Raw genomic sequence first — 69015 nt, forward strand, 5'->3', positions numbered from 1 at the left:
ACCCCTTTGGCTTTACGTATCTCCCTCATCCCCATGCCTGAGCTCAGGCTGCTGAGTTATTTCCATTGCCGCCGGACAATTTGTGGCCGCCTGCCACCGCTCAGAGGACAGGGATGCTCAGATGAACCATCCAGTATCTCCCCCCCCCCTCCCTGGTGTAAATCAGCACAACGCAGGCGATTTCAGCGGGGCTGATTTACGCCGGCAGAAGGACGCTCCAAAGTGCGGCCATGATTTAGCAATCCCATTAGGACCTTGCCACTTCTGCAGAAGAGGCGCAGCAGGTCGGTTTGTCTTCTCCTCCCAGAGAGAAAGATGCAGCGATGAGCGGTGACAGTGCTGGCAGCCGGCCGTGCCGCCGCTCCCCAGCCGACTCCGGCAGAATCAGTGCTCCGAGAGCACGGCTTCATCCTGGGAAGGTAAAACCTCCTCTGTGATTTATAGCAGGCAGGAGAAGCCAGTCCCATCTGCTACCCCAGGCACCTACTCTCTTTTTTTTTTTATTAAAGCATGAAAGCTAACTGCGAGAAACAACAGAGCTGCAGGAAAAGTGTCTTTCATGGGCATGGTTCTTGGGGAGGCAAAAGCTGCAAGGCGGTGGGAGCTGAATTTATCTCCTCCTTATGCCCTGGAGAAGATGAGCATCATTTTGCAAATGGGAGAGTGAGGCAGACAAGCCAAAAAAGTCACCCAGAAAAAAGAAAATCTCTCAGTGCTCTCTCACCCTCCTTTTCTGATCCTTCCTCTGGTCCCCATACACAGTCAGGGCATTTTACCCTACATGATGCTCTGCAGCTGGTGCTCGTGCTCACAAGCAGAGCACGGCCACGCAAATCGCCCCTCAGCCAGGCTAACAAATGACTAAACAACTGCAAAAGCACTTTGCAGCATCATTTTTTCAACAGATTTAGCAGCAGACTGGCTTTTACGGTACAGCTCTCCCTTCAGTCACTTTATCCAGCCTCCATAATGTACCACCCCCTCAAGAAAAAAAGAGGAAAGCAGTTAAAAACCAGGCCATTTCGGAGAAACAGCACCCACATACAAAATGGCTCCTTGAGGGCTGCTGCAGCCCTCCATGCTCTGATTTAAAGGCCAAGCAATTAGTGCGGCAAGCTGAGAAAGCACTTACAGTAGTGCTCAGGTAAGAGGTTTGCTGCTATTTTGGGGTGCTGAAGGCTGGGAGCAGGAGCCGAGCAGCCAGCGCTCAGCTCGGTGGGGGGGTCAGGGAGAGGTTTGCAGGTCTCACTGGTGGGAAGAGGTTGCTGAAGATGAGGAAGACCTCTCTGGAGGATGCAGCTGGGGGAGATGAGCATCGGCTGCAGCTCCTGGGCTGGATGCTGAGCGGCCTGGTTGAAGGAGCACCTGGAAAACATCTGGGTGCAAGGTGGCTTGGGCTGACACAGATAACACCAGCCCAGCGAGCAGAAGGGTGTTAAACTTCCCGCAGGCAAAACCTGTCTCTCACCTGGCTTGGCCGGCTTTCCGCCTGTGCCTTGTTCATCTCAGCGGTGGCCTCAACTTTGTGGGCTTCTCCATGCGTTTTTGGAGGAAGGTTCCTGCTGCATCACCCCAACAAACAGCCGGGTTCCACCAAGCACAGCCTCTCCCGTCTTGCCTGGGTACCCCCAAAGGCTGGTTTACTTTCTCATGGTACCATCACCGCTGGGAGCAGCACATCTTGCACATCTTCCCTTGCTTCTTGGCAGCAACATCACCAGGATCCCCCATCCTCGTCCCTGGATGTGGGGGAACCACGGAGCCACCCCTTCCCCGCCACTGCTCACCTCGCAGCTGAAGAAGAGCTGCTCAGGGGCAGCTGATGGGGGAAAAGGAGGTTTTAACCCAAGATTGACTGCAGGGAAAAAGGCTTTCTTGTGGAAGCGTTACTTGAGATTAATTGAGCCATGGGGAAATGATTTGCATTCACCAAATCAGTCACCTCAGGTGCATTTTGCTCACAAGCCGCTACTTGACCTGGGAACGTGGCCAGCATTGAGCTTTCCTGGTGTTACACCCCAAAACACGCTCCCGTTTCCCTTCCCGATGGCTTTCACCCACTGCCCCTGTCCCGAAGACCCCCGAGACCTTTGCCGGACAGATGTGTCTCCTCCCGGGCGGAGAGGTTTGCTTTCTCAGCCCTCCCCTTGGCTTCTGCCCTCTGCGTCTCATGGCTTTGGGGTCCCCCTCACCCCCCCCGTCCCCCTTCCCCAGCCGCTTGCCTGCAGGGACGGCTGCCCCGGCACGGCTGGCTCAGATCAGCGGCGCTGCCAGAGCCCTGCCCGATGCCGGGGTGGCTGTGGGTGCCTGCACCGTGGCGGTGCCCTCCCGACGCTCGCTTCTTGGGGCAATTTAGCAACCTTTCGGTTCCTTTTTGCAGCTTGTCGTAACAAATGTCCTCAGGTTGGTTTTTTTAGTGCTTAAACACGTTACATATGTGCTGGCGTGCCTGCGTGGCAGCCCGCGGTGGGATTTTGTGGGTTACCCGTCCTCCCTTTCCCCTCGCCTCTGCTGATGCCAGGATCAGGCCAAGCCACCGGCTCCTCTCCCCGGTGTCCCCAAGCTCAGCACTGTCATCGGCTGCGTTTTGGGGGGCGAGAGGGGAGCTGGGGCGGAGAGGAGCTGCAAGCTCTGGGGAAGACACAGGGCAGCCCACGGACATCCCCAGCCCCCAGGGCAGGGTTTGACCTCCACGGGCCAAATCTTCCCCCTTTCTCCACCTCCCTCCTCCTTCCCTTCCTCCTCCAGGAAAACAAAACTTCGGTGGCTCGTCTCCCGCAGAGCTTGGGCTGGAACGATGCCGTGCCAGCAGCCACAGCCTTGGAGAGCCAGGGACGCACCGTCCCTCCAAGGAAACTCCCTGAAAAGTCAAGGCCAGGCTGGCACCATGTCCAGCGTGCTCGGAGGAGGCTGGATTTACTTCTGACTGTAATAATCGTGTAATGCCACAGCCTTGCCATGTGCCCTTGGTCACATCCCTCGTTCCCGGCGCTCCCCAGCGATGATGATGCTGTTGGAAACTGTGGGTGAAAATATAAGCGTGATGGAGGGACAGAGCATGAGGCTGCCGGCCACACGCTGTGCTCCTGGCAAGGCTGGGAGCTGCAGACGTGTAACGCCACTTCTCCCTCGCGGTCTCTAGGATTAGCTTAATAGCATGGGGAAATAACAGGATGAAAAATTCGCTCCCTTCCAAGCACTAAAAGCCAAGTTTCAAGGTTAATTGTCGGCCCTGTAGGAATAGTTTTTGCATGCTGCGAGGGGCTTAATTAGTGTCATTTTAGCCAAGCAGAGAGAGCGTGCCCTGAACCCATACCGCATGCTCCCAAGCCTATTTTCCTCTCCACGTGCCAGGCGGAGAGGTGATAGATTGCAGGCAGCTTCCCTCTGCCAGCACCCGGTGGGGCCAGATTTGGGGCCCATCATGAAACCCCGAGATGCTCCTTCGCAGCTGCAGCGCTGCTGTGGCTTCGTGCCCCATATCTGCACCCACTGCACCCCTGGGTCCTGCGCCCGTGGGTCCTGCACCTGGTGTTTTGCGAGCCTGCTTGGGTTGTCCTGTCATGCTGTTAGCTGTTGGAGTAGGGGGAAAGCATCCGGATGCGACCGCACGGGGAATATCCAACATGGGGGGATGAAAGGCAGCATTTAAGGAAAGCCGCAGCAGGCTTGCAGTGGGTGCAGCACAGCTCAGAGTCCTGCCCAGCGCTGCGGAGGCGATGCCCGGCTGCTGTGCATCGATGTACTACGAAGTGGCTGGATCCTGCCTCCTTCCCCACAGGCACCCATGTCCCCCTTGGCCAGGGCGGGCACCCATCCCCACTGAGCACCCGCCTGGGAGAAAAAGCACACACTGCCAGGCTTGGCTTTAATGAGAGGCACACAGAGATGGAGGTAATTTCTCGTCCCAATTAGCGTTGTCCTGCATGCCCCTACCAGCTGTGGGACACGACCGCTCTCCACGTAGCCGAGACTTGTTTGCAGCCCAACACCGATCCCCGGCAGCCGGTGTGGGGCCAGATGCCATCCGAGGGAGGAGGAGAGGCAACTGCTTTGAGCCCTGCCTTGGAAACCAAGGCCGGTGCCAGCAGCGGAGTCTCTGGTGGCACAGGAGCAGCCCATCCGCAGCGGCGACCCAGGGCTTTCCCAGCCCAGGGCAGCTGCTTCCCATCGCAGCATCCTCGGCAGCAGGAGGGGGAGCAGGTCCCTGGGTGCCCCCACGGAGGGTCCCCATGCCCAGCCACCCCCGAGCACAGTTTCCCATCACCCGGCATCCATCCTCAGTGGGCTCCAGCTCGCAGAGCCCGCAGAGACAGCCGTGACCTCCTGCGCAATCCAGGCCAGGAGGCTCCCCTGGATGCCTGCCCGTCTGGGCTGGAGCAGACCTTGGAGAGGAGCAGCCTGTTGGGATTTAAAGTTTTTCCCATACTGAAGAATTCATGGCAGCCCCCGCTAAACCCATCTGCTGGCAAAGCCTCCTTATTCCTGTTCCGGCTGCGCTTCCAGCCGGGCTGTCCTCTTCTCACCCCTGCTGTGCCCATGTGCCGTGCTCTGCCATGGGGCTGCGGCCGGTGGGTGCCGGGTCCCCCTCGTGCTCCCAGCCCGGCTCCAGCCTCTCCTCCTTCCCCCTCTGCCCTTTGGATTCAATTTCTCCCCCAGCAGCCGATGTCCAAACGGGGCCCCAGGGGCTCCCCACCAGCAACAACAAACCGCAGCAGAAAACATCTGTCCCGACAGCCGGGGCTGGCGCGGAGCCTCTGCACCCCTGCCCGGGGAAGCGACCTGCAGCCCAGCCGGTTGCCCTTTTTATGGGGATCCACGCAAAAAAAACACCCCAATTCTTGGCAAGTGGGCGATGCTGCAGGCAGGCACTCTGGCAAAGGGGACGTCTGGGTTTTGGTGCTTCCAGGCGGTGTCTGGCTTCTCCGGGTGTGGGAAGGAGGGATGTGTGGAGGAGGGAGCAGGGACAGCATATTGTCTTTAGCAATAAGGGGATTAAATGCCTTAAACCTTAAACGAGGTAAACAGTCTGCTTTGGTTTAGGTGGGAAAACCCCAGACCTTCTGTTTCGGGCCCTGTTTTCTACAATGCAAAGATGAGTTTGTGCTCGGTGTTCTTCATCTTGCTGAAAAGGTGAAGGAAGAGAATTAAAAAGTTGGCTCCAGCAGCTTCTTTTTGCTGAAACGACTTGAATCGGCACCCAGCAATGCCCCCCAGCTCCCAGTCTGCCTGCGGGGAGGGTCGTGGCAGCAAAACCTGGTTGCTCGATTTGGGGGGGGTCCAAGTGCCAAGGCAGGAGCTCCCCTTGCCCCATGGCCGGGTGGGGAGGGGGTCGGTGGGGCGGCTGGTGCTCCCAGCTCGCCCTCCCCTCCTGCCGCTGCGATTCAGGGCTTCGGGCTCGTGGTGGTGAGGAGCAATGTATTTTTAATTTGTTTAAGGGAATTAAGCTCGTCTGTGTCTGACGACTCACATCGCCTCCACTTTCATTAATTCCTGAGCCGCTTGCCTGGTTTCCTTTGGCTCTGGCAGGGGTTTGGCATCGCGGGGAGACCAATTTCCTGCAAATTCAACAAATGCCAGTGGCGGGAGAGCAGCAGGAGACCCCGTTAGCCCCATCCCCGTGGTGGGGGGTACTTTTGGTCGCCCACATCAGTCCTATGGGGATCTTCTGCCTCATGACCAGCCACAGATTCAGGGATGGCACAGGGAGCTGGCCTTGCCAGGAGCTGGCAGCACTCGGTACCGGGCTGCAGCCGAGCGGGACCGGTTCATCCGGGCGGAGAAAAGTGTCTGGCCAAAGGTTGGGTGGAAGTGGAGGAGAAAGCCCCCGGGATGCACTGGGGAGAAGGTGGGAAAGGCTCTGCTGGGCTTCTACACCGCTTCTGCTTTTAATATCAGTCCAGCCAGGGGCGAGCGTGATGCCCAGAGTGGAGGAGCTCCCTGCTCGGGGGGGCTGCCATGCCTCTCGCTGGTGGGACGTGTCGCTGGGAGGGCACCACGCCGGGAGCCAGGGAGCTTGCTGGCCATGGGGCCTCTGCCCTCCTGGGGTTCCCCAACCTTCTCCCCGGGGTCCTCGACCTTCTTTCATCTTCCTTTTGAGATGCTTCTGAGATGCAGCTTGTAAACAGCCGCAAAAAGCAGAGGGGAAAGTAGATAAAAATAACAGCAGCAGGAGTGGGTTTGAAGTAAATAACAGCAAAACATCAGAAGAGGGGGAGTGATGCTCTGAGGAGGTATTTATAGCCGGCTCTGTGGTTCCTTGGGATAAACCTGCATGCCCCCGTGGAAGCCTCTCCCCTGGCCCCCACGAGCGCATGTTTGTGTCCGAGACCTGCACATCAGCCCTTCCCCAGGGGCTCCCCGAGTGGTTTAAGCCCGGAGGCAGAGCACATCCCCACAGCTTTTAGCGACTACTTGGGGAAGGGCTGATGCCCCAAATAGGCTCCGAGCCCAGCTCTCCGCGGCGCTGAGCACTGGGGCCAGGCGCCTGCTGCGGGGGCCATCACGCGCGGCACGAAGCAGCCCCCGCTACCAGGCTTTGCCCCCCGCTGAGTCCTCGCTGAGGGTTTTTTTCCCTCTCCGCAGCCCTCCTGGGTGTCACATCTGAGAGCAAGGCTGATTGCCTGGGAAAAGCCAGCCACCAGCGGAGCGAGGGATGAGAGATGGGCATGGAGGTGATGCTGGGCGCCATGACTCAGCTCCCTCCATCATCCCCGCTGTGGCAAGCATTAGGTGAGCGTCTGGACGGCTCAGCATCCGAACCTGGCTGCTCGGCTAATGGGGACACCCTAATTATATGTGTCTGGAGCAATGCCCCATATCCTTGGGCTGATGATGTGCAGGAAAGTTTTTTGAAGGCTGGTTCAGCCCTCTGCAGCTTGCACCATACGGGCAAAGGTGCTGGGGGTGCACAGGGTGGTTTGTAGGTGCAGAGAGGACCGGGAGGTGCAGGCAGCGTTAGGGAAAGCTGCCCAGCCTCTTTGGATGGACCCAGGGGGCAATGGGGGTTGTTTCCCCCCTCCGGCGTGGGACATGCTTGTGGCCAGGGGACGTGGTAGCAGTGACCTTTTCAGCTGCCTGCTGCCTTGGGAAGCCTCGGCTTCTCTTAAAGCATTTGTCCGCATGAAAGGTACTTTGGAGGGATTTAAATGGTTTGGGGGATTTAGGGCTTTGGGGGAGAGCAGATTGGCAATAAACCCTCCAGCCAGCTGTGCAGAGTCAGGACCTTTTGGAGAAGAGAAAGCCGGGGGGATTTCCACTCTCCTGGAGCCCCGAAATATCCTCCCTCCTTGCAGCCATCTCCCAGGCTGGGTGAGCAGCCGCGCTCTGCCGGGATGCGGTAGCAAGGGCTTCTGCATGCCCTCGCTGCTGCGCTCTAATCAGACACAGGGCTTGCAATTAAGCAACGCAGAGTACCCTGGGGACAGAGCCTGCTGTTTGAGCCGAGCTCAGACGAGTTCGGGGAGCGAGAGACCTCATTTCCCACTTAGCAGACAGGTCACGATCGGTGGATTCATTGATCCCAGAAAGTAAAGCCTCTGCTTCATTAGAGACATGCTGGTGATGAACGCAGCCTCGGGGAGCGGGGAAGCTGTTATGAATCCTTCCCTAAATGTTGTCTCCACCAGGTTCAGAGCACAGATGCTGGGAAGCTCCTCCGACAGTGTGGCTTCCTTCGGAGGGAGCCTGCTCCTTCCCGCATCACCCATCACACGCGTGGCTCTGTGGGGCACCGGAGCTCCCTGGAAATAGGCTGAGTCTGGAAAGATGCACCTTAGTGCCTCTGTGTCCATCCCCTCCCTCTGCGGTTCTCCCACTGATGCGTGACGAGGCCGCGATGCCCTGGGTTAAAGCAGTGCAAGCTGTGGCTCTTGGCAGGGCAGAGCACCGAGGCGAGACCCGCAGGGGTGCTCCCCAGCTCCGAGCTGCCGAGGTAAGGCGTACCTGGAATCAGCTGGGGGGGTTCCCAGAGCCTGGGGTGTTTGCGAGGGGCGTTCACCCAGAAGCATGGACACGGCAAGGCCTTGGAGAGCTGGTTTGGGTGCAGGCAGCACAGGCAGGGCAGAGAAGAGGCAGACCCAGGCGATCAGGGCACGCTGATGCTTGGCAAGACCCTTGTGCAAGGTCCTGCCCGTTCTGCTCCCGAACCAGGACCTTGTGTACGCAAAATGTTTTGACTGTAAAGGTAAAGGGGCCGTTGTTATTCCCCTTTGCCTCCAGGAAGGACAGATCCTGCTCTGTCCTCTGCTGCGTTTCTGATTTGCCCTCCCCAGATCAGCTCTCCCCCGAGGGAGGTTTCCTCGCTGGCTCCTGCCAAGAGTTACTGGCAATAACTTCTCGGTGCCCTTCAATGCAGCTGCTCAAGACAGCAGATGGGGACGTGGGCTGTAGCTGTGCCAGACTGGTTGCTCTGCAAGCCTGGTTCAGGATAAGCTGGGCTTACGCAAGTAGCTCCATCTACACCCAAAGTCCCCATTCCCTCCTGTAAATACCTATTGAGATACTGGTGTAGTTACTGGGAGCACAGCGGGAACAGCTTCACCAGGGGTGAGCATTGCCCACGAGCTGGAGCAGGGCCCCGTACCGTCCCCTTCCCTGCATCACGAACTCTGCACATAAGCTAGCACGATAACAACACCCACAGGCGAAAAAGCAAGGGAAGGACTGAGAGCCTTCCATGTGGAAATTTTGGAGTTTTTCCTGGTTCTCTGCATGAGGAGAGCCATGCAGGGGACACAGCTTTTAAGGAGGTTTCTGCTCCAAGGAATCACGCTATGCTGCTGGTTCGGGGCAGGGATGTGTCATTCTGTTCCTGCGGGTGTTAGGACTTCTCGTTGCTAATTCTTTCAAGAAAGCATTTCCCGTGGGCAAACCTGCCTGGCAGGACGCCCCGACGCCAACATAGGCATCCTCAGCTTTCAACAGCGACAAGCCTCCCACACCGTGACACGTCCCCTTCGCAGGGGCTGTTGTTCGACAACTGCTCTTGGGGCAGATCTCGAGCTCCCAAGCATTTGGCTCCGGTTTCTGGCTCATGCCGATACACGGAGGAGCTGGAAGCAAAGCATCCTCTTCCCAGCCTGGCTTTCAGTTTGGGAGCATCTCGGGCTTTTGGAGAATTTAGGTACATGAAGTTGCTCTTGGTTGCTCTCTGCATCCCTGGGCATTTAAGGGAACTCAAGGAACAGTCAGGGCATGGAAAGAAGGAAAAGAGCAGCTGCCTCTCCGGATTTACAGGGATCAGCAGCCGAGCGAGTCCCCAGCATTAACCAGGGTGTAACTGGGAGCAGAGTCTGACTCACATACCATATGTTCCCAATCCACCGCGTTCAATCAAGCCTAATAAAATTGATAGGGGAGCATTGAAAATCTCGTGATTAATTCTTTATGATCTGTAATAGGGGAGCTGTGTGCCAATTACTTGAGTAAATCATTCATCAGAATATAAATAGAGCTAACCTCCAGCACAAACACTAGAGGATTTCCACTAGGATTGCAGGTCTGAATTGCAGCATCGCACCGCTGGTGACAACGTGTCATCTGATGGAGGACAGAAGAGTATCTGCAATTTTGCTGCTTCTGCCCAAGGTTTCAGCTCTGCGCTCCAGCGTTTTTTGCTCCTCTCTAGGCTTGCAATGCCATCCTTTACCGTGTGTTCGGATGCTCCGTCCTTGATCTCCATGACCCATCAGTCCAAGCCCTTGCAGGTCTGCAAGGGTTAAACCCACAGGGGTCAGCTTTATTTCAGGGCAAATTTAAACACGTGGACCACGACACAGCCCTCGGGGAAGGGGACACAAAGGATTGGGAAAAAGGCCCCAGCCCCACGCTGCGCCCATGGGACCTCTATCAGCAAGGGGCATAGCTGGGGTGGGACCAGGCGGATTGCAAGCTCGGATACGAGAAACCAAGACTGCCAGCAGAAAGCAGCCCTTCCTGGTGACCACCAAGGCTCGCTGGGGACAGAAAGTCTGGTTCGCCTGGCTGGAGTGATGGGCGAGAGGGGGGTTATAAGAGTTGCAGGCAAGCAGGGGAGCTCCTGAGCTTGTCCTGCTTCGCAGAGGATGGCAGCAAGAGTCGCCTGCGGAGAGTGGAAGCTGTGGGTGCTTTATATCCCCTTTTTTCCTTTCTCTCAGCAAGGAAAGCAATCCTTTGGCCTGGAAGCTTTCTCTTGGGCTTGTAAGGAGAGATGGCGCTCTGTGCTGAAGTTGACCTGGCTGCAGTTTCCCAGCGAATGTCCCATTTCTAAGGGAAACCGACCTGATAGCACTCCCTGCCCTGGATTGCCACGAGTCGGGAGTCCCCTGGGCCTCCTTGTGTTTTAAATGCTCCTGAGCAAACTGCAGCTCGCTGAGCCTCAGCACCCTGCTAACTCGCAGGCAGCGAGCATCCTTCACCGGACTGACACACACATGCATCGCCGAGCTGCACGCGATGAGCGTGTCAAACGCATGGAAACCCTTCGGTGCCGCTGCAGCAGATGCCAGCAGAAGCAACGGCGGCTGCACGATCCCTGCGTGCCGCTAACAGCTCCCAACCGGCGAGCCGGCTCCCGGTCCTCCCTCCGACAGGGCAGCTCATCGCCACCGTTACGAATTACTTTGTTTTAAGTGCTTTCTGACCACGCGGGCATTTGCAACTCCATATTCATCGGTGACCTCTCGGGGCCGTGGTGGAATTTCAAAGGGTGCTGGGGGCGTTCAAGCTGAGAAGGGACTTGGGAAAGCCGAGGGCAATGCCCTCTTCCTTAGCTCGGTGCTCGGAAACGGAGAGCTGGATAAAAGGCACGCCACGGGGAGAAGGGGAGGGATGGGGACACAAAGAAGAATCCAGCCCTGCAGAAAGCCCTCTTTGTCTCCTTCACAGCTGCTGGGATGTTTCCGAGGCAGGATGGAGGCCGGCGTGGAGGGGCCCTGCCGCCACAAACACCCCCTGTCCCTCTTACATGGAAAATGTTCCCTGGACAGGGGATTTGGCAGTGGGAACGGTGTGGGGGCTCCGGTGTGATTCCCTGCCCCAAACACAGCCGAGCTGGTGGTAGGGCACTGGGTCCTGCAGCGCATGCCTTCCCTCGGTGCCCCCCAATGTGAGGTGACAGGACAGACGTGTCGGTGACAGCCCAGTTCTGCTGGCTTCGAGTGAGGAGCCAGCGAGACAGCTCACCCTCTGTACCTCCTCACCGTCCATCCCCTCCCTCCATCCCGCGGCCAGACCCGTTCCTCCTCCCAGCCTGCCACAGCATCCTTGTCCTTTCCCAGCTGGCAGCGCTGGCAGCACCGGGAAGTCCTCCCCTTGCAGCAGGGAGGACGGTTTGGAGAAGGTTTTCTCCCTATTAATTCCCTCCCCGGGGGGACGTTTCCTCCTCTCTGAACACAGCCATCACTGCTTTCCCCACTGCGTTGCCTTCGCCCTCCCCGCTGCCCCAAGCACCCAGCTGGTAGGACTCGCAAAATAAACATCCTCCCATCTGCTCCTGTGCCCCAGCCTGCGAGATGACAGAGGCGATAATTACACGCTCGGCACGGCAAAATTATCCAGCGTGAGGGAGAAGAGGCCAGAAGCAGCTGGAGATCATCCACGGGGAACGCTGCTCCCACCCACGGCGCCTTCGTGCGCGCCTCACCCCAAACTGGCCCGGCGCTGCAAGTTATACTGGGAATGTGCTCGTTGGGCCCAGGCGGGATGGGGTCCAGCCCCTGTGCAAGCACCCCGAGTGCAGGAGCTGACCCTGCAGGCGGGGAGGTGGGGATGCACTGCTGCAGCAAGGGGGTTGGAGCAGCAGAATGAAGGAAAGCTGGTTTCCCGTGGGGCCAAGAGTCGTAGCTGGGATCCCCCGGGGTCTCCTGAAGCGCAACCTCCAAGGATGCCATTTTGCCAGGGAGGGTTTCATGTGAGCCGTCACTCACGCACATTTTCGGTGCCTGCCGGGGCACGACTGCTCAGACATCCCGTCCCTTCCCTGCTCCCGCGAGGCCTCTGGGAGGGACGCTTGCAGCTCATTCATGAGGCTTCCTTCATATCACACTCCTTGTTGAAGAAAATTTATTTCCCCTCAAAGGAGGGTCTGCAAAAGCGGATGGTCCATGCAGAGACCCTCAGAGGTCTGCGGGGATGATGATACTACCTGATTTCCCATGCACAGGCAGGTCCAGGACTGCAGCCCATGAGGTGCATTAACCAGAAACATCCTAGAGAGGAGTGAAGAAGAGAAATAACACTAGTAGTAATAACAACAGCAATAAAAAAAATACCACACCTGCTGAAGGGAGTAGGCTGCAACAAATTGTCCTTAAAATACATCCAGGCTCGATGGCTTTACATTTTGCCCTGGAATGAGTAACGTTGGGCACGCAACATTTAATTTCCACAGCCTTTCCAGTACCAGAAAACCACCGGAGCTGTTTCCCTCCCCCTGGCCCTGCCGTGAGCGCTGAGCACGGGCAGCGCAGGCAGGGGCGCGGGCAGGGGGGCGGGCGGGGGGGGGGGGCGGCAGGGCCCGGTCTCTGCCCCCTGCTGCAACGCTGGCACCTCGGTTTCTCACCCACTCTCCCCGCTGGCGTGTTTTACCCCCACTCCCACGCACGGCTCCGCGGTCAGCCCCCCACGCCGGCTGCCCGGTGGGGCGAAACCCCGTCCCCGAGGGGCCCCATCCCGCCCGCCCGCCCGCCCCGGGGCGGGGGGGGGGGGAGGCCGACCCGCGCCGCGGCCCGGTTGCTTCACCGGGCAGGGTCGAAGTCCAGGCGCCGGCAGCACGGGCCGCCCTCCCCGCCGCCGCGGCCGGACACACGCTCGCAGCCCGCGACGGAGGTGGCCGGGCCCGCGGCGAGGTCAGTGTTTCCCCGGGCGCCGCAGGCCCTGCCGCCGCCGCCGCCAGGCCCGGCTTCCCCCCCCCCCCCGCGCCGGTGCCGGGGCCCTGCCGGCGGCGGCGATGGCGGAGGCGGGACTGCGCTTCCCGTCAGCGCCACCGCGGGGCTCCGCGCTCGGCCGGCCTCGGGTGGGGGAGGCGGCGGCGGCGGTGGCGGTGGCGGCGGGGCGACCCCGGCCCCACGCCATGGCGGGGAGGCCCGGGCCGGGCGTGGGGCGGCGGGCAGCGGCGGCGGCGGCGGCGGCGGCGGGCGGGGGCCGGCCCTTCCCGCGGGAGTGCTGTGAAGGGCTGGGCGGCCTGGAGTACGGCCAGGTACCGGCGGGGCCGGGGGGCGGGCGGGGAGCGCCGGGCTCGCTGTGGCCCCGGGAACGGGCCAGGCCCGGGACGCTGCCGCTCGGCTGCGGGGGCCGGCCTCCCCCTGCCCCCGGCCTCTCCCGGTGCCATCGCGGGGCTCCGCAGCCCGGGTGGCAATAACCCCCCGGGCTGTGCCTGCAGGTGCAGCAGACCCCGGGGATGCTCGGTACCCCGTGCCTGAGGCTCACCCGCCGCTGTCCCCGGCCTGTTTCCACCCAGGCCACGACGGCACGCTCCGGCCACGTGGCAAGGGCTGCACCGGCACCGCATGGGAGTCCCATGGGTGCTGCCGCCGGCTCACCCGGCGCCCATACAGCTCCACCCGGGCGCCCGTACAGCTCTTGTGCAGGTGCCCGTGCAGTTCTCACCCTCCCTGACTTTGGGGCGGCGGGCAAGCGGGCCACGTTGGCCACCATTATTTATCGCCCGTCGGAGAGGAGGGGGCAAAGTTGAATGTTCTGTGCCTGTTACGTGGCTGCCCCAGCAGCTTGCAGAGACAGCTCATCCTAATGGGCTCCCCTTTTATCCCTAAAAGCACATACTAGGCACAGGCCAATCTGCCTCCCGCTGGCAGCGGTGAATTTGGTTGTTGAGGAGGAGAAAAAGCAGGTGACTGCAATGTTAACGATGTTGCCAGCCAGGAGTTAGTAGGTCAAGAAGCTTTTGTTCAGCCCGTGCTGGCGGTGTGCTCAGCGCCGTACGAAACGAGAAGAAAGAAGCTGTCCTGATCCCACGGGTTTGCAATTGAAGCGGGACCAAACAGTTCGGCCCCGGCGCCAGCGGCTGCCTGGGTGCCCGGGTTACGGCTTGACAGCGTTTGGTTTGAAGGGACGAGGTCTGATGGCGAAGGGCTGCTCAAGGGTGAAAGGAGGGGAGGAGAGACCGGGGAGGGTGGGAATAGGGGGAGATGGGTCAGGATCAGGCCCTGGAGCCTGTTCCCTTCGTTCCTCGCCAGCACCCGTGTCCTGAGGGCTCGGATGGAGGAACCCGGGGGAGCTGGGGCTGGGGTGGTTTGAAGGCAGCCGCGGACCCCCGTGAGGATTCCCGCGTGTCCCTGGGGCGGTACGGCCTTTGCTCGTGCACTTTGCACCGTGAGCGGTCACGGCTGTGCAGGAGGCACCCGGAGTGGCTGGATGTGCCTCGGGACAGCTTGGGAGCCATTCCCAGGGCGTTTGCTCTTGGCTACGAGAGGCGGCAGGTTTAGCAGCCCCTCTCCATGAATCCCACTGCAGCTCTGGTTCCTTCAAAGAACCTGTGAGGAGCCAGTGGGAATTTCTCTCCTGGACAGGCGAGGTGGAGCTGATGCCTTTTCAAGCCTTTCCTGTCCCCTGGCATCCGAAGGACTTGCAAACACAGCTGTGTTTGGGAAGCAAAAACCTTCCACGTCTCGATGTTGTCTTGATTTTGATTCAAGCGAGGGAAGGGCTTGGGCTGGGCTATTTTGTCTTTTGTTTTCAAAGTTTTTGGCAAAAAAAAAAAAAGTCCCTGGCTGTTTTTCATCCAAATACCACTGCAGGGAGAGGAGGCGGGGAGGGAGAAGCAGCATGGCTTATTGCACGTAAAAATGCTGACAATGATGTCAAGGAGCCATCCTGGGAAAAATATCTCTTTCTTAAAAGGAGAAAGGGGGAAAAACAGCGAGCTTTAAGGGTTTTTTTGTTGTTGTTGTCATTAAGTAAGAGAGGAAAGTCTTTTACAGCTTCTTACAATGCAAATGCATCCCCCCTCATTGTGGAGTGGGTTTGCATCACTCTTACTTTATGGAAGGCAAGTTTGAGGCTGACACAGTTTGTTGCTTGGAGTTTCCACACAGACCAGCATCCCTGGGACAGTCCTCTGTCCCCGGGACGCCGAGGCGCTGTGAAACAGTGCTCCCTTCCCTGCAGCTTGGAAACACGCTTGGCTTGGCAGCTGCCCCGTAGCGCTGGTGCTCGTCCTCACAGCAGCAGTGTCCTTGCAGTGCCCGTGTCCTTCTGGGCACTGCTGCAAATGTGGGGCTCCCTGAGAGCCCGGTGTCCCCGAGGTGTCGGGGGAGCCAGCTTGGAGGAGCCCCCACCCCTCTTCTTGGCTTTGCACCCTGACACAGCGCTTTGCAAGCCCTAACAGTGTGTTGCTTGGGGCCATTAAAAGATTCGTCTGCTCTTGCGGGCCAGCTGATGTGTTTGGTTTGAGATGAAGTGCCCCGTATTTGGGTGCAACGCCCAGTGTCCCGGCAGGAATCCGCACCCCCAGTAACTGGCTCTCCCCCTCCCAGGTGGATGTGACAGCCATGGCATGGCTCTTCGGCTACGTGGACGTGACCGACTCTGGCTTCATTGTGGCTGTCCTCTCCATCGCCTTCAACCCGCTCTTCTGGAACGTGGTAAGAGCTGCCTGCACGTCAGCCGCCCTGTTATTTTTAGCCTTCCTTTGCCAGCTACAGGGGGGATCTCCTTTGGGCCGCGCTGGAGGAAAAACCTCTTTTGGGGAAGTTTGCTGGGCTGAGTGGGGCGAGCGGTGCTCAGTTATTAGGCGTTAGAAGTGGGTGAGCAGGGAGCTGTGCTGCAGAGAGAGCTCCGGGGGCTGGGGGTGGCTGTGACGGGTGTCACAGAGGAGGTGAAGGCAGGAGGCAGCGTGGGACGCAGAAGGAGTTAGGAGCTGAGCTTGGGAGAGCGGGCAGAGCAATCAAACCCGTCCTTCAGCCATCTCCTGCCGCACCTCCCACCGCAGCAGCCAGGCTCTGGTCACCGCTGGGACTGAAACATAAACGGCGTTAGCCCCCGGCGGGGGGCTGCACTGGATACATTGCCTGCTGCTTCCCCTTGAAATATGTTGGCAGCTGGTTGTGTGGATGGCAGGAAGGAAAAACAGTCAGCCAAAAGTTAACCTGAAGAAATTCCCCCTCCATCGTGCTGCAGAGTCTGGCAAAGAGCTGTGGAGCTGGCAGCAAGCCAGCCCGAAGCAGGAGCGGGGATACCTGTGCACGGGTGACGCTCGCTGTCCCTAAGCATGCCATAGCGCTTCGGGAGCCGAGACTGGAAGAGTCTCCGCTGCCCTTTACCGCTGTGGTTTGCTACCTCCCTGCAAGAGCAGTGAGAATCGCTGCCGGCCCCGTTTTGGAGCGTTGCAGAGCCAATGTGCCAAGCGGGGAGCCCAGGCCGGCTGCAGCACGAGGCGACTCCCACCCCGCAGCACCCTCGGCAGCACAGCTGAGGTGCGGGGTGAAACCCCCTCCCTGCGAGCGCTCATGGGAACGGGATGTCATCTCAGCCAAGATTCCCAAAACCGCCCGCCAAACCTCCCCACAGGGATTCTCACCCTGGGGAAGTCTCCTTAAAAAGACCTTATATTTGCAGAGGGGGAGGGCTCGGCTCTCTCTGAGCGCGGGGGCTCTTGAGATTGTCTCATGCTGGGCTTTGGAAAAGCAAGGCTCTCCTGGCTGTGAGTCACTTTGGAAACCTCCGTCGGAGCTCTTTGTTGCAGCCTCCCTAATTTTTCATGCAACTCGTTATTAAAAAGTCTCACGGTGTCTGAAATGCGAACTAGAATATGCCACATTATTTCGACTGCGGAGTCATCATTTAGCATAAAGAATCAATGAACAAGAAGATTCAGGATGTGGTCTCTGGGGGGAGAGACCGGCTCCAGCAAGAAACTGCATAAAAGGGAAAGAAAAAAGTACTTTATTAGCGTCTGCTGCTACGCCTGCGACTTGTGGGATGCCTGCAGCTTGGGAAATAGCGTTGCTTTTTGGATCAAGAGTTTGGCTGCTGTTAAAGGACAGGGAAAGCTGATGTAACAGCAGGAAGTTCATTGCTCTGCGTTGCTGTTGTCCCCTTCCAGTGTCTGAAGAGCATTGCCGTTGGCGGCAGGTGGCACTGCAAGCAAGACGTGCAGGGCCTGCGCCTGGGAGCAGAAGGCATCTCTGCATGGGTTTGCAGTGAGCAACCTGAGCTGGTGTTTTGGTGGAAAGCTCTGGGGAGGTGAGCGTGGCACTAGATGTTTCCCCAGCTCTAACGGCCCCGGGTGGCTCTCGCAGTCCATGTGACTCCGTCTGTACGCTTGCTGTGCCCAGGTCCCCGAGCATCTCCCTGGCGTTTTCAGGCTCTGCCAGTCCCGGTGTATGGCTCACACCAGGCACTGCTGGAAGGCTCTTGCAGGGGGGCTGTGGGACCTGCCGGCCTGAGCAAGCCCACGCTATCGGGTGCATTTTAGCAGGAGTGGCCCCAGCCATCCCTGATTTTCCCTGACCTGCTTCCTTTACCTCCTCCCCATCCTTTTTTCCATGTGATCAGTGTCCCCTGCCTGCATCTAGCCAGCAGCTCTTCTTTCTTTACATCCCTGCACAGACTCCCTTTGTCTTTTGCTATTTGAGTTCCTTCCCGGCAGCTGAGATCACTTCTGCATCTGAATTACTTCGGGCTTGCAAGAGATTTAGTGCAAGGACTGGGTTTCTGTGCAGTGCCAAGCACTCTCTGCTCTCTGTGCTTAATAAGTAATGTGGGACCCTGGTCAAAAACCCTCCTGTGCATGAAATTCCTGATTTGGGTAGAAATTGGGTGGGGATGCATTGATTTAGTTCAGTGTCTTAATTCCCCGTTTCTGCTGAACTCCGGCCAGGTCTGCCTCTTGCAAAGTTTGGCGCCAGGTTGTCCTCGCTGTGCAGCGCCTCTGAATAAATATGTGGTGGGGAAACCCCGGCTCCGTGCGGTGCTCGGCCGATGGAGAGGCGCATCTCGAGGCCTCGAGCGTAGCGAGGCGTTTGCCCTGGTAAGCACCAGGCATGTTTCTTTGGGACAAAACCTGCAGGGTTTGGGGACGATGCACGAACTCCAAAGGCTGTGGGGGAGCGTGGCTGCGGAGAAAACCCTGATGCTCATCGAGTCGATTTATGTCCTTTGGTTAAGAAAGCAATTTAGAGGACCAGAGCCTAAGTGGGGCAATTTGCAGGACTCCAGCCAGGCTGTGCTGGTGCTTCCTCCTGTTCTCCACAGGGGAGAAGAGCTCTCCAAAAAAGGCTTCAGGAGTCCCAGTGCCCACCCTCCTCCCTGCAGGCATGTGCTGGGGGGTACCATGAACATCGCCCCGGGGTCGCCTGCTGCATTTCCCCACCAAACCCAGGGCTCGCACCCCCTCTTCTGCTTCCCCCCCTCCGTGCCAATTAAAATCCCGCTCATCCCCGGGTGACCCCCCAGGTTATGTTGTCCATGGCACAGCTTGGATGTGTTCCTGCACTATTCTCTGTTTTTTTCCTTTTTCTTTTTCCTCTCTCCTCCTTGTGCTGTCTCTGCTTTCCCACCTGCCGTGGCTGTTACGAAAGGAGCTGCTGGGAGCCATGGTCCCGCAGGAGGCAGGGTGCAGGTGAGGTCCCGAAGGGCAGCAGCGGAGCCGTTTTGGGGATGAAGTCACTTAAAACTCCCCAAAGATGTTCAACGCAGCCAGGAGACCTGAGCCGCCGTGGGGCTGTAGAGGGGCACCCGGTGAGGAGTAGGCGCGTCGCTGGAGCTGTGCTGTAAAACGTTAATGAGATCACAGCGGCAGAAACTTCAATAAATCCCATCTGTGTTTGGAAAGCCGCAGAACGATGGGAGAAACTTCCCATCCCTTGGTAACTAAGGAAGGTATTAAATAACAGCTCCTCGGAGACAAACATTTTCAAGCCAGGAGAGGCAGATAACTTGCGTGCGGGAGGCTTTAAAGAGCTCGCTGAGCCTTGGCACACGAGGAGTTCCTAGAAAGCTGGAAGGTTTCTGACACTCTCAGTAGCAAATAGGCAAATGGCATAGCCATGAGCCAGGTAGTCTGACGTCCGTCACCACGCAAGTGAGTTTCAAGTGGGGAGCGCATCCATCGGCAATCCTTTTCTTGATTTGAGCCTCTTAAAAATTTACGGCTGGCATCATGGACCGATTTAGAAATGGCACATCTTCAGCTGCCGCCTGAGAGCTTACTCCTCCCATCATCACCTCCCGTGACCCCCTCAAGACACCCGTGCATCTCGCACGAATCATCTGCAGGGCGAAACCTCAAATGTCACGGTTAGGAACAGGCTTAGCGAGATTTAGCATGATTTTAAAGAAAATAGACCCCATCAGACAAACGTGATTTTATTCTTCAAGGTTGCAGCTTTTCCTGTTCAGGGTAACAATATCTCTGTTCTAGACTTCTGTCAAGTGTTTAAACTGCATGAGGTTTTGATTAAAGAAGTAGTTGCACAGGGACCTGGGCTGACAACGCCTGGCTCCTGATGGATGTGTACCTCTTGGTTCATTTATTTTTAATTTCCCATCCTTTTCTCCTTCTTTGGAGACTGAGGGAATCTGCCAAGTGGATAAGAAGTGCTTGTGCCGGCAGGGAGGGGGGAGTTTGCAGGCACTGGCAGCCTGATTTCACCTACCTCTGACCACTTCTTGCTAAACTCGGAGGAGGGTGCCTGGCTCAAAACCTCCCCACGCTGCTGGGAAGTGGCCGGCAGCTCGGGAGCTGTTGGGATTCAGACTTCAGCGAGCCAAACTTGGAGAAGCCTTCCGGGGACAGGAGAAAAATGCCTGATGCTGGGGGATTTCAGCAGCTCTCCCTGTCTGTCTTATGGAAGGGGAGGATTGAGCGGTGGCTTGATGGCAGTGTGTTAGCACCTCGCTGGGGAAAGGAAATTGCAGGGTATGAAATGGCTATGCGAGGGCTGGGGCTGGAGCGGCAGGCAGAGGGAGTCCACCTCGGTTAGCTGAAGTTTACGGGGTTGGGAGATGAATGAGCCGGAGTGATATATCGGTTTTTTCTGGCCTTCATATTCTGCAAGCCTGCCAGAGTTTTGTGGGCTCCCCCGCAAACCTCTGCCTGCCTGCAACCGTGGGTGAGAGCAGAAAAACAGCCCTCAACGATCTTCTGGAAAGTGCTTTTAGATCCCGTCGTAGAAGCCACGGCCCAGCGACGATGATAATCTGCTTCTAACAGATGCTAGATCAATAGCGGGGCTTCAAGCTACGCTGCAAGGCACTTGACTGCAGAAAGTGTTTCTTTATTGGCGTAAAGCTGGGCTTGCAACGAGGCTCGGATACGCTCTTACATCTCCGGTCTTAAAATGTCACCACCAGCTCTGATGCCTTTCATCCTTTGTGCAGGGAAAGAACGCACATTATTCATAATTGGACTCTCTACCAGGCAGCAATAGCCATTTTCATTTCCTACAATGCCTGAGAAAGAGCGAGGGTTTGTTTCCCCCCCCCCCCCCTTCCCCCCCAACAGCATTTAGTGGCAATTTTATTCCAAGTGACTTGGTAACACTTCCCACTCAGGCAGCGAGGGCTTTGCAGCGATGCTGTAACACGTACCGTGAGTGAACGGTATCGATTCTCTAGCCGTCTCGTAACAGTGAGTCCTGGCTGGGTGTGTAACACTGTGCCTGTTTGGCTCCTAAATTTAGCTTTTCCAGCGTGTCGGCACCGCTGCGAGCCACATAACAGGCACCAAAACTGGGTCACGTCCTCCGGCCTGCCGGCTGGAGTGACACAATTAGGAGTGCTGTCACCTTGAGGGAGAGCCACATCCTTCGTCCCAGCACAGCTTCCCTGCAGCCTCCCAGCTAGGGGTGGTGGTGTTTTCATCGAAATCCTCTTTAAGAAGCCGTGCAATATCTTTTTATGATGTCCTTGCAGGCTGAGCTGCCTGCGGTGGGGGGGAATTGCGGAGCTCAGCCTGGCCGGGAAGCTGTGAGCTGAGATGCTTCATCTGTGTGTTGAGTCTGGCAGGTTCTCAGCCCTCGGGGCTCGAGGCGAGGCGGTGGCAATCATTCGAGCAGCTGCCCAGCCGCTGTGCACGGGTACCTGCCAAGGCAGGGTGTGCTTGGATGGCTGAGCCGTTTCCGTGCGCATTCCTAGCATGAATTTGGGATCCAGCTGGTGTGCGACGTGCCTGCTCAGCGTTTCTCTAAACTGAGGTCGGAATCTGTCTCTCACCTCACAGTCCCCTATGGATCATGGCCAAGCTGACCCGAAAAGCAACCTCCTTTTTTTAGCTTCTGCAGAATGCTTCTCTAAAAACCCAGGGTGTTTGTTGTATATATTGGACTTTTCCCATTTAGCGTTTTAAAAATAAACTGTGGGCTGCTGGCAGCCCTGCTGGAATAAGTCAGCACGTGCACAAAAGATGAAAAAATATATTTAAGCCAAGAGTCTTGTTTCCATATGCATAAGAGGATTACCTGTAGACTCTAGAAGTTGCGAGAGGCCCTTTCCTCTCTGTCCCACTCCATCCCTGTCCTGCCGTGCTGTTGCTACACACTTTCTCCTGCTGATGAGGTGCTGCTCAAAGATGTTAGTCTATGAAATGGCAAGTCTATGACCACCTGCAGCCCACGGGACAAGGCAAAAAATGCAGCTGGAGGCAAAAAAGAAAGTAGTATGATCTACCCAGACCGGGAGGCACGGAAGACGGTGGGTCCTCCCATGTGGCCCTAGGCTCTGGCAGCATTTGTGCGTAGCCCTGGGGCTGGGAGCTGCTAGAGCTCCGAGCGGGGAAACCCATTGCCTCACCCAGGACATCAGCTGTCCAAGGGCCGGATGGGAGCTTCCCGGGTTGCGTGCCTGCCACAATCACAGACATGGGTGTTTTCCGGCTGCTTTGACAAAGAAGTGCAGACACGCAGTCTGCTGGATGCTCTTGGGAGGTTATTTCCATAAGACGTGCTGCCCGGCTTCCATCACGATGCAATTGCATCTCCTGGGTGCCTGGAGACTCGTGATGGCAAGGGAAGCGTTGGGGTTTCGTGGTGGGGGTGCTGGATCCGGCTTGCGGCAGGCTGGTGGCACACAGGGTTGGCACCCCAAAGAAAATGCTTCCTCGTTTTCTCTGTTTTCTCCCGCCTTGGTGAACTCTGAGGACGTTTATCTCCAGTTGCTCATGTGGCTGTAGCAAATGGGTAGTAAAGTAGTTTAGTAAATCAGTAAATCAAAACCCTCCTTCTCTTTCCCACCTGTATTATGGCCTCAATGACACGAGTAGCTGGAAATGGCATTTGGCAGGAGCATCCCACATCCCTGCTCTCTTGAGTGTGAAACCAGATAGTTCAGCAGCCCGCTTGACAGGCACCGGTTCCTGGTGAATATTAGGAGCCTCATCTCAGTTAAAGCAAACAAGTATCTGCACTCCCCCCAGGGCTGCCTGCCTGTGTCGGCTCCCTTCCATTCCCCTTTCTAAGGCATCCTGACAAAGCTTTAAAATCCCTGTACCCCACCCAGGGAGAAATAGTTGATTTTTGGAAGCTGGTGCTGATGTATTATGTTGATGGAGGACGTGAGCTATGGACCTAGAGCATGCCTGGGCAGTGGCTTTGGTTGATAAGTTGAGAGGGATGGGAACAGCGGTGCACCGGCTGTTCAGAGCAAGGGGCTTTGATTTCGGAGGGTGGCCCCGACCCAGGGGAAGGGCTGCGGAGTGGGATGAAGTAGCCCTACTCCGCAAGCCGCTGCCTCATTTTCCTTCTCCCTGCCAAGCCATCCGAACCTCCGTGCTTGCTCACATGCAGGGAAAGAGAGACAACTCTCTTAGAAAACTATGAATTTGGTTGCCAGCAAAGCTGGAAGCCTCAGGCTTGCGCATCTGCGTGTGGCTTCGTTAACTCTCCCGATCTCCCAGCGAATGTTGGGGTCAGGGAGAGGAGGGCTGGCGGGAGCTCTTGATTTTCCCGTGTGTCGTTGAAATCATGAACCTCCGTGGGGCATTACCTAGTCATCTGGATTTGGCAATATCTTGCTTGGTTTTTTTCCTTGCAAAACCTTTTTGTTCCCTCTTTACTCCTCCAGACCAGGGATGATGCAGCCGTGGGCTTGTTTTGCAGGTCAGGACGTGTGAGCTGCTGCTTTGTCTGGCTGAAGGGTTTTCACTCACTGTCTGTGTAGGCACAATCATTTTTGGTGTGATCCTTTTTGCGCTTTTGGGAAGAAGAAGCAGGCTGCGAGCAGCTCACACCCCTGAAGTGGGTGAAATGGAGATGGGTTTTAGCAATTTTCTCTGCCTTCGGCTGTCACGGGGAAGCCTGACCGTCAGGGCTCACAGAACGCCTTCGTCGCCTCCTTTGTGCGGTGGGAGGTTTGCTCATTATCTGGTTTGTGCTTCGCTTATAAAAGAAGCTGTAATTGTAGCAGCTCCTTGCCATAAAAGCACAAAGACATTTTCAGGGAAGGAAAATGTACATGCAGCTTTTATGATCCTTTATACAGTACTCCTTCTGCCTACTTTTCTCGCCTCCTGCCCTTTCTCCAGCATCAGCTCTGTGCCTGCCTGGTGCTCAGCGTGACCGCCTCTGGCTCGAGCCTCTCCTTTGCTATAGAAATGCCCCTTTTAGAAAGAAAAAGTTGAGCGTCCTCCTCGTCAGTCTTGTTGAGTGAAGAGAAGAGGGACCCCAAATCCTCCCATGTAGTCAGATGTTCCTATTCCTGCCTCTTCCCTCAGAGCTGTGTTTTCTGCGGTGAGTCCGACAGCAGATGCTCAATCTGCAAAATCCTGGGGAGGATTTTGAACTGGGGAAAAAAACCCCTGTCCATCCACCTGTGGCTACGGTGTACACCCATAACAGGACTGGAGTAATACCAAATCAGATCACCTTGGGGCACGCGTGGCTGTTCCTACTAAAAACTGAATGACCTCCGATGACATACAGTATTTTTAACTACAGAGCATTCCTATTAAGTGTCCTTTCCTGTTTATTTTTACCAGGACATTATTTTAATGACTGCAGAGTTACTCATTTGATTCCCAAGACTGGAGAGCAGCAATGAATTAGTTTCATTTCAAGACTTTGTCGTGCAATCGTTTTCCAGAGATTGATGTACTCGGAAGCCAAAGCGAGCGCATTGCCCAACTGAACATTATTTTCCTGCCTGTACCCGTCAGGCTTTGGTCCCTGGTGCGGCTGTGCGGCGATCCTTAGCTGGAAGGACTTGCTCAGCCTCCCCCATCCACCTCCGTGCACCAAATGCACGGAGCAAAAGACTGTAAAAGGGTTTGAGCACTGCGTGCAGGGCTCCTATGTGCATCTCAGCATTGGGCTTTGAGGCTGCAAAAGGGGGAAGGAGCTCCCCTGGGGTGCAAATCACTGGGTCTGGGGATGATTGCTTTTTCGCTCGGCTTTTGGGTTACATTTTCTGCATTGAACAAATACCATGGGGCACATGGTTACACCCATCAACACCCACAGGAACCCCAGTGATAACCCCAGCAAGCCCGAGGGGTTTGATGATTGTATTTAACCCTTCAGATTGTTATTACTTGTTGTGCCGCGCGGTTTGAACATGTCATCCCCGAGGAGAGGGGAACAGAGCGCGCGGCTGTCCGCGTTACATAAAGATCAAATTGTCCCTCTCTATTGTTGGCCGCTGGGACGACAGCAGCATCGCAAACATGCGTGTCCTCGGCGCCGTGGGAAATGTTCCCATGGGAGGCTTAACACAGAGCGTGGAACGTGATATGTCGAGCAGCGAGAGGACGGGAGGCCCTCCAGCCGAAATCGGCGCTCCGCCGAGCGCGGCCAGTGCAACCAGTACCTCTTTTCCAACGAACTCTCACTACTCTGCGAAGGGGTATTAGATTTCTCTTCCATTTTGTGCTCTGCGAGACGTATTTATTTTTTTTCTCCCCCCTTCCCCGTCCCCCCTCCCGTCACAGCCCCTGGGGGAGCGATGAGCGAGTACACGCTGTCCAGAGGATGGGTGTGTTGGGAGTCCTTATTAGCAGACTAATTCCAGAGTATTAAGCCCTAATTTCACAAAAGGGCAGCAAGAGAGCGGCTGCAGCTCTGGGGGAAGCCGAGCCGGCTTTGTGTGTTGTTTGCAAATGGCACAAGAAGTCCTGGTCCGAGACTGCCGGTCCTGGTCATTGGGGTATTACGACCAAAAGAATAATTGTTGTGTTTCTTTACTATTTAAAACAAAAATTACAAAGTAGCGTACAAGGAAACCAGCCATGTCTCCTCTACCGTGTTGTCACTTGTGCCTCCGCTTGTTTTGTTTTCGGTTTTAGGCAAGGCTTTAAAATGTTCCTAATCATCTTCCACTTCACCTTTTGACAACCCCGCTGCAAAATGTGCCTCTGCGACACCCGTCATTGTTTCTCCCTGAATTAATTGTTGTGTGTAATTGCGACCTGCCGCAGGACGCTGTCTTGCTCTATTAAAAAGAGAGATGCTAATGAAGAACATTGGGTACCATATTACGGGAGAGCAAGGCTCGACTCGCTGGGACATGTACTTGGCGTACTGTTATTGCTAGCCCGGGCAGAAATGGTGTTTCTGTCTCTCATCAGTCACTGGCTAATGATTGTAATTTTTACTTGCTGAGAAACTCTGGATATAATGGACTTCATTAACGGATACATGAGATGCTACCAGACCTGCATTAGGGGGAGAGAGGAAGAAAACAACCCCTGCGTGGAGGCAATTTTATTATTTATTTGTAGCAATAGGAGTGATCCAGAATTAGTGTCGGGTTCGGCGGTGTGGCTAATGAGCTGGGCTGAGCTGGAATCCAAGCAAACCTATTAACGAGAGCAAATGGCAAAGATGATGCCTGGGTCTGAAAACCCTCACATCAAACGCAAGATCCCAGGCAGCGCTGGGATGGCTCGGCTGCTTTTTTTTCCTCCGCGTGAGGCTTTGTGGTTGTGTGCTGATGTGTTTGCGTCTCGAGAGGCTTCTGCTTGCTGATCACCCCCAGCCTTTCTCCATCCCCTTCTCTCCTGCCAGCTCCTTCTTACTCATACATTGGGCGAACTGGAGCTTCTGATTTAATCTTTAAGACAACAGAGCCAAAGTATTTCCACTCCCGTCTGCTTGAAGAATTGCACAACTTGAAATACTGCAGCATCCAGCCCCAGTTTTCGGTTGCAGGCAGTGGCACATCTGCAGGTCCAGCTGGTTGGGGACACGGTGACAGAGCTGGCTGCTCACACTGGTACCCAAACGCGTATCTGCAACTAAATACAGGTCATACAGGAGAGCAAAAAGGCGCTTGAATTAGCTAACATCTCCGGTATAGCTTTATACGATCTCTTGCAATGAATCAGAGGCTGCAAGAAATGTCAGAGTCATTAGGTGACCTCAGTCTCCTTTTACCTGGAGCCAGTGAAGGCTTGTCTCAGTTCAGTAAGAGGATATTTCTTACATAGGATGCACTTGCTGAAGACTGTCCATTTTTATTCCAGCTAGAATAACTGTTTTTTAATCAGGCTGACCTTATTTGCAACGGCGATAGCGATTTGAACTAGAGGTTTGCAGCAGTTGTTGGAAAGCTTTGAAGAGCAGGATAGATGCTTTGTGATGAAGATAGAAAAATTTGTCCTCACATTTAAAACCAAACCCAAGGCGCTGAAGTCTGCAGCGAATTCAGAGGGACTTGACCTCAGCACTGTGGATCCACTGGGATCCAGGGCCTGATTTGGAAATAACGCAATGGAGCGGAGGCGTGAAAATAGAAGGGAAGTCTTAAAAAAAAGAGAGGCGTTTGTCTTGTAACGTGGCATTTGTACTGAGCGCTTGCTGACAGTGTGGTGCAGCAAAGAGCTTGTCTTTCTAAATCGATGCCAGTTCAAACATCGTCAGTGCTATTGTTGGATCGCTTTGTTTGAAAATGGGTCTTTTGGGTAGACGGCCTGTTTTGGTGAAGCGGCTGTGTGTATAACACTTCAGGCACTTTCCCCAGCTTTGCTTTTTTTAGTGTTGCATGAGTAACAGGGAAAACAAATAAGCAAATACAGAATGTGAGGTGGGCAGAATAGTCTCACTCACCCAAGAGACCGACACACACCTTTGCTTCTGCTTGGTTTGGGAAGGTGCCTGCTATGGACTGTCGGAGCAAAATCAGACCTGTTTTGCTCAGAGAAAATGTTCTGAGCTTCAGAAAAATGTATGAAAATACGAGGTTTGTGGTTTTCTGGATGGGAACTGTGTGCAATGGGAAGCTGAGTGTGGGCCAAGTCATCTGGGCATGGAAGATGAAAAAAAATCCGACAAAACACCGGGCAAAATGCTTCACCGTCCTGCGCACGAGATGCTCATCTGGCAGCACTTGCCTTCCCTCTGGGCTCCAGCAGAGCCCCAGATACTTGTGCAGGGGGAGCCTCTGCCTTTCCCTAATCTCAGGAGATTATTTTATTAGGTTGTATTACGGGATTAGAGGAGCTGGGTGGGTCCCAGCTGCTCCCCATTCCCCCACGCAGCTTGTGTCCCTCCCGGTGTTTGGCCATCCCCACCACGTCCCAGACTGGGACTGGAAAGGTCCTTCCCCATCCCGTGCTGCGCTCTGGAGAAATCATTATTTCGCAAATATTTTTTCCATGGGTTTTGTTGGCTGGGAGAGTCTGTTTGGGCCGTGCAGGCTGATTCCCTGCGGCTGGAGTGCGTCGCCCTTCCTCTGCTCAGTCTTGGGGAGCTGCTCATAAGGGCTCCCTATGCCCATTCTCAAAATTAATTAATGCAGCTCATTCTGGGTTGCTCGAAATCACCTGCCTTCAGCTTCCAGCTCTTCGGACATAAATCATGAGCTCCTTGCCTTGAGGAGAAACGGTTCAGATTTTGTGTTGGAAATTGCTAGCAAATACAGCCCATATTCCGTGTCATTTTTGTTATTATTGAAGAGGAGAGGATGTGGCTCATGGAACATCGACGGACCCGGGCTGCCTTGGTGTACGTTAAGCAGGGGCTTGTTTTTATTGCAACCAGCTAATCAGATGGTACTTTGGCAAATCACATAAACACTATTAGAGAAATGAAATTTATTATCTAGCTGTTTATCATGAGTAGATTCAAGGTAAAGACTCGTGTGGAGGTAATCTCAAGGGATGGCATTGAGGTAAAGCGTACCTAGTCCTTACGAAACCCTTACCTGTTTACCTGCCGGCTTGTTTTGTTTCCCCAACTCAAGGCTGTTCGCTGAGGTGACCTGTGCCATTTCAGTCCAATTACTTTCACTGGAGATGGATGCCGGGGAGTTTATTTTTTAGGCTAAACTCATACATGGCGGAGACAGGCTGGGTTTCTTTAACAGTCATCTTTCCACTTCTAAAGAAGTGGAGTCACTTTACTCTTCTCCCTGTGTCAAAGTGCTCAGTCTGGCCATGTTGACCCCCTCAGTGGTGGCGTGCCGGCTTCGTTGGGGAAAAGTCACTAGAAGAGGCACTCCAGCTTGCCTTTCTTCCTCTTAACTCACTCATTTGGGCGATGGGCATTGCAGGCAGCGAGGGTTTGTCACGCCTGCTCGTCTCAGCGCTGCGGCTCCCCAGCCTGCCCCTTGGTTTTGGAGAGGAGCCTGCCCTGCTTTCCGCTTGTGGATAATTCTCTTCTTCAGCCCCTTGGATGTTCTCATTTTTTTGCAGTGTTTTGTGCTTTCCAAGCCTCCGGTTCCACTGCGAGAGCCTGCAGATGTGTGGTTTTTCCCTCCGTGAAACTCTCTGTCATCTGGGTGTACAGCCCCGTCATTCCAACTGGCTGTTCCACGCCGCAGTATCGCTGCGTAGCCAGTCTACATACCAAAACTCCGTCTCTCTGAAACCCTGCTGCTGTCTCTTTTGGCTGGAATAAACAACCACCCCCCCATCCAGAGCCCATGAAAGGCAATCGAAAAGTCTTCCTTGAGTCAAATCGACGCCTTCCTTTCCAAACTGAAAAGTTTCTTCCAAAACTGAAAGACACGGATGAGCTAAGCCATCCTGCTTGGCTGCAGCTTCCTGACAGCTGTTATTGCCATTGTACCAGTGGGGAAATGGGAAAGGGGAAAAACTAACTGGTGTAGCCTCCTGGAGAGACCTTTTGTGGCTGAGCTGGCCTGTCCCCATCTCTTTGGACATGTGTCAGGTGTCTGCCCATCAGATCGGGGTGCCCGGAGCCTCCCGGCTCCGACGGGAGTCCCTGCCCTGCTCTGGCTCCACGTGCATGGGCTGTCACCCGTTGTCCCCAGTGCCTGTTGCTCATCAGCAGTCCATCTCTGGGTGCATCTTTTCTTGGTGCATTACCATAAGAAAGACCTTTACAAGCTGCGTGGGCAAAGTCTCTGGCCTGCGTTGCCTTACAGCTCACATGAAACCATTAAGACGGTGCCTGTCTCTTCTAATATCACTTCAAGTGTTTTAATTGCATGAACTGGAAGCTGCTGCTCCAGTACTTAGTGGGGGAACTTCACAGGGCTTTAATCATTTGCTAAAAAGCTTTCAGGCTCCATTACCGTCTCATGGCTCTCTGTAATTGAGTGCCTGTGAGTTGAGAAGCCTTCAGAGAAATAACTCGTCTCTAGATGGGCAGTCCAGAGCTGCCGCAGCTTTCCCCAGTGCAGGCAGGAAGCAATTACAGAAAGCGGAGCCCGTCGGGGTGCTGGCAGGAGGTGGCAGCCTGCGACTGGCTCCCTGGGGTGCTGAGCTGGCAGGAGGGACAGAAGGTGGTCTCATGGTCGCCCGAGTGCTGGCTTCTCCTCCTGCCTCTGGAAAGTGTCCAGCCAGGGATGGCTCGTCCTGCTTTCCCCAGACAGCTCTGCAACGCTGGCTTTCCATGGTTTAGTCCTTGCCCTGCGGCACCCACTCCCAGCCAGGCCTGGAGCTGGTGCCTGCCTCAGCTGCACCCTGCAGACGGGTCCTGCTCCATGGGCTGTGCCGGGAAGGACAGGGGTGAGCAGCAAGGACCCCGAGCAGTGCTGCGGCAGGACGGAGGGGCTGCAGCAGGCAGGGCTGGGTGGGATGAGGGCTTGAGGAAGGCTGGGTGACAGCTCGGATGGGCAGAGGTGGGGGCAATGCTCCCGCCCTGCCAAAGGGACAGCAAGTGACGGCACATGGGATTAAGGCTGCTGAATGATCCACTGGCCCCGGTGGTGGAGCGCAGCTGAGAACTGGTGGCTCATAGCATGTAAGAGATGGTGGATGGGGGACACACGAGGGACTCGCCTGCTAAAGGCTGGAAGAGGGAAGACATCTGTTGTCTGCCTCATGTTGGGAGTCACAGCGGTTGCACGTGTACCGACCGGCGATGGGCGTCACAGCGGGTGCAAGGGAGTCACCGCAGCCCAATGCACCGCTGCCTGTCTGCCAAGCCCTGGCCACGGGCTAAACCTTGTGGGTTTAGGGCACGTTCCCGGGGCCACGTGCCCACCCGGGGCTGGCCCGGTGCTCAGCAGCAGCACGGGGAAGGCAGTTCTGCTGATGGGCGCTTCGTATCGCCGCCGCTGCTGCACGGGGAATGTGACTGCGGGGAGGTGACGGCTAATTGCTGCAGCGAGTCAAGGACTGTTTAAGCAGCTAATTAATTCCTCCTAATCAGCCCTTGATCTGTTGAAAACTGCATAGCATTATCTCCTCTGCTGCAACACCTTGATAATTCCTGTCTGAATGGCCTTCACGGAGAACATATTTAAATAAACTCAATAGAGATTTCAGACAGATAGCAACTATAATTACCAGCTTGTACAAATTAAACCGTGGTTTGTTCTGTTCTTTTTCTCCTGCCTTCGCTGCCCAGAGCTCCTGCTAATCATGTTCTTGCTGCCAGTGGCACGCCGGTCCCCGGGGCGTTTTCTGCACATGCCTTCGGAAAGCCTGTGCCGGTGCCCGGTGCCGGGGCGGGCACTCGGTGGGCCGGTGTTTCAGATGAGGCTGCACATGGGCACGTGCCAGCCTTGGCTGGTGGTGTTCCTGTGCCAGGGGCTCAGTGCCGTGCTGGCGAGCTGCAAGAATTGCCCCTGCACACCCCTCGGGGCTTCCGTGCATGATCCTCCCCAGGACCAGCCCTGCAGTTTCCCCTCCCGTCCCTCCTGAGGTTTGCAATCTCCTAGACAAGCAGAGTTTTTCTCACCTAGAAGCAGCACAAGCGCTCGGACATTTGCCTCGAGTGGCCACAGGAGCCCGGGCTGGAGCTTTCAGCCTGGCCATGGTGTTTAACCGGTGCTGTCGGCGCTTGCCTACTGGCACGTGGGCAATAAACCGTCTGCACTAAGCGCTGCCAACTGCAGAGGGGCTCGAGCGTGGTTCGTTAGGAAGGATAAGGTCAGGCCACCCTCATTTCCTCCATGGTCATTTGGGACAGCCAGAAAGGCTGGCTCCTCTGGCATTCGGCAAAGGTCAGCCAGCCCTGGCACTCGCGGACGGGCGGTGGATGTGCATTTACATTGCAGCCTGCTCTGCTGTTGCTGCTCTGCGTTGGTTCTGCTTCTCTGCTCGCTCCTGGGAGCACCACAGTCAGATTTTGGGTGCTCAGGTGCATCTTTTTCCTTCCTGTCTTTTAGATAAACATAGTAGCTGCGAGCAGGGTTGTTTTCCAGCATTCAAGCAGTGACAGAGAGCGGAGAACATTGTTACGCTTTAATGAGGGATTCCAGGGAATAAGAAAGGAAAAATGGATTTTTCATAACAGGGCAACAGGTCGGTGCCTCTGGTCCCTGTAGGTGAAATAAGGGTAATGTCAGGTTTTCTGCCCTTTCATCGGGTTACGAGCTAGCCAGGACACGTCTCTGCTGATGGGAGATAATCACATGGTGCCACCTAAGTCCGGAGTCAGGGTGTCTCCTGCCCCAGCACCCGCAGGAGGATGTACCCCTGCAGCTGGCCTAGGAGAGGTCAGACTGAAGGAGAAAGTTTAAAAATTTGCTCAGATCGGTTTTGTCTTAAGGTTTTTTTTGAGTTTGGGCTGAATTGTCTGTGCATCCAGGGCTCACCCTATGCACATGCATCCCCTGGGGACCAGGGCGCAGACGTGCCCCGGGGAGCTGATTGTTCTTCCTCTAGGCTTTTCATGGAATTTCTGATTTTTGGGTCCCTTGGCGGGCTGCTTCCTAGACCCCACATGATGGGGCAAAATCCTTCATGCTGGCAAATACTGTGAGACAGGTACAGTGAAGGTAGCATATCCTATTCGCTGTCATCTTTTCTCCAGCCCAGACTTGGGCACTGAACATTTTTATGCCAAGAGTTTGGCCAGGGCAAGGGTATCCCCAGAAGTGGGCAGAGCAGCTCCCCGGGTGGGCGGTGGGTCCAGGATTTCCCGGGATGCAGGCACAGCCCCTCTGCCCTACTCCCTGGAGAGCCGGGAAGCAACCACTCGCCTCAACCCTCTGGTGCCTCAGTTTCCTTTGGGTTGAAGGGAGCTGCTAATCCATCCCAGGCTCCCAGGCATGCTGCAAGGCTAAATTCACTAGCACCTGCACGGTCTTCTTCGGATACTATGGCGATGGGGCAACGTGAGGACATAGACCGGCTGATTAGCATCGAGATGGAAAACGTCCCTTAGACCTGAGCCTTTGGGCTATCTGTTTTCATTCCCCATCTCTGGGGCGAGCCAGATATAGAAATGGAGTCATGCGAAACAGCACAAAGTCTCTATTTCAGAGCTGGCGTTGAGCAAATTAAAATGTAGCGTGTTCAGAAGCCAGCTTCCCTGGATGGCAGACAAAAATAATCAATTTCCTTGAAACAAATACTAAATATTGATGAGAGGCGATGGTCTGCCATGCACACATGCAGAGCTGTAAAGAGCATTTCCCATTGATCAGCTGTGGAGACAGGTTCGTGAGATGAAATTGCTTTTTGAATGGTTATTTGTGGCCCTTCTCAAGGTGGCTCAGGAAGGCTTGCCTGCCCAAAAAAAGAAAAGAAAACTCAGAGCATTTCCATTTTTCCTCAGGGCAGCCACTGGGAATGCATGCCGGTGCTTTCATTTTTGTTTACGCACTTGCCCGAGCGGTTGGGGAGATGGCTTGGTTCGGTTACGTAGAAATCGGCCCCGAATTTACGTTGAGGAGGCGGCGATTCCCTGGGAACATCAGCCGGCTGCGCCTGCCCCCGACGAGCGTCGAAACGGCCTGCCAAAGGCAGAACATGGGACCCAAGAGCACTCCCCGGCTTTGCAGCCACATCCGCTCGTTGATTTATTTCAATAACGAGCGTTGGGGGAAACATTAGAAAAATTACTTACAGCCCTCACCTAGTATCCTAAAGTGAAAGCAGAGGGCTAGGAGCTTTGGAAAAGGAGCCTTGAATTTTTCTATTGCTTTGACCCTTGGGTAAGTCAGGAAACTTTGTATTAACTCTGTTTCCAAACTCGGAGGTTGAAAGAAAAATAAAAATGCTCCCTTCCCGCCCTCACCAGACACACAGCCGTGGCGTGGGGCTTTTCCCCGCTGATGCTGTGCTTGCCCGTGGGTGGCACGGTGCTGGCCTTGGCTGGGAGGGCAAACGGCACGCCGGGAATAGCTGCAGCCCTCCCCGGGAGGCTGCCTGTCTCAGCCCTGCCGTGTCCTGCACACGGCCATGGAGGATGCTGAAAGCATTTTGCATCTGTCATGCAGTAAATAATAACACGTTGGCTCATGATTTTATAAAGCCATTAAGCCAGCTGCGTAGCCATGGGTTGAACGAGAGCTAATATTAGCTAGAAATTACTAAAATTAGAAAATTAGAACTGAGCCAGAACTAATTAGTTGTTCAAGGAATAGAACCAGAACCGGAACAAATTAATTGTTGCTGAAATATTGCTGCGGGGCCTGGCGGGCGCCACCGCTTCCAGCCCCACGCAGGCTCCCGCTCCGCTTTGCTCGTGATGACTCCCACGTGGGCTGGGAAAGGAGCTCGGGGTCCCATCTGAAGGCTCTGACAGCTAAATAAAAGTTGGCGTCTCGGTCCCAGCCGTGCAGTTAGCAACAGTGTGATGCAGCGTGAGCTGGGCTGTGCTGGGAGCGATCCCAACGCAGCCGAGCCAGCTGCTGCCCCGAAGAGCTCGGAAACACGTCCCCTCGCCCCACCGCGCTCCGTCGCTGCCCAGATGTGCCTTTCTAAAGGCGAGGGTAATTATGAGGCCGCCTCGACGGCTCCCAGCGGCACGCGGGCTCTCTCCTCTGATCCCGGCGGCGCTGCCTTCTCTTTCAGCTTCAGCTCTGCCGCCGGCTGAGATGCTTTGCGAAGCTCTCGAAGCGAGCCAGGAGCTGCCATCCATGCAAACGCCACCAGAATAATTTCCAGGGAATTAGGAAGTTGGTACAGATAACTGGCACGTGGCTGCATTTTTCCATCTGTGACTCAGTCACCTGTATGGTCACTTCTTTTTACTTTCCAAAGGTGGTAACTCACCCTATATTTCTTTTTCCACTCTCTCAGCACTCAAACAGCAGCTCCCATTTTAGCAGCAGCGTGACGCACGGTGTTTTAAATTCAATTTAGAATACAAACTATTTATACCAGCCAGAAAAAGGCAGTGAAGCAGCTCTCTCTGTCATGAGTGGATTTGTAATTTCAGAGCAATCATTGCATAACTAATTGAATCAGCTCTCAGCATGTGAAATCAGTGCCCTGCTTATCGGAGGTTTTCATCGTTCTCCCCTCCTGAAGCCAGCAGTCCCCCTCCAGCAGCAGCACTTTGTGCTTCTGCATCAGCCGGAGAAGAAAGCGGGACCTGCAAAGCTGCCTTTCTCTGCTCAAATGGAGCCAATAAATTACTAAATACATTCAGAGTAGATGAATAGCTGGGTTGCAGGTGCCCCCCAAAAGCTGCCCAGGCTCCATGCGAGGGAGGGAAGTGCATTTGAAGCTAATGAAGTGCCAGCCGTGTCTGAGAAACAAATTGGTGCCGAGATGTTCTGCTGACTCCCACCTCCCACTTCATTGCCCAGATGTGCTCTGCTTGGCTTGAATTTAGGGTCTGATCCAAACCCCAGGCTTGGCGCCTGAAAATGGAGCCTAAAAGAGGCGATAAATACAGCGACAGCTTTCTGAGGGATACAGGAAAGGTAGAAAACAGAATAGCTGTAAGGATTTTCGTCAGCTTGGGAGTGAGGGTCCTGGATTTGGTCACTTGGGTGGATCCAGTCCTGCAGATTTTGGGAGCAGCTCCAGCCACCTGCGTGCAGCAGCCTCCCAGGGTGAGAGGGCACCTCCTCGGCTGCCAGGCGTTTTGGGCAGGGGCCCATCCGCTTCTGCAGAACACGGAGCTTAAAATTGCAGCCAGAGAAAAGCGTGCTGTAAAGGATGCTAATGCCTCTCTGGAGATGCTGCCTGCATAGATGGGAGTCCTGGGCTGTCGCTGACATGCTGTATGGGTTGCATTGAGACAGCCGTGTGGGGATGGGTGAGGAGCGCAGGTGAGCCCTTAATGGCTACAATTGTTGAGTGCTAACGAAGGCCAGCTCGTTCAGCCTGTACAAGTGGAAGCAGTTCTCTGGGCAAAGCTGGTGGGTCTTGTCTGGGGGGGAGCTTGGGGGAGCGCTTGCAAACTTTTCTGGAAGTGAGCAGGGAGGGCTTGTTCCTGCCATGCATGATCCCTACGGCTGGATGTAGGAGATGACAGAGCCCAGAAAATGAGAGCTGGGTGTCCCTGTGGTCCGTCCCCTACTCAGGGATCTGTTTTCCTTCCAGGAGAGCAATACTAGGCTCCATGGCAGGGGCCTGTTGGCTTTAGTGGCCTGAGGACAGCCTTAGCAATGCTCTCAGCCTTGTTGGACACATGTTGTCCAAGCCACATATTCCCCAAAACTGATGTGTAGGGTCGTTTGTTTTTTTTTTCCCATGAGCTTGTACCTCGTTGCTGCTGGCTGGCCTGGTATGCAAGGGCATATGCAATGCAAGCCCTAGCAGGGGCTGGCATGAGTAGGAGAAGGAGCTTTCATCCTCAGGCTTGGTTTAAGCCTTGTCCCATCAGTGGCCTCCACTTGCTTCTTGCACAAAGCCACACAGACGGCGTGTCCCCGTGCGTGGGGCCGAGGCTGTGGGATTCACGCTCCTGGGGCAGCACGTGCCGAGGCACCTCCAACCCCTCGCTTTGTTTTCTGTTGTCTCTTCAGGTAGCCAGATGGGAGCACAAAACGCGAGCGCTCAGCCAAGTCTTCGGCTCTCCACATGCTGCCTGCTACTGCCTCGGCGCTGTTATCCTGATGCTTAACTGTGTGCGGAGCCATTGGTAAGGAGCTAACCCTACTGCTATGTATCGATGCAAAGAAATGGCACTACAGGTGGTGGGGGGATGAGGGATATTTGCTCTGCAGTGCTGGATCCAGCCCCGGCGTATTGCTTTTACATGGTTGGATACCTTCAGCCAGCAGCAGATTTATTCCAGGATTTGTAATAAAGACAAAGGATGCGGCGGCGTGGCCAAAACCGTCCGTGTCAACAGCCATTGAGTGTCGCAGGTCTCCTTGCTCTGCTCTCTGGGGGTGGTTTCCCCTGCCCTGTGAGCAGCCCAGGGGACAGGAGGGCTGTTTGCACAGGAGGGATCATATGTAACAGCAGAATTTTTTAACTTTCTCATAAAAATCATAAACAAAATCAAACCTGTTTTTAAGAAGCCGCAGTTTCCTGTGTAGAAGAGCAGGATTATCTGTGCACTTAGCAAGCAGTCTCTTTAAACTGTTATCTGCAATCTCTTTAAATACCACCTGTGCTAGCTAATAGTATTGTACGACTGATATGCCGTACACCATGGGAATACGTCCTTTGGCGTTCTGAGTGCAGCAGAGAGGTTTACTGCAGAAGATTTCCTCTATGCCAGCAATTTATCTGCAATCTGGTAGGCTTTATCTTCAGCACTGTTAGGAGAGACAGACTCTCTTACTAAATTCCCAGATTCAATTATGCCAGGGTCAGAGCTAATGGGTTATTTAGTACTTTGGGTAATTTCCTAGGCACAGAGATCTCAGGTTGGAATTTGCACATGTATTTAAGAGCTTTGCCTTCCTGGAAGTGAGACCAAGACCTGCCCTTGCCCTTCTGCGTTTGTCCCAGCTACTGCTTATTGCAGAAACTGTAAGAAAGCTTGCAGTGAATGGGGCTGTAATTGAATGCAGGCAATGCGGAGGGCATGTGTGTGTTCTGCTGATGTCATAGCGACACAGCGGGCTTGGATTTCGCTGGGGAATGTCTCGGCAGTCTCTTGCACAAATGACATAGTCACTTGATGTCTGGGAAGCAATGCAAAGCCTTGTGCCTGCCTTTAATTAAAAACACAGCTGATGGAGGGACAGTCTCTGTTCCCAGTGGTCCTGCTGGCTCCTGGGTCAGCGAGGCTCGCTGGGTCACAGCGAGGCACTGATGGGGATCTGCTGGGAGAGCCAAAGAGGCCTCATCTGTCCCAGCACTACATCACGTTTTCCCCTGCAGACCCTTTCAGTGCCCTAGCAGGGCCGGCATCGCTGGCTGTGCTGGCTCTGCTCTGTCTCGTGGGTTTGTGAGTGCTGTGGGGCTCATTGGGGGTGGCTCTGCCCGTGCAGCCCATGAGTTGGGCCCTGAAGGAAACAGCAAGGTCAACCCGGGGGGCTGGAAAAGCCCCGTTTGGACCTTGGTTTTGGAGGAGAGGCTCTAGAAGATGGGGCAGCTCCCCCCCAGCAGAACACAGATGGAGATGCCAGCCCACCCCGATGGGCCAAGGCCATTTCAGATGGTATTTTGCCGCAGTGTTTCAACACGGTTGGGTTATTCCCTGGCCTTTCCTTGGCACTCAGTTTGGCCCAAGTGACGGCTAGCAGGCTTTGGAGGCTGTTCAAGCAAGGCAAGCCCTTAACTGTGGGAGTGATGGGATGGTTTCAGGGTGGTCATTAGAGCAGCAACTGCTGGAGTTGCCCTGAAACACACCTGGGAGACTCGCTGCCCCCATTCCCAGCTCAGCGAGCCCTCCAAGGCTGCCCAAGGCTTATTGCTCAAGCCTGGAGAGGTTGCGCTGTTTGGGAAGGATTCATCCTGCCCCTTGCCCTTGTATGAAGATATCAGTCAGATCCAAACCGGGGTTCGGCTGGCCAGAGGGGGTTCATGGGTCATACGACACAGGCACTGACGTCTCAGTGGCCAGTGATGCCGGGAGGAACGCATCTCGCCTGCTCTTGCTATTTCGCTTTTCCCTTTATTTTATTTTCCAAGTCACTTGTACTCGGGTGCACTGATGAAAGCAGGTTTTCCACTCTTCAGCCCTGCGGAGGCAATCCAGCCGGCAAAGCGCAAGCTGTGCCTCGCGCTTCAGCTGCACGCAGCGGTTGGGGTTGCTTGCGCAGAGCGTGCTGGCTGCTGATAGCGAACGAAAAGGCAGCCTCGGGGGGTCCTTCCACCCCCAGTGCTGTAATCCAGCCTTTAAAACTCCTCTCTGCATGCTTTGGGGACTTTTTACGTGGGTGGGGGCTGCCAGGGAGCGATTGAGGAGCCCACAGGACGTCTCTTTTGTTTTTAAAAACCTGCTTCCTTTTTGCAACTGAGTTTTTGAAAGGCTCCAAGCTGGGGGTGGAGGAGGGGAGGGCAGAGCAGACAGAAACTTTGCAAGTGGGTTGGCGTTGCGGCTGAAAGCACCCGGGAGCTGGGCTGTGCGGCTGCTTCACCGCCCGCCTCACGCAGGGGTCTCTGCCGTGGTCCTGTCCCCAATTCAGCGCCGTGATGCTCTCGTGCAAGCTTTGCTCTGAAGGGATACCTTGGGTGTAAGAAGAGGAATGTCTTGTGCTCAATTAAGCAATTAGGTGCATCCCAGCTCTGAGCTTCATTATCAGCCTTGGCTTGCTTCTGAGAAGCAATCCAGAATGACCTGTGACCAGGGGGGGACCTGCTTAGTCAACGGCACAAGACAAGCATCCTTAATTGCTTTGGTGCAATGATTATTTTCATTACAGCCATGTTCTTTCTGCAAGAATCAGGGAACTTCCATCACTGAGGCTCTTATCTGTGAAAACAATTCCTGAACTTTTGAACTACCTGCACTGCATGCGCTACCCCAGCGGTTTATGACTGTTATCTGTGTGACATGGGACGTGACAACCTTCGCTGTCCTCCAGACTTACATCCAGTGTCGCTCTCTCCTGCCTTACCACGTTGTTGATATCTTTCCCTGCATCAGCTCTACAATTAGCTGCTGCCGCTGCCTCCGAGCCCTCCTGCGCTCCCTTTTGCACACCCTGGCAAACTCCCCATCTCGGGGCAGGCGTGTGCAGGTGGTTTTGTATGCAGGGAGCTTATGAACTTCCCACCTTAAGGGTCTCAAGGTGGTTGCCTGAGCTGTAAAGGCAACACCGACGTGCACACCCTGAATGGGGGGGTTTGCAGATGTGAGGGTCTTGGGGTGCCCGGGGCCGTGATGCCTCCGGTTGGAGTGACCCCTGCAGAGGCTGAGCGAGAGCAGCGCCTTTGGCAGTGTCCTCGGTGGGTACTGCGCTGCTGGCTGACGTGAAGTCCTTCGTTGATGCCACCCACTGGGTATTGCCTCCTGCACGGACGGGCTTCTCACTTGGAGCTGACGCTTCCAAGAAAATGAATCCACCCTGGGACGGGATTTTGCACAGGGAAGGGGTTGTTTGTCATTGCCTGGTAGCGCCTCTCGGCTTTATGCTCAATGCTATTTAATTTTATGAGCTAGTACCATGAACGAGCATGGTGTAAACGGTATCGATCCGAGAACCATGTGGCCTTTTGTGCAGAAGTGACCAAGTTTGATGATGGGAATCGAGCGTGGCCTGAAGGAGCCAATGTCCCCTCCGAGCCACGCTGCCGGCAATCTCTGATGGCTGTCCAGGAAAAGCCCCAGGCAGCCAACAGCACCTCCGGCCCCTGCCGGCGCGGCTGCCGGGCATCCGGATGAGGAAACCGGGTGGCTGGGATGTGAGGCGGGGGGGAGAAGCTGCCACAGCCCCCAACTGACCTAAATACCATACGCACCGGTGCTGGCAGAAAAGCAAAGTCATTATTGGCAAAAGAAGCTGTGAAGATGATGACTGGGCTAACAATTGCCGGTGGTATCGGCAGGACGATTTTAGTGTTGCTGGAGTTGCTTTTTTCAAATGAACAAAATCTTTTGTTGGCAGTGTGTGCTGCTGGGCACCACCGGATGGTTTTACCCCCGTCGCCTCCTTTTGCCGAGAGGAACAAAACGTCAGGCGCGGGGGACGGACCGACGTCCCGCATGGTGAGCACGGCACCTTGCAGCGGCGGCTGCTGCCTCCGAAACCCCGGCCGCCTGCACCACCGCTGCTTCCTCGCTGCCTGCTGGCCCCTGGCCCAATTCTGCCCCAATTGCATTTGCCAGCCCCAGTTTCCAGACTGATTTTTGGGATCAGGCAAAGGGAGCACCGCTGGGCTGCTCCCAGCAGTGACCCAGTTTGCTGGACAAAGTCTTTGCCCTCCTTTGCACAAAGGGATTACAAAATATGCTCACTGTGGACCATCGAGAGAGGCCCAGAGACCTAAATAGCTCAGCTTCTCTTTTAGTACGGTATTTTCAGGTTTGCTTTGTGCTCCATGCAGCCTTTGGGGATGTATTTTGGGCTGCGGGTTTGATAAGTTTTCTGGTGTTGCAATCACCGTTCTCTGGTTGAATAAATCGGCGCCTGTTTGTGCAAACCTGGCCCCGTGTCCCTTCTGTGTCCCAGCGAGAGGACCTGCAGCCAATTTCCCTCGCTCCCACTTTCTTCCTGCGAGCCCACCAGCATGGCATCTCCATCCCTATGCTTCAGTACCATTTTGAGTGTTTTTCCAGTTCATGTGGTTTATTATGTGGTAAACTAAAAGAGGATAGATTCAGACTAGATACAAGGAAGAAATTTTTTACAATGAGGGTGGTGAAACACTGGCACAGGTTGCCCAAAGAGGTGGTAGATGTCCCATCCCTGGAAACATTCAAGGTCAGGTTGGACAGGGCTCTGAGCAACCTGATCTAGTTGAAGATGTCTCTGCCCGTTGCAGGGGGGTTGGACTAGGTGGCCTTTAAAGGTCCCTTCCAACCCAAACCAGTCTATGATTCCCACAAAGCAGTGGCACGAACACACGCAGCAACAGCTGAGTGTCTGAGCAAGTGCGTCCCTGTTTTGGGAAGGGTGGGCAGAACAACACCCGCTGCCTCGGCTTCCCCGTGCAAAACCCCGTGGCACGCTGTGGCAGTTGTGCAGCCCGACCGCAGCCACCCCGGCTGCTTGTAGCCTGCCAGGAATTGGCCACAGCTGCCAATTTGGCCAGAACGGAGCTGATGGATTTGAGTTTTTCCCTGCTGGAGTGGAGAATGGGTGCCTCTGGTATCATGCTTCAAGCTGGCAAGCGTGGGGAGATGTCAGGGGAAGCCCGATTTTTCCCAATTTCCATTTGCCAAAGCTGGGGGCACCTTCCAGCCCCCCCCCTGCCCCTGATGGCAGACGTCCTTGTGATAGCAGCCGGGTACGTGACGAAAGTGAGTTGCAGCCCACCCACCCCTGCCCTGCGCTGGTAAGAGGGATGCTCCTCACCATGGCAATCGCTCTGCTCGGCACATAAAGCATTTCCAGGTACTGGGACAAAGCATGGCTTTAATTGGTGTCCTCTTGGGTGCCGAGCTGGGCTGCTGCCTTGTCGTGCAGCCAGAAATAAATGCTGTAACAAACGTGACTCAGAGGCACATGGTGAAAGGGACTGCTTTCGTGACAGATTGGCTGCATGACTAGCTCCCCTAGCAAGGGAGATGGCCAACACCTTGTCCTCCCCCTGCCAGGGAGGGTGCAACACGGCACAGTGAGGCTCCCCCACCACCGAGGAGCAGTCATGGATGCCAGAATAATTGACGACTCTGTGCTGCTTGTCATGGCCCAGCATCATAAATGCTTAAAAGGTTTATTTACCAATTCTGAAAACTCCTGTGTGCATCATGTTTAATGCAAATAGAGAGTGTGTTTAGGAAGATATAAAACATCACTAGAGGGAAAGGCAGTCCATTATCTCCGTGCAAACACCTCCTTCTCTAGCTGTAAGCCAAACAGCAGGGGACCGAGCAAGACATGCTGATAACTAATGCAGGCCTATCCGACCATGAAAAGGAAGGATGGGATCGTCTGGAGCAGGGGAGACGGCTTTGCCAAAACAAACCACGTCACGTGCTGGTTGCAAAACCTCCAAGGCTGATTCACAGTCAAGCAGTTCACGCTCTTGAAGTCACCTTTGTTCTTCTCGTGCTCCGAGGCCAAGTCAGGTCACTAGCGTAGGATGGAGGAGCCTCAAGGATGTAAGACAGCATGAATCCAGCTCATCTGGAGGGAGAAGCAGCCTCTGAGCGCTGGGCTCTAGCTGTACCTCTCTCTGCTCTGCCATCTCTTTGCTTGGGGCTGGGATCCAGGCAAGGGCCAGCTCAGTGCTGCTCTCCTAGATCTGCCTCCCCGGGGATCAGCAGCGGCGTTTTTTGATTGCTGTGAGATCCCTTCCCGGTGTTGGTGCCCTGTGGAGAGATCCTGGCCAGATGTGGAGTCAAACCCCCAGTGCTGTGAAAAGGCGTTAGCCTCTTCCTCTGTGGGAGCAAAGAGCTCCAGAGCATCCCCGGGGATGTCACGTTGTGCTTTGAGAGCGTGGCCAGGCTAGGATTGCTCAGGTGGATGGGCACATCCCCGCAGGGGGATTGCTTTCCTCCCAAACCCAGGCAGTGCTGGTAGCAAGGATGCAGATTTGGGCTTCCTCATAAGGGAGATCTGTGTCATTTAAAAATAAATACCAGGGAACTCATGCAAAGGGTTGTGCAGCTGCTGCTGCTTCATGTTGCAGCCAGATTTCTGTGTTCCCGTCAGTAATGATTTTAAGCTAAACCAACGTGAGCCTGGTGAGGGCAGGGAGATGTGCTGGGCACTGGAGGAAGGCCAGCCCCGGGGACATGTGCCATTACATCGCCCGGGGCCATGCTGTCGTTCCTGTGCTCTGCTCCCTGGAAAAGGGAATTTCCCTGTGATTTCCAGCGTGAGGGGCAGAGTCTAAATCACCAAGATGCTGTGTTCTTGCTCACTCGCAAGCACGTTACATTTATTCTGTGTTTTGTTTCCTTGCTCCAGTCCAAAGTGAAGATTAAATGGCTTGCTCTGGGGTCCTAAAAACTCCCTGACAATAGAAAACCTAGTAGGAATGAGCTCCAAGGAAAACAAAAAATATCATCCAGGTCCCTAAACCATGAGGTTTAAAATATCGTCCTGGACTTTGCTTGGTGCGTGTAACTTACCATCTGGTCTTTGAGCCTTCGAGAGGTGCATTTCCAGCCACTTGTCCATCAGCCAGGCAGGCAGGACTGTCTCTCTCAGCTTTCATTTGGGCAACAGAGAAAATCCAGGGATTTGCAGGGCTTGGGGAAGCTGGACATCAGGGAGAAAACTATGCCAAGCCCTGCAGGTAATGTCATGGAAGCTTTTTCCAGCCGAGGAGCGCGGGCAGGAGTAGCTCTCCTGGCCCAGCCCTGGCAGGCAGCGGTGGCCGGAGGCACAGAAGAGCTGTTATTCCACTTGAATTTCAGTCTCCAGGGTGCTCATTAAAAAAAGGCTCAAAGTTTCCTACCTCATGTGTCAGCAACATGTGGAGAAACACTGTGTACAGCTCTGCGGGTCTGTTATCTCCTCTCGCTATTATTAATGGGCATTTTTTTAATCACCATGTTGTCTCCTTTGTAGTCATACGTTTGTATCAGAGTTATGTGAGGTGCTGAGCCTGCCAAGCTCTGCTCCGGGCAAAGTTCAGGGGGCTGAAGGGAGGGGTCACAATTATTCCACTCACAAACGAGTATTTGGAAGGTCAGACCTGAAATGCCTGAACAAGCCTGGAGCTGAGAAGCGGTGTTCGCACTTGAAAATGCATGTCTCTAGTATTTTCCTTTCGCTGTTCCAATCCTCCCCCTGACTGTCAGGCTTCAGCCGTGAATCACTCCTGGGCACGTGGCTAACACATGAACGCTGCAAAATATTTTGATGGAGAGAAACGGGGGTGGGAGCACGAGATAACCCAGCCAATTGTTCCCAACCCTTCAAGTCCTGTGCCGAGGCATCGCAGCCTCCAGCATTTGCAAGGGTGTCTTTCCCAGAGCTCCCGGTCACAATGAAACCTGGGGTTTGGCGAGCAAGGCAAAGCTTTCGATATTGCAGTTCGGTGGGGTTGGTATTTCCAGGAGTGAGCAAGGGTTGCAAGTAGAAATAGCTGCCCCAGGGCAAGCCCTGGCTGCTCACAAGGCTTTGGCTCCTTGCTTCTCCTGTTGGGAGGTTGAGTAGGTCCAGGTGGAAAACAGGACCCGGTGAAGGGTCCTCCTCAGCAGCATCCTCTCCAAAAGCTCTGCGTCTCCCAGGGAGAGGTGGGTGACGTTAGTAATGAGTTGCTGCTTTTAACAGCCCTTGTTGTCTCTCCAACAGCTTCACAGAAGCCATGAAGAGCCAGCCGAAGCTGGAGGGCTTGGACTGCCACTGGGCCTATTACTTGGGCTTGGCCGTCTTGGCTGTAGGGACCTTGTTTGTCATCTCCAGCTTCTTAGCACTGGGATTCACCGGGACGTTCCTAGGTAAGCACTGAACATTCAACAGCTTAACCAGAAAGTGCATTTAATCCTTGCAGGGGTCTTTTGCTAGGGCAGAGTCCTGTAAGAATTTCCTCGTCCTTGCCTTCAGGGTTGTTAGATTTGGTCTTGGCTTTACGATACCAAAGCATGATCTAGCCATGCCGTTACCTCGCACGAAGATGGTGCAGTGGTTTTATACGGTGAGTCCCATCACCTTCAGTGTCAAGCCTGAAATTTTGGAAAGCAGCTGATCATCTGACAGTCCAAATGCCCTCCAGAAAAGGGACCCCAAGTGCAGACCTTGCAAGCAGGTCGGCACCAGCACAGCGGGTGCAAGCCGTCCGGCAGCCTTGCTCTGAGCCCCCACCCGCTCGACGCATGCGCCGAGGCAGGATCTTGTTTGCTCTTCCCTCTGCAATAAACCTGACGTTCATTGACAGATTCTTTTATCTGCCACTTTATGGCAGAAGGCATTTTCCACTGTGCCTGCTTTCACATTTAGAGAGTAATTCTATTAGCATTGTTGACTTTAAAAACATGCCAGTATGTGTGGAATTCATAAAAATAAAATAGAGACAGGAACAATAAATATCTAAGGAAAGGGGCAGCTCCCGCTGGCTGAAATAATCACAGCCCCAGCTTTGACACTGCATTTAGGCTGTGCTTTTGCAAGTGCTTTACAAACCAAATTCAATTAGCTCCTGCAGCGTCACCAGGAAGAGGAGAGGGAGGTAATAAGCCTTCCTTGGTTTCAAGTGGAGTTGCAAAGAAATGCGTTGAGTTGGCCAAGATCCTGCCGCCAGAAATAGAGCTCAGCACTCCTGAATGTGTGCCCTCACCCTTCATCTGTGCAGCTCCGCTCCTGGCCCCGTGTTGCACCCCTGTCCCCCAGCTACGGGGCACTGGCATCCTCCAAAATCACCCGCAGCCCCCAGGAACGATGCTGTACCTGCGGAGACATGTCCAGAGAGGCCGGGCACAGGAGTACCCGCCAGCGAGAGCTGCTTGAATGCTCCTGAAGTTCAGCCAGGCCTGGGGTTGTTTACGTAAAGCCTGATTCATCCAACCAGGAGGATCCACTGGGCTTGAACCGCTGGGGAAAAGCAAACAAGTGAGTCAGGCTCAGCGTAAGTGGCGAGAGCGGCTCTGTCCCCCTCTGCTCTGCATGGCCGGTGGCTCCCGTATCCCCCAGGGCAGGGAAGAGGCACACGTTAGTGGCCTGTATCGGGCACTTCTGCTCCATCCTCTCTGCCGGCAGAGGCTCTCCCTGCCACCAGTGCACCGGGCTGAGGCTGCACGGCTCCAAGCCTTGCATTGACGCAGCAGGGAGTGAGGCCAGCTCTCTCTGCTAGCCGGGGCATGACGGGCACCGGGGCAGAGCTGAGTCAAGGTGGGGAGATGCTAAGATGATGTGCTGGTGCAGCTGGGCTGGCTCAGGACCTCTGTGCCACAGAGGCATGGCCCAGCTGGAGCCCTGCAGAGCATCCATCCTTGGACTGAGGGTGGCTTCTCAGATCCATGCAAGCCCCCACGAGTCCAAGTCAGCAAACTGTTAATGGAGAATGCTGTTCAGCATGGTTTCTTACCCAGCCGTGGGGAAGACAAGGGGTCTGCAGGTCTCTGAGGATCTCACATGGGATGTTCTCTTGCTCAGGACTCACTTGGGACTGGTACTTCCAACGTCCTCCTGCACGCAGGGTTTCAGTGATGTGCTGGCGCTGCAGGAGGAGCAGGGTCCCCCAGCAGTGATAGCACTTCTGACTGCAGGTAGCAAACGGCTGCGCTGCTTTGGCAAGAAGGAGGTTATAGTGTCATCCAGCTGCTTCTCACAGTCAATATCTGAGCTTGAGAGAACTTTTGAGAGAGCCTCTGACACCCAAGCACTTCAAAAACTTATTGGAACAGCATTTGACCCTTCCCTTGGGTTTTCCTACAGCAATGAGGGCTGAACCAGGCAGGGCACAGAGACTGCACCGGGGCTGCCCGTTAGATTCCTCTTTAACAGCACGTTTCAGCTTTGAGGCGACTGCAGAGCACCTTGTCTCTTAAGTGTGGGCTAAATGGTGCAGCGGGAGCCGCATGAGTCACCCTTCTGCAACAAGCCTTTCTGTGCCACCCCATCTCCCGCACAGCAGCACCGACCGCAGCCTCTGTTTGCAGCGGCTGGATGCGGCCCCTCGCCCCGGCAGCCTTCTCCCCTGCAGAGCAATCCTCCTGGCACCCCATCTCCACACCGTACCCTCGCAGGGATTCAGGCGTCAGTTCAGCACCGTCCGCCTCGCCGTTTGCCCTATTTCCCAACAAACGTAGTAACGAGGGCTTGGCTTCCCAGAGGGTGAGGGCACCGAGAGGCGGCTCTGCCTGTCTGAGCCCATCTGTCTGGCACCCGAGCACCGTTCCTTCCAGCACTGACCAAGATTTCAAGTAAATCTGACTTGACCGAAGTCTGGCACTGGGCTACGGTGAAGCCGGCAGCTCCCTGGAGGGAAGCGGAGGTGGTGCTTCAGCCCAGGTCAGGCTCCAGGGACCGTGGGGGTCCCTGTGGAGTACATCGAATGGCTTTTTGCTGCCATGATCCGAAGTGTCTACCCTGTGCAGGAAGATGGTTACACTGACCTCCAGCAAAAAATAACCCAAATTAGATGCCAAAGTCCCTTAGCCTGACAAGGAGCGGATTCCTGTTTTGAGGGCTTAATGGTGGCACAGGAGATGCCCAGGCTGATGCTGTACAAACCGACGCACGGTCCTTTCCCTTAGCACCTGCCTGAAAATAAAAATACTTCACCACCTCTCTGGTGGTCATGTTCATTTAACTGTGTGGGTTTAGAGGCAGGGTTTAGATTGGAAAAGCTTGTGTCCTGGGGGAGCTGCCTGCTCCCCCCAGCTGCTGTGTGCTCTTGCTTGCAGGGAGCCTGCCTGGAGGGTCCCACCGGTGCTGGGCTCAGATAAGCCCCTGCCAGCCCCACGGACCCAGGGCTTTGTGCGAACCTCCCCAGTGCTAGCGCCATTTGGGGAGCGAGGTGTTCAGCCCAAAGGCGAGGGCGGGCAGGGTATAATGAAGCATTTTGACACATAAGAAAGCACAGAAATGGGCTGTGGCAGGGGGTGATGTGTTCTTTCTACCAGAACAATCTCAGAGATGCATTGCCAAGTAACTGTGAGAACATATAGTATGAATACCAGGCAATTATCTCACTTAGTGGCCTGTAGTTAAAGCCCAAAAGCATTGTCTAATTGGGCAGGCGCTGTTTATCCTTAGAAATAAATGGGTTTGCACCATGTGAGGTCAAAGAAATTACACTACGATCCAGCTAATAATACCCTTGAATAGTTTGCCCTCCTGTAATGCCTTTTACCTGGATTTCCAAGCACTTTCTCACCATACATTAATCCTCACCACCCTCCGTGCTATAAGAAAGACTGATATTATGATCGGTGCACAATAGCACTGGGAGGGATGGAGGAGACTTGCCCAAGGTCAGGGAACGGGCTGGCAGCAAAGCTGGGAACGCGACCCAGGGTGATGGCAGCTCCCTGGGCTGATGGACCGGCACTGCTTCTCGCTGATTGATGCTGCGTCTTGTGTGGTGGACACGGAGCAAAATCCTTGCTGGGCTTTGCGGTCTCGCTTGCAAGACTGACAGAAGTCAGAGATGTGCATCCTGGCCCTTTCTCGCCCCGAAATGCCACTCACAAGCTGCACAACATCTCCTTGCTCCTGTCATTTCTTTTCCCAGGCTCCTTTCAGGAGGGCAGAAGGATTACTCTGAGGTAGATAGGAAGCTGGTTGGATGCTGACAGTTCTGAAAGCTTTCCTCATTACAGATGACAATCACCTATTATCATCATCATGCTGATAATTGAGTGTTTTGTAGGCAGAGGTGCTATTTTCTGAAATTCTGAGAAATTCTCTGAACTATGAGATAGGGGTGACACTGAATGAGGGCATTTGGTGGTGGCGGTCGTGATTGTAACATCTCGAAACAGCATTACAGTGCGCTGGGCTTATTTCCCCATTAAATGGATTTGATCCTATGCACTTGCCGCCTCATCAAGTGGCATCAGACGGGCAGTTTTCAAATGAGAAAGCCAGAATCAGCCAGTTGGGACCTCGAGAGATGCCTCCTGATGAGGGACGTGGCTGCCGTAGCCTCATTGCAATGCACAAACCTTCCTCATGGGCAAAGAGCCATTCCCGGGAAAGCTGATAGACAGAGAGTAAACAGCCAACCTATTTGGTGCTGTTTTCTCAGCCTGGAAGTCAGCAGCGAAACCCCTCATTCACCTTCGCTCTGCATCCCTGGCAAGGATGCCCCGTGGTACAGGAAGGGTATCAGCATGCCAAAACCCCCTGAAACTCCCAGCTTCGTGGAGCCTAACCAGAATCCCTCTGTTTGCCTCGTAGGTGATTACTTTGGCATCCTGATGGAGGCAAAAGTGACCAGCTTCCCCTTCAGCGTCCTGGATAATCCCATGTACTGGGGCAGCACAGCCGTCTACCTGGGCTGGTCCCTCATGTGAGTACGTTCCCCTGCGAAGAGCACCGGTTGTGGGGTCTGCGCTTGGCAGGGCACAAGGTGCCAGGCTGCATCAGGGGCCAAAGAAACTCTTGGTGATGGCAGTCAGCAAAAAAAAATGGCAGGGAAAGGGCAACATGCCCTGACTTCTCGCTTTCTATTTTTGTGCGTGCAAAATCTTCGGCTGTCATAAAAGACTTGCAGCATTAATTGTAGAAAAATAAATAAGGGCCAAGTGCTGGGGAGAGGAAGCATCAGCAAATGCTCTGCAGCTGAATGAGGTCCTTGGCAGGCTCTGCACGTGGAAAAATCAACAGTCAGGGCCGAATTCATGCCGGGTGTCACTCGGCAGGGGCAGGGCACTGATACCGGGGATCAGTGTGACCCTGTAATTACCTCTGAAAAAAGCGAAACAAGCCAGCACACCCTTTCCCCCACTGCACGGTGATAACACTTCCGAAACACTCCTCGTGATACAACACAGCTTAATAGCCTGCTTAGGAGGAAATGAATAGGCTGTAATTTAGCAGCAAATGAGCAATATACTCTATTCTGTGTACAAGTTTTATGTGGTTTTCATTTAATATCACATTTTATTTATTTGCCCAGGAGAAAAAACCCTGGTTGTGTTACATCAGGAGCCCGTAGAGCATTGCAGGCCTTTATCACTAGATATTTTGCACTGGTGCTCCCGAGTGTGACCACCTCTCTTCTACTTCGGTGGAAAAAATGAAGTGCTTTGCCACTTTCTGGTCACCTTTTCAGCCATGTGTGCAGCGCTTTCTGGCCCCTAGTAATAAGTAAAGCTGATGGTTTCTCTCCTGACTCCGCTGAGCCTTGCTGCTGTTTGTTCTGCACTTGAAATCCCCCTCGGTGCTGTCAGGGCTGGCTGCACGAGGCCGTTTGCCTTCCTGGCAGACCCGTGGCACTGGATGGGGACTAAACCCCGGGAAATGGTGCACGAGAGGCAGAGCTCGCTCGCTGCTGGGGCTGCGGCAGTGCTGGGCAGGAGTCCCAGCGGTGGGTCGGCAGCGGCGCGATGGCAGCGTGGATGTTGCTGGGGGGAGTGGGGCAGAGCTGGGGCAGGGTGAGCACCGCTATACCGCACCGCAACCGGAGACGACCGGCACCACCACCCCCACAACAGCGCAGCAGGAGGAATTTGACCAGGAAGAATTATAAGGAGATTTTTATTTAAGATCAGCATCAAACTATTTCCTACAACCTTTGCAGAACCAGCTGAACCCCCCTGAGCTGTCGCAGAAACCCCTTCTTCGCCCCCGCAAGAGAGCAACCTCGCACCGGGTGCACGTTGCTTGGTCTTCTACCGCAGTCCTGGGCAAAAGCAGCTCGAAGCAGCTCGAGACAACAGTGTGATTGCCTCCTTTTTCTCGTTAAAAGGCTGCCACCATAAAGGGCAGCGAGGCATGACAAATAATTGCTGTTAACAAATTGCTGGAGCTGTGCAAAGTGGCACCAGGACACCGCCCGCCTGCCCCGAGGAAGCTCTGCGCAACCCTTCACGTGGTGCTTTTGACTGTGTCTCTTCCCTGGGATCTCAGCTCAGATTGCTGAGGTTTTTGGGGAGTCCCAGGTCTCTTCTGAGGTCCCAGGGCTTTCAGAAGATGTTAGGTGTCTGCCCTCAGAGGCCAGAGCTAACATCGCAGCTCCGTGGCAGTGGGAGGGATGCCGGAAGAATGTGTCTGCCGTCTGGTTCTGGTCAGACCTCAAACGTAGAGCATATTTGTCCTCCCTCAGTGATGTATCGCACTGCATATCGTGGCATCAGAGCCCAAGGGATTGATTCATTTTCACCTGTAAGGGCACATACCACATAACGTAAGCGAGCCTGGCAGCACACCAGCCAGCCAGCCAGCCTTCCGACGCCAGTCCAACCTTAAAAGCATCGTGTGGGGCGAGAGCCACTGTTTTCTCCCTTGCTGGATATTGCAGCTATCCCCAGCTCGACTAGTGGCAGCTCTGCAGCCAAAAACGTGTCCGCCAGGTATACTGGAGAAGGCACCTCCGCCAATCACCACGAAAACAGGAGCTCCAGGAGGAAAGGGCAAAGCGGGTGCCCCACGTCCAACACCTGGGACCATGCGAGCCCACGCTGTTGCTCTTGCAGACAACCCACAGCCACGGGGAGCTGCAGCCAGAGTTGGGGACGGACAGACTTCCTACCCCAAAAAAGTCCTACCAGGACCACGAAACCTTCCTGGCTGACTCATCGTCAGCGCTGCTACAGCACGAGCCGTTGCCCAGTAAGTAGGTCGAGCTCCTAAGAGGAGAGAAACAACTCACCCAAATGCTTCTCATCGCCCGCGTCGAGCAGCCTCGTTTCTCCCGAAAGACAAATGGAGCATTAGCTGTTTGGGGACAGCTTTGTGTATCTCTGGTAGGGAAGTGTTTTAACTCATGGCAACAGGCTGTGTAAATCAGAGCTGGAGCCGCAGCCAAATGATGCAATTAGAGGTCTTGCTGTCAACAAACAATCATGCAAATTTGTTCTCTGTGATAGGAATCAAGGAGGAGACATGACTAAGCATGTAATAGCAGGGGGTTAGGAGAGGAAGAAGTTGCCCAATGCTTCCTAATGAGGGAAAAACTTATCGCAAAATGGAAACAGTGAAAAGGTGAAGATGTGTGTGCATCTCTCCAGGAACTGATGTGGCGAGGCAGTACCTGATGGCAGGTCCAGTACGAGGTTTAGGTAGTTTGGTCTCTCCTCTGAAGGCATGTTTTCCCGACAGGACTAGGCCACTTGCACAAGGCTTGCGGGATGTTTATTCTCACCAAGGATGGCTAAGTACTTTTTTTTGCTGACACCACCTTCTGTCCCCCTCAGAGCTGAGCTGTGACCAGCAATTAAAGGCAATCAGCAGTGTCCTAATTAAGGGCAACACTTGCAGCCATTAGCTGGAGGCGCAGGATGCAGAAAGAGTTGTTTTGGGGCTCTGGTGCCTGCGGTGAGCCAGACACAGCCACGCTCCTCGCTGGGGAGAGATGGGGCCGGGACCTCGTGGGTGCTGGATTAGCAAGCAGGGAATGGCTCCTGGCGTGGCCGCTCTCACCTGGGGGAATTTCCACACCACGGGATGGTGTCGGTGCCTGGTTTGGGGACTGTAACCTACCGGCTGGAATCCTGGTGCCTTAGCAAAGCCCCCGCTGCCTTCGCCGGCATCTGCCTCAGACACTTTTGGGCCAAGCGTCAAAGAAGTGTCCTCATGTGGGCGGTGCAGGTTTGCAGCCTACATTGACAGCTCTCTTTAGAGCAGGAGGTGATGGGGATTTTTTGGTCCCGATTCTTTGGCCTCAGTGCTAAAAGGAACAGCCGCTCCCGTCGCATCCACAGCCCTCAAGCACCTCTGCCCGTAACCAGACAGTGCGGTGCAGTGGGTGGCATCGGTCCCCCGTGCTGTGCCTGGTGACCTCTTGCTGAAGGACACCATTCACCTGGGCCCTGGGGAGGTGATAGGACGTGTTCCTAAAACATCTTGAAATGGGTTTAACTGTGAACCGAGCCCCCAGCACCCCACGCACCCAGCCCCAATGCACCACCTGCCCCAGCACCCTTCTCGGGGCAGGCATGGACCTTTCCATCCCTTTCCATCCCCAGCCCTGCGATGGCTCAGCCGCCGTTTCGATGTATACGGTACCATACGCTGCTCCGTCTGCCAGGTGTCTCCTGCACCTTGGGTGGCCCGTCTTTCCGTGCACATCAGGCATTTGCCTTATAGCGTGCTGGCTGGGAGCCACAGCCGTACGTAAGCAGCTGCTCAGCTATTAAACAGCCTTATAATCTCAGGACTTATCATCAAAGCAGAAGCTCTCTTAGCAGAGACGAGCAGGGATCAGACTTAAAAGAAGTCGCCAAAGTAGGCTGGGGAAGAGTCTTTGCCAAGTAACATCTGTCTAAGACAGTTAACATTAAGCACAAAAAAACCTTCACCCTTTTGTTCCCTTCTGTTTAATGAGCAAGAGAGTGCTCTCATGGAGCCCAGTGTCTCATTTCACTTTCTAAACCAAGTCTTGCATAAGCCCAATGTACTTACCTGATCTTTTCCTTCTCTTTCAAAACAGGCATGCAAGCCCAGCTGGCCTTTTGCTGACAGCTGTAGTGGCAATTTCCTACACAATTGCAATGCTGTATGAGGGGTGAGTAGCTTTGCAAAACTGGAGAGCTTCTAATTATTTCGACCGGCTTTAACTCCCGAGGTTTCAGGGAACTGCAGAAGTAGAGATGTTTTTTCCAATTAATTCGGCGGGGAGGAAGGAAAACAGAGGATTGTTTTTCAGTTGTTTTGATAATGGGCAGATTCCTCTCTGAAACTATTTGCTGAGTTCTAGGAACATTTATGCATTTGTTTATTTTTATCAAAATGAGATCTTTTTTCTTTCGGGTGCCTGATTCTGTCTATGCAAGAACAATAAGGAAGGCAGTGAGAGGACTCATTGTGTCATCTGAAGAGACCCTGCAAGAAGAGCTTGCATTCTGTAGTTCCTTGGTTGGGCTTCTCTGATATTTTGCACCACAATAGCCCGGCAGCCCAGGACGGAGCAGCCCAGAATCATTCCCAGAAGCAGCGGTTGTACTTCAGCAGTGAAAGGTCTTTTGTGTTTGCAGGGGAGGAGGAGATGCAAAGAGAGCCGAGGCCAGTCTGCATGCAGGGGGGGTCCAAGCGTGTGCTGAGCCTCATCCTGCTCGGTGCAGGGATGGTCCCAGGTGGAAGCAGCTTGGAGCTGCTCCACAGTCCAGAGAGACCAAACCGAGGATTGCCATGGCACAGAAATAGTCGGGCTGTGCCAACCTGTGAAAGGCAGAGTTTCTGGGCCCAAAGGGGAGCACACAGTAGTCTTGATTTTAATTCTTCCCCCCTTCTTTTGCCCCTCTCTTGTGTCTCTGCCCCCTCTCTCCCCAAATTCCCATCCTCCCAACCACAGGCCTTTCACAGAGGAAATATATCGGCAGAAACAGAAGGGAGCGAAGAACAAGTAGCAACAGGTATGTTTGCCGATCGGCGTTTCAGCGAGAGGGGCTGCTTTACCGGGCTCCCCCACCTACGGGTACCTTAGATGGGGACGGGAGCACCACCCGCCCTCCCAGCGCACCCCTGCCCAGCCCTGCCCTCCCCAGCTCCTCCAGAGCCCTTCCTGCACTTCTCAAGGCATTTGAGCTTCAAACCTCCGCAAAAAACCCAGGCAGGAAGGCTTTACACAGCGGTGGTTGTGTCCGCCTCTTGGCACCCGACCAGCAACCCCCAAATTGTTTTTATTATATACTTGAGAGTCAGCACGAGGGAAAATTGCTGGGGAGCTTTGAGGCTCTAGGCTTAGTCTAAATCAGGCAGAAAAAAGCAGCTATTGCCCACGGCAGGTACTCCAGCGAGCGGGAGGGATGGTGCGAGACGGCGTGCAGGCCCGACCACCCCGCAGGGAAATCGGGCACCCCTGCTCCAGGCTGCTCCATGCCTTGCACCGGCTCACCCCAGAAACTCAACCTGGGCTTGCTTTTGGGGCTAAAGGTTTCTACAAAAACACAAGTTCCTGCCCAGGCTCCTTTCCCTGGGGTTAAATGCCCCGCTGGAAAGCCCCGGTGCATCTGCCCGCTGGCGGTTGGAGAGGCTGGACGAGCACACGCCACTGCTGAGTTTTTGGCAGCCCGTAGCCTCTGCCCCAGCAAAGATGCTGTAGCACCAGTGAGGTCCCTAACAGATTCTTCTCTCTTTGCCTTTTGCAAAGCAGTGTCTCGGATACCTCGGCACAGCGTGCCTCTCCGGTCCCCACGCTGTCCGATTTGCCCGTTTTCCTACTGAGATGTATCCTACTAATTAGCCCAGCAACCCTTAATGAGCCGACTGAGCCCCCTGCAGTATTGGAAGCGATCAGAGGAACAGCCTGAGGACGGTGGCACCTCCTCGCTGCAGCCCGCGGGAGCTGGAGGTCCCTGTCCCCAGGTCTGTGTCCCCATTGCCGGATCACTGCAGCTCCTGCCGCGAAGGCGATGCTCTCCCAGGAGCCAGATGGCATGGGACCTCCTGACCTCTCCTCCCACACCAATTATTGGAGATCTGCAGGGGAAAAAGCAATTCAGCGCCAGCCCCGGACTGGAGGGCAAGCAGAGTAACGATGGAGACACTGAGGGCCTTTCGTAAGTGAGCTCTGAGCGCGGGGAAGCACCGGCTCCGGCTGATGCTGAAGATCATCCAGACATGCTGCCGAAGAGCCACAGGGAGCAAACAAAAGCTCGAGCGAAGGAACGGAGAGGGCTCAGGAGCCCCTGAGGCGTTCAAACATGGCTGGGGAAGGAAGAGGGGAAACTGCTGCAAACTCAACAACAAAACCTGCTGCAAACCCAACAACAAATCCCCTCTTTTCTGGGAGAGGGAAACCCCCCTGTCCAGAGCTGCCGTTTCCCACCTGGGCAGAGCCCTGTAGCATCTCCACGCTATTTGCAAAGGCTCCGAGAAAGGTGACTGAAAAGCACGTAAATGTGAATGTACGACCTAAACCACTGCCGAGGGGGATGGAGGGACGGCAGCCATCCCGTGGGGAAACGCCAGCATGGAGAAGACCAAGGAGAAGAGTCAATCCCCATCCGTGCCCTGCAGATATCCCATCCCTGGCCGTGTCGGTGCCCCGGGCTCCTCCACACCCACCCAGCCCCTCCTTTTCCCTGGGGGCCATGTGAGGGTCCTGCCTGCTTTCCCCACCACCCAGTGCCTTCCAGCTGTTTTTCACTGCCTTGCAGGGGCAGTGGGTGGGAGGGAGGGAGGGAGGGAAAGGGGCTACTTCTGCCTTCTGCGCTGCGCAGCAGCCGGGTACGGATCTGCCCCTCCGCCCCTGCCACCAGCCTCGGCGAGTCCCAAAGAGCCCGGTGCTGGATCCTGCCCTGAACGGGAAGATCCCAGGGGTGATGCTCCAGACCCAGGCTCAGTGTTTACAGATTCCCAGAACAGTTTGAGAAATAAACTGTAAATGACCAAAAAAAAAGCAGCGTAAAGCCCCCAGCAGTGGTGCTGGAGCAGGGAGCTGCGCTGCTGCCGGCTCCTGCGCAGGCACCGGGATGCGGTGCCGTGTCTCAGCATTGCGTCGTCCCCTCCGCAGAGGGTCCTCCCTTTTCTCAGTGTCACCTCCGTGAAACGGTCCGATTTCCTTTTGCTTTTGCATGTTGTAATTCACCCTTCAGGCATTGCTCAGCAGGAATTAAAAGTGTTGGTTTCTTTTCAGTCCAGCCTCCGTTTCCTTCGGCCGGGCTCACAGACGCCGTGTTTGTGTTTCACCGCTTCAGAACCATTACACGAGGATTTTTTTTTATTGCCATCTCAACGACCTTCCTCTTAAAGACTTGGGCATAGTATTTTATTTTTAGATAAGTTTCCACATCCCCTTCACAGTTAATGTTTATAGACAGAGGCTAAAACAGCCCAGTACCCATAGCAACCAGCAAGGAGAGGATATGTTGCATTATTCAGACAATTTATGTCAGAGTTGCCAGTCCTGGCTCAAAGTCTCTGATGTAAATAAATTCAGATTTGTTGATAGGTGAAATCAGTATTTACCGAAGAGACACGTGCTTGTTCAGGAAGGATTACTCTTAACGAGAACGCAGCGAGGGCTGTATTCGTGCCGTCTCATTCCCAGTCTGGGGACCATGTACGCCTTTCCCTGTCCCCGCTGCAAGGCCGGGGGGACCCCCGTTGTACCATTCCCATCCCCAGCCAGGATCAGCCCCTCCAGATGGGTGTCTGTCACCATAAACCCCAGTGACGGAGCTGCTTCCCTTCCCATGCCCATAGCATCCCAAAAGCACAGAGGTTTGGTGCTGCACTAGGACCGGCTTCATGGACTCCTTCCCCCTTGATCCGCCATTTCAAACCCAACCCTTCCCACTTCCCAGCTGCTCCATGTCGGCTTTGCGTTGCACAAGGGTTTTTCTGGGGCTATGCCAGATATATCCCTGCTTTTAGTAGCTCTTCCCGCAGCAGCCAGCGCGGATTAATGTGTCACTGCGTTCGCAGAACTAGTTCTGGCTGCCGTAAAGCTGGAGTTTCACGTTTCGGAGGCGTCTGCTCTGTTCCCTAAAGCAAAACCGAGGAGCTGGAAGGTGATGTTCAAGCCCATCTTGTGGGTCCAAGCCTACCTTTCTCCCTCGGGTGGGGGGGTTGGCCCTGGCCGGGGCCAGTCCCCGGCAGTGCCATGCCATGCCGCTCACTGGTGCTGCAGGGAGGAAAACACAGAGAGACCATTATATTGTTTTATAGTATTTAACAGTGAGGGATTAAGGGACTCTCCCGCCCCATGTTTTAAGGAAAAAAATTGATTCCAATTACCTAATATTTCTAAGAATTTGAGATTACAGAGGGTGGGGATGAAACCTCCAGGCTGAGCACGAAGCATTGGTGGTGTCGGAGGTATTTCCCCCCTTCCCATCCCCAGGGCCAGCGCCTGGCTGAAGCTGGGCTGTATCCTGCATTGATGCAGGGATGGACCTCCTGGCCTCCAGGTCAGGACGTGGGACTCCTGCTGCTTCCAAAGGAAAGACCTGTACCATCAGACCCCCAGGACCAGCCGGTTGCAGACCCGGTGCCATGCCGGCACGGGCAGGCACATCCCTCCGGCTCTCGGGGAGGCGTTGAGCACCAAGCGGGCTTCCTAGAAATGTGATCGTGGGTCTGTTTTCAGAACTTCATGGCTTCAAAATCCAGTGTGGGGCTTGCTGGGCCCATCTGAGCTTGGCGGGGGCGGGGGGAGGTTTGTTTGCAGCCTTGGGAAATGCCGCACGTGAGGCTGTGTGCAGATGCCGCAGATAACGCTTCCCTTGGTGTTCGGGACATTTCTCCAGAGCAAACACCGGGAAAGGAGAAACTAGTTAAATCTCAACTCCTGCCTGGCAGGGATGGCCGGGTCACCAAGTCCATCGCACCGCGCTACCTCGTGTCACCCCGTCCCACTGCGCAGCCCCTGGCAGCGGCTGTGCCCACCCTCGTGCTGCACCCGGGTTTTCTCCGCCTGGCCGCTTGCACGGCTCCCCTGCACGTGTCTCCCCTCCCTGAAACTGCACGTGACATTTTTTTGGGGGTGTGGGGGATCACCCGTGCAAACCCAAATGGCCCCAGCGATGGGCACGCGATGCAGGGCCAGCTCCACGCTCGCGGGATGCTTCATCCAGGGACACTTTGGGAGATGGAGGCCGCATCCTGAGGTCGTTTCCCTGAAGGCAACCTGATGGCGGGGACATCCAGAACCGGTGACACATCCCCGAAGGCCCTGCCCTCTGTTGTGACCACCTGTAACCCCGCACCCATGTTTGCTTTCGCCCAGCGAAGCTGCGCTGCCTTCACCTGGGGGAGGGACGGCCACTGGCCCTTACAGGGCAAACAAACACGATTAGCCACGAACGGAGAATAAACACACGGCGCAATCAAAGCAGCGTGTGTTGCATCGGCGGAGCGATGGAGAAGTTACGATTCCTGTCCAGCTCCTGCCATGCCCAGCTTGCTGAGTCTGCACTTTTGCTGTTCAGGAAGATGGAGGGAAAACGGGGGGCTCAGGGCTCTGGAGGTGGCTCCGGCACCCGTCCCGATGCCGAGGTTGAACCTCTGCACGGCCGTTCGGTGGGCAGGGGAGGCAGGCTTGTCTGCCAGCGATTGGGATTTGGTGCAAAAGCAAAGATGAGCTTTGAGCGCAGGCGGTACGGGGGCTTCCAGGGGCAGTTTGGGCACCGACTGCTTTATCGGGGAGCCCTTAATCCAGAGAAGGCAGATGGGGGACACAACAGCAGTTATCTTTACAGGAGAATAAACCAGTCTCCTCTATCCCCCCTGCGTAGGGAAACCAGTCTGGGCTTTAAATGGTCACAAAGAAATGCAATGGGAAGAACGCCCTGGTGGGAAGCTATTTCCAGGCGGGAAACCACCAGTGCTGGAGCCTGAATGAACGCCTGGGGCAGGACCAGGATCCATCCCACCTCGGCACGAGCCGGGTTTGAGCCGCATGGGCACCGCTGGCGGGCTCCTGCTCTGGGGTCTGCGGATGCAGGCAGCCCCCGTCTCGTGGGTGCTCAGGGGATGCTTCAAAATGACCCGCAGTGCCGGGAGAGCAGCAGCACTCCGTGCCCACCGTTCCCCCTGCCCTCCGCATCAGCCCTGCCAGGGACAGCACAGAGACGCCGTCCAACCCACCCCAGCCCACCTCCGCCCTCCACCCGGGGGGCCTTTACGCACAGAGCTCCCACCATGTGCCAGAGGACAGGTTACGAGGCTGTTTTCTTTAATTTGCACACTAAAAAGCCGCCCCGGGACAGCCCAGTGAGCTGGCCACGCTGTGCCACATCCTCCTTGGATCTTATTTCAAAAAAAAAAAATCGTAGGAATGTGCTGCTTTTTCCATATTGTGTTTTCGTCGGAGGGGAACTGCTTACCGAGCGCAGCTCCTTTCTGAATCAAGGTCGCAGGAGGGAGGCAGAGCAGCCAGAGCCCCCCGGGAAGGAGATGTCGGGGCCAGGCTCTGCCTGCAGTTCTGCTTTGCTGCTGCTGCACCAGGGCTGAGCATTTGTGGGAGCCTCGAGGGTCCTCGATTTGGGCACTGGCACCGAGCGGGGCTCAGCCCTCGCCCAGCTCAACCCCCCCAACCCCAACACCTCCACCCGCAGCCTCAAACCCTGCGCTGGCCTCAGCCCCCTCCGGACCCCACAGCCGAAGCAGCGGGGGCAGATGCGGCACCTAGACACGAAACACCTCCAGGCTCCGAGCCCTCAGCACCGGCTGCGCATCCCTCTGCCAGCTCCAGCCCATCGCTGCCTGGCTGGCTCCCTGCCTTCTCTTGGGCTTTTATTTTTGTCCTATAACCCCGGCAGCCATCGCTATTTCCATGGGAACCCTCCCGAAATCTGTAGCAACGCGTCCGCTGGGGTCACGGAGCCTCCCTCTCCCCTGTGCCCTATATTCCAAGCCCAGTCGCTGCTCATCTCCGGTTGCAGGTGACATTTCTCTCTAATCCCAGGGAGGCTGCCGCTCTTTGGAAGGGAGCAGAAGGTGCTGGAGTTTGGGGACACGTCCAGGACACGCAAACACCTTTGTCCATGCCAGATGCTGGCGGGATGCTGCTGCCTCTGAGCGAACCACGAGCAAGAGGATGGCATGAGATGGGATGGAAACCGGGAGCAGAGGCTTCCTAGGGTCCCCCTGGCTGGGGACCCCCAGTTCTGCTCTGTACGGAGCTCTTGACCCAGCTGTGCTGTATGGTTATCAACAATGAGTTAATGTCACCTCGGTGCGCTTGGAGGGGAGATGTTTCCACGGCAGAAGAGCGGGGCACCATGCCTAGGACAGCTGGGCAGTGAAGCCAAGCCCCCTGCAGAGTGGTGCCACCGAAACCCCGGCTCTCGCCATATGCTCAGCCATCCAACGTGTGTTTGCGCTGCCGGTAAGGAAAGCAGCAGCACCGAGCGATCCGCCGGAGCACGCCGCTTCCTCAGCTTCACACTGCGATACGGGCGTTCAGCCCCTGCCGTGGGGTTTTGGCAAGTTTATCGCAGCAAGCACACACCAAAGGGGGGAGAAGGGGAGCAGATGCAGAAAGTCCGGAGACCACGGCACGAGCCTGCTCCGGGAGCTGCATTGCGCCGGGCACAGGGATGGTGTCTCCAAGGGAGCTCTCACCACCCCTTGCCTGGATGACTCAAGGAATTGGGGATTTGAGACACGTCTCAGGCTTTCATTTTCTCTGTTAATCAAATCCCAAAAGCTAAAAGGAATCAAGAGACATGAAAAGTGTTGCTCAAGAAGTAGGGGGTGGGGGAAGGAAACAAATAAACCCACCCTCCTGGTCCCCAGCGACAGAGCAGCCCACTTCTGCATCATATCTCATCTGGGAAAAATTATATGTTGTGAATTACGTGCTTCTTTTGAAAAGCCTTAAAGGAGATTTAATAAAATGAGACAAGCTAATAATATAGGGAATGAATAGCAACCCTGGATGCTGCATCTTGATTTAATCAGATGCTTTTCCCCAGGGGGACAAGCAAGAGCTATAGCTAAAGCCTCCCTTTCCTTCCCTACCCAGCTGCTCCCCTCTTCCTCCGGCCCCTCGCTCCTTCTCCCATCCCAGGGGAGCAGCCAGGGCAGGATTTGGGGTCCCACAAGACCCCGCTGTTCGCCAGCAGCCGCTGGGAAATGCACAGCCCACGCTGGTTATTTGTGAGCGGGCTAACGAGCAGCATGCCGGGGTGCTGTACGCCAAACAGGGAGAGGGTCCCTGTGTGAAGAACAGGTCCCTGTCCTGGGGGGGAAAAGCAGGAATCGAGGAGCCAGGAAAGCCAGGCTGGGGAGCGGGCTTGGCTCCATGGGCGTACTCGCAAAGCCCCGGTCCGGAGCCAGGGAACGCCGTGTGCTGCTGCACAGGGGACAAGCCCTTGGTAGGACGTGAAGCATCTTAACGGCAATGATAAGGAGCTCATGTCGGATGTGCTCCTCTCCGTGGCTCAGGAGAGGCCGCGGGGTCTGCATGTGCCAGGGTGGGAAAGGCACAAACGGCTGTTCCAGTCTTGGCTTTTTCACTGCTTGAACCCGTAAGACCCAGCCGGGAACCGAGGCCGGCTTGACCCCAGGGTGACGATACTTCCTGGCCCTGCAGCACACTCAGAAATCAAAGTCATGTTCTGATGTAATTGTTCTTTTCCGAGTATCCCCCCGCTCGCCTGTCCCTGGGCCAGGCAGCGCGATGCACGCTCCTGCCTCCTGGTACATTTTGCTTCCTACATTTTTGCAGAGGCTGGTGCTGCTGCAAGCTCTATTTTGCTGCTTGCACAGTTTGTCCAAGCCGGACCCTGGGGAGCCGCATGTTCTGTCGCCGGGATGTTTGTGTGACTTTCATGGAATTTCCTTTCCTCAGCCGCTTGCTCGTGGCTGCCGGGCGGGTTTTGTTCGTTGGCAGGTGGCTGGTAAACCCGGGAGAGTGCAAATAGGGAGAGAAATAGCAAGAAACCGGGGATTGATCTGTGCTGAAGATGTTCGATTCCATTAAAGGTGTCTGTGGTCGCTGGGTTTCGTGCACAGCAGCCTGCCTACGGCTCTTGCTATACTGAGCAGCTGCATGAAAGAGCCTGTATCCTCCAAAACCGGGCGAGGAGCAAAACACCCCACAAATGGCAGGGTCAAACTCTGCGCAGGCGGTATAGCAGCCGTGGGGGGAAATGCTATTTTACCTGCCTCTGCTTAAGACTCGGGCTATTTGCAGTCAGCTCAGAAATAGGTGGTGATTTTTAACAGAGTCATAACCGTGGGAAGGCTTTGCCTCGCAGCGAGGTGGATCTTTTATCATCAATCGCTGGCAGCCGGCTCCCGACAAATGTGCTCTGCTTCCATCAGGAGAGGAGTTTCTAGATGATCTTGGGGGACTCAGCCTAATGCCTCGTAATGCTCCTTTCCTTAGGCTCTGCGTGACTCTGCGAGGAGCTGGGCTCTGGGGTAGCGCCGGCAGCACCCACGTCCTCTCCCCTGCAGCTCCTGCAGCCATCAGCTCTCCTCCACCCACCGGGGATCCCTGTCCTTGCTCCCGGGGGGTCCCTGGCAGGGTGGCTCTGGTCACACTCTGCACCCCTGAGCCGAGCCCATGGGATCCTGGTGGGACATCTGCCTCGCGGTGTGCTCTGCCTTTGCTGTCGCCAAAGAGCCTTTTGGAGGGAGCAAATGGATTTTCTATTGCTGAAGCCCGTTAACCTCAGAGTAGGCTTCGAGCAGGCTATTTTTACCCATTCCTGGCACTATTAATAGTTGTATGGTTAAAAATAAATGCCAACTTAGAATCTTAGAATCATAGATTAGTTTGGGTTGGAAGGAACCTTTAAAGGTCATCTAGTCCAACCAAATCAAGATACTCAATTTGTCTGTCCCCCCAGAGGTTGGCACTTCCTATTCCCCCTGTTGTTTTCCATCAAGCGGTTCAATTAAATGATCTTCTTGTTATTTTGGGGTGATACGTTTGTGCTCTGTAATCGGCTATTAAACCTCTTCGCTGTCTTGCACACAGATCAATAAACATGGGAAACTGTCCCACTTTCTCTCCCCAAGGTGTCCCTGTGCCTTTGCTGCCGGGCAGGATGTTTCCCTGCAGGCAGGGATGGGGCTGCAAGGGGCTGTTTAAACTGCTGCTCCCTCCCACCCCGCAGATGACCGCAATTCCTCCGTAAACCTTCGGACAGTGTTTAAATTAATGTCCAAGTGTAAGACCACGCTCGGGGGAGATGAAAAGCGCAGCAGCATCCATTTCCCAAGCGGTGCTGATGAAATGCACCGTGCTCCACAGATTTGTGTGTTCTAGCTGTCGCTGAGGTACCTCTCGGTGTTGTAGGCGAGGTTTCTGCTATCCTGAACCTTATTTAAGGATCACCTTTCGCTAAGTTTTTTTCCTAATAGATCCTCACAAGTGTTTCTAATTCTGACTTTCTCATCAGCCTGATGTGAAAGAGGAGCTTGGCTTTTCCTGGGCCTCGTCTCTCATTCATTGATGGCACAGAGATCCCTCAGCGCAGCAACACTCCTGTTCCCCCTGAGGACTAGTGCTCAGGAAGATGCTGGTTCAGTCAAGCGCGCTGAAGCCCTGCTGTGTCCGGGGCCTGGCGGGGCTGCGCTGGGCTAGCCCTTGCATTCAGCAAGACCCAGCAACTCAGCACCCGACAAGCTCAGGCCCCCGCTGTGAAGCAGCACCATGCACCCTGCCCACCCGGCAGCAACCCTGCTGCCTGCACTGCGCCTGCATCCCTGCCAGCATCCTTCCTCCTCCTCCGGGCAGCACTCCCCCCCCACACCCTCTTCCCCAGCCCTACAGGGGCTGCGGGGCCCTGGGCTGCGGCTCATGCCCCCCAGGCCGAGCTTGCCCAGCCGTGCCCGGGGCAGTCCTGCTGGTGCCCTGCCCGCGCTGCCCGCGCTGCCCGCGCTGCCCGCGCTGCCCGCGCTGCCCGCGCTGCCGGCCGTGCCCTCGCCTGCCCCCTAGCGGGGGAGTCGGCGCTGCAGCGGCACCGCGCTCGGCGCCCTGGGGCCGGGCTGGGGCTGGGGCTGGGCTGGGTCGGGGCTGGATTTAAGGGGAAAACAGGGATGCAAAGCCCCCCCCCCTGCAAGGGGGCACCGCGCAGCCTCCAGCCCGGGCTGCGGTGCCCGGTGGGACGGAGATTTCTCTCTGCTCCCGTCCCCTGCCCCGCTTACAGGAGCACCCCTCCGTCCAGGGGCTTTTCTCTGGTCTTTCTGCGGGGCAGGTGCCCGCACACCCGCTTCTGCACCGAGAGCAAGTGTAAAACGGAGCGAAAGCACGCCTGGCAACCCCCGGCATCCCCCCCCCCCCCGCCCCGGGTCCCTGCGCCCGGGCAGCGCGGCCGGCAAAGGGGTCCCGCTCGGGGCGACCCCTCCTGCAGGGCGGTGCGGAGCCCCGGGAGCCCCGAGCCGGCTGCAGGGCGCCGGGAGCCCGCACCGGGCTGCGAACGGGACAGATATACAAAGCACCGGGTCCCCGGGCTGAGCTGCAAAAGGGTCGGCTTGCAAACGGGACCGGGAGCCCGGACCGGGCTGCTGAACGGGGTCGGGCTGTGCAGAACCAGGAGTGCGAACCGGGCTGCAAACGGGATCGTGCTGCCAAGCACCGGGAGCCCCAACTGGGCTGCAAACGGGACCGGGTTGCGCAGCACCGGGAATGCGAACCGGGCTGCAAAAGGGACCAGGCTGTGCAGTCACCGGGAGCCCGGCCGGGGCTGCGGCGGGAGGCGGCGGGGGAGCGGGCCGGGCGCGGAGCCGTGCACTGACTCAGCCGCCGCCGCCCCGGGCCGTGACGCGCCGAGGGGCGGTCGCTGCCGCCTCCATATAACGCGGCGGCGGCGGCCGTGCAGAGCTCACACCGGCCTTTCCTGCGAGGGGAGAGGGGCTGAGCAGCCGGGCTGACATCGCCTTCCTCCTCCTCCTCCTCCTTCTTCCTCTCGGCACAAGCTGCACTTTCGCCGGCTTCAATGAAACTGGCAGCAATGATCAAGAAGATGTGTCCCAGCGAGGCCGAGCTGAGCATCCCCGCCAAGAACTGCTACCGCATGGTCATCCTGGGCTCCTCCAAGGTGGGCAAGACGGCCATCGTCTCGCGCTTCCTCACCGGCCGCTTCGAGGAGCAATACACGCCCACCATCGAGGACTTCCACCGCAAGTTCTACAGCATCCGCGGCGAGGTCTACCAGCTCGACATCCTGGACACGTCGGGCAACCACCCCTTCCCAGCCATGCGCCGCCTCTCCATCCTCACAGGTACTTGGCTGGGGAGCGCCAGGAGGAAGGGGAGGGGGGGTCCCTTGCCAGATTTCAGGTGTTCTTGCCCAGTTTGGGGATGTTTCTCCAGTCCCGGGAGGAAGGAGGTGGGATTTTTATGTGGGCATGGGGTGGGCAACTTTGCTCCCTGCACAGGGTAGATGGGAGGATGCAGGACCCGGGTGCTGCCTGGTCCTTCCCTCCCCAAGTCTCTCTATGGCTTAGGCAGCGGGTCTCCGTGTGTCCCCGTCCCTGCAACCATCTCACGTTCCCTCTTTGTCCCCAGGAGACGTGTTCATCCTCGTGTTCAGCCTGGACAACCGGGACTCCTTTGAGGAGGTGCAGCGCCTGAAGCAGCAAATCCTGGAGACCAAGTCGTGCCTGAAGAACAAAACCAAGGAGAACATAGAGGTGCCCCTGGTCATCTGCGGCAACAAAGGCGACCGGGACTTTTACCGGGAGGTGCAACCCCGAGAGATCGAGCAGCTGGTGGGAGGGGACCCCAAAAAATGCGCCTACTTCGAGATCTCGGCCAAGAAGAACAGCAGCCTGGACCAGATGTTCCAGGCGCTCTTCGCCATGGCCAAGCTGCCCAGCGAGATGAGCCCCGACCTGCACCGCAAGGTCTCGGTCCAGTACTGCGACATCCTGCATAAGAAGGCACTGAAAGGCAAAAAGCTGCTGAAAGAGGGGGGCCGGGGCAGCACGGAGGAGGCGTACGGCATCGTAGCCCCCTTCGCCCGGCGGCCCAGCGTCCACAGCGACCTCATGTACATCCGGGAGAAAGCCATCGGCGGCGGGCACGGCAAGGAGAAGGACCGCTGCGTGATCAGCTAGGAGCCCCCGCTCGCCCCGTGACGGGAAGGAAGGAAGGGAGGAAGAAAGGAAAGAAGGGAGGGGGGAAAGATGCTCGTTTCCAAATTGACTTTGGGCAGGCAGGAGGGTGGGCAGGCGCCCAGCTGGACAGAGAGGGGGTCGCCTCTTCCCCAGCCTCCCTCCTCCCGAGGGATCGCTTTCATCGGCTCCCTCCCCCTGGGGGTGCATTTTGGGAGCGAGGGATGCGAAGGGGGAGGCTTTGGAGGGCAGGAGGGGGGTGTCGCTGGGACCAGGCTCCTCCGGGCAGAGACAGGGAAAGGGTGAGCTGCCGGGCGGCCAGGTGGGAGGATGAGCGTGGAGGGCACGGACCTTGGCGTTTCTTTCCCTCCCAAACCACCCAGCCTCGGGCACTGCCTTCAGGAGGGAGGGCAGAGGCCTGCCAGCGCCTGCTTGAGGCTTTGGGGTCGGTTTTTTGTTGGTGTTTTGTTGTTTTTTTTTTTTTAAACTTGAGAAGCTGTGCACAGACTCTGGCTCTGTCGTGTGTTCGTCTGTGTCCGCAAAACGTGTGCAGAAGACACTCCGAAGCTGTTGCAAAGACATTGCAGAGTTACAGCCCTGATGGACCAAAAAACTGACTCTTGTTTACATTTGTCTTGTCTGATTTGCAAGATTTGGGGAGGGTGGGGGGAGTGGGAAGGGTTTTTTAAATAAGAAAATAATAGGCACTTTATGTAGGTATTGTTTGTCATTGACATGAACAAAATATCCTCAAGTGTTTCTACCGTGGGTGAAACTTGATGTTTTATTTTTTCTACAAATTAATAAAATCTTTTTAAAACGACACCTGTGGGTTTGCCTTTGCTTCCTTGCCCTGCCCCGTAGCAAAAACCAAATCCTGTTAAACTGAGACCTGAGCCCAGCTCCGAGGTGCCAAAAATGGCCTCTCGACTCAATCCCTTTATTACCCCATTTTCTCCGACTCCCAGTGCAAAGGTTTCCATCTCTGCAAGCAGCCGATTTCTTGCCACACGGGGTAACGAGGGGCCACGCAGAGAGTTAGTTACTCAAACGGGTCACCGAGCCAGGACTCTTTCCTCACTTCACTAACGCCAAGTGACGATCCTGCCAGCCCCATGACACGCCGGGCATTGGCATGTCATTCACTGCAGAAACCGAGCGAACTGACATCACTTCGTTATAAAGAGCCGATTGTGTTCCATGCTTTTTCCCGATTAACTAAGCACACGTTAATGATGTCAACAGAGAGTGATTCATTTGTGCCCCATCCGGGATATTGTTTTTATTTTGCAACATGAGTAAAGGAAGTACTTTGCTCGAAAGGTCACCTTTGCATCTGATGGTTTGTAATCTCTTCCTCGTAACAAGTTGCAGTAACCATTGCTAGAAGTGAAAGGGAAAGGGGAAAGCTCTTCAAAGAAGAGCTCTCCCTGCCTCCAGCTTCTGTTTCAGTTCATTTTCAGCCTCCGTTCCCCCCCCAAGCGGCAGAACAAATCTACGTTTAATACATATTAATGGCAAAAAAATTCTATTGAAGCCACAAAACTAAGGTGGGTGAGTGAGACTGCGAACCAAACCGCTTCAGTTTCGTTTGAAACTTGGATTCAAGTTGACAGAGTTAACTTGTTCCTGTGCTAAGTGCCAGACATTTCTTTGGAAACACGTTGTTTCTTCCAGCTCCGCATATGCCCTGATTTCACAGGAACACCAACTGGCAAAAAAAGAGAAACCACCATCCAGGCATGAGACACAAGAATTTATTGAGCTGGGCCAGGCAACGGCTGGCAGAAAGGTAATTTCAGTAATAAAAACAGTGTACATTGTGCTTTGTTTATCTTGGTGTTCTGCTTTACTCAGAGTTTACACACTGGCACCTTCCCAAAGAAAGTATTAGTAAAGTATTCCAGCGGGGAAAGAGTAATCTCTATGCTACAGGTGAGTTGCAACCATCCCACCTCCCAATGAGCAGAATTACTTACCTCTTGGTTCAGGAAAGGAAAATCCTACCCAAACAGACCTTGCTTTTCTTCTTTTGAAGGCACAAGTGCTACCTGCCCTTGGATGCCAGTTCTCAATGGATATTGTATTTCACTAGCTGGTATTTCACCTCTTCCACTACTGACCTGCACCATCTTTCAGCGTAATTCAGAGAACCGTGAGATTCAAGGTCCCGTCACATCTTTGTTAGTCGGCAAGATGCGGTGCTGCTTACCAGGTTGTCATCAGCCACCACAACAGCTAGGAGCAGGAGGAGAGAGGGCAGGGAGCCCTGGGATCCGGCTGAATGCGATACAACGTTCAAGAGCTTTCCATCAGCCGCTGGCAAATGTTCAAGCCGCTCAAACGCTTGTGTTTGCGGGAAGCCCCTGGAGCACTTTGGATGTGGAACTGACCCGTCCTGTTGAGCCTGACTTCTGTCACACACGGAATAACTAAAAGCTCTTGTCATTTATGCCCTTCCTCTGCTTTAAGAGCAAGATGCCCAACGTACTGCCTACAAGCTGCACTCGCCCACGGAGATTTACGCACCCAAAGCCTACCGAAATCCACCCCCCTGGCAGGCTCTGCTTTGCTCTCCCAAGTCACTCTGCTTCCAAAAAAGCCGTGTAAAGACACAGGAGCCGGGCCCAGGCCACGCACGTCCTCTGCGCTGCCAAAGTCCTGCCCTTGCTCAGCCCACATCCACTCAGTGAATACACAAGAGGGGCAGTTTGGAATTTCTAAATCTTTACTTGACTCATCTCAGACACAACCATCACTTGTTTAAAAAAAAGAGAGAGAGAGAGAGAAATACAGAAGTAATTGAAAGCAATCATTCCTCTTTCGACACTGGGAGATTCTTAGAGGCTGGAAAGTGCCCCAGAGACCCTTTCCAGGAGCAGAGCCAAACAGCTCACGCTTCCCTCTTATGCTCCTTTTTGACGTTTGGCCACTTTTAAGTGAAAAACATTGCAGAAAATG

General features: G+C 55.2%; 2 protein-coding genes across 3 annotated transcripts; both read left to right on the forward strand.

Annotated features, from left to right (window-relative positions):
* Positions 1–15473: 15473 nt before the first annotated feature.
* On the forward strand, positions 15474–55685 carry PEMT (phosphatidylethanolamine N-methyltransferase). The gene is made up of 7 exons (XM_050906001.1): positions 15474–15581; positions 35992–36107; positions 44281–44426; positions 48829–48940; positions 53024–53098; positions 53885–53945; positions 54686–55685. The coding sequence occupies exons 1-6, from the start codon at positions 15489–15491 to the stop codon at positions 53937–53939; spliced, it is 597 nt and encodes a 198-aa protein (XP_050761958.1). The 5' UTR covers positions 15474–15488; the 3' UTR covers positions 53940–53945; positions 54686–55685.
* A 9200-nt stretch (positions 55686–64885) lies between these two features.
* On the forward strand, positions 64886–66708 carry RASD1 (ras related dexamethasone induced 1). 2 transcript variants are annotated; one of them, XM_050906032.1, is made up of 2 exons: positions 64886–65220; positions 65507–66708. In XM_050906032.1, the coding sequence occupies exons 1-2, from the start codon at positions 64935–64937 to the stop codon at positions 66055–66057; spliced, it is 837 nt and encodes a 278-aa protein (XP_050761989.1). In that variant the 5' UTR covers positions 64886–64934; the 3' UTR covers positions 66058–66708. The 2 variants fall into 2 exon arrangements, with proteins under 2 accessions (XP_050761989.1, XP_050761990.1); XM_050906033.1 differs by having other exon boundaries at positions 65578–65932.
* The last annotated feature ends 2307 nt before the right edge of the window (positions 66709–69015 follow it).

The sequence above is a fragment of the Gymnogyps californianus genome, chromosome 15 (genome assembly GCF_018139145.2).
Source record: "Gymnogyps californianus isolate 813 chromosome 15, ASM1813914v2, whole genome shotgun sequence".
NCBI classification, from domain to species: Eukaryota; Metazoa; Chordata; class Aves; order Accipitriformes; family Cathartidae; genus Gymnogyps; species Gymnogyps californianus.

Bases quoted from the DNA above. Each gene is read 5' to 3' on its own strand.
- PEMT (XM_050906001.1), top strand. From the start codon at position 15,489: ATGGCATGGCTCTTCGGCTACGTGGACGTGACCGACTCTGGCTTCATT. The intron at 15,582-35,991 runs GTAAGAGCTGCC...TTGTCTCTTCAG, and splicing joins ACCCGCTCTTCTGGAACGTG to GTAGCCAGATGGGAGCACAA. The intron at 44,427-48,828 runs GTAAGCACTGAA...TTTGCCTCGTAG, and splicing joins ATTCACCGGGACGTTCCTAG to GTGATTACTTTGGCATCCTG.
- RASD1 (XM_050906032.1), top strand. From the start codon at position 64,935: ATGAAACTGGCAGCAATGATCAAGAAGATGTGTCCCAGCGAGGCCGAG. The intron at 65,221-65,506 runs GTACTTGGCTGG...CTTTGTCCCCAG, and splicing joins CCGCCTCTCCATCCTCACAG to GAGACGTGTTCATCCTCGTG.